The sequence below is a fragment of the Mustela erminea genome, chromosome 6, assembly GCF_009829155.1.
Source record: "Mustela erminea isolate mMusErm1 chromosome 6, mMusErm1.Pri, whole genome shotgun sequence".
NCBI lineage: Eukaryota > Metazoa > Chordata > Mammalia > Carnivora > Mustelidae > Mustela > Mustela erminea.
This window is the reverse complement of record NC_045619.1, coordinates 64,499,691-64,571,779: the sequence shown is the minus strand read 5'-3', so window position 1 is coordinate 64,571,779 and position 72,089 is coordinate 64,499,691. Positions and strand designations below refer to the sequence as shown.

The 72,089-nt window shown below is 39.8% G+C and overlaps 1 protein-coding gene across 1 annotated transcript; it reads left to right on the top strand.

Moving 5' to 3' along the window:
- Nucleotides 1-32,388: 32,388 nt before the first annotated feature.
- Nucleotides 32,389-51,891, top strand: LOC116593508. Its single transcript, XM_032347811.1, has 4 exons — nucleotides 32,389-32,631; nucleotides 45,105-45,372; nucleotides 48,032-48,477; nucleotides 51,814-51,891. Exons 1-4 carry the CDS (start codon nucleotides 32,389-32,391, stop codon nucleotides 51,889-51,891), a joined length of 1,035 nt encoding a protein of 344 aa, XP_032203702.1.
- The last annotated feature ends 20,198 nt before the right edge of the window (nucleotides 51,892-72,089 follow it).

The window sequence follows — 72,089 nt, the reverse complement described above, 5'->3', positions numbered from 1 at the left end:
TGAAAAGGAAATTTAGAAATAAGGTGGTAGTTGGAGGGAAATGTGAGATCAAGGAAGGGCTTGAATAGATGGGTGGATGGATAAAGATACCTGGTCACCTCTACTGGAAAAGCCTTCAAATCACCCTTTCAATGGGGGTTCCTTTGCCTCACACGATGATGAAAAGGTATACCACTGTTTTGGTCATTATTAGGCAAGTCAGATCTCCTCCTATATCCCCAAACCCACTCAACATTCTCCCCTTATAAGTAGGCCATATAGTTGTAAAATACATAATTAAAAATAATATCAAACCTCAAGATACCTTGTGAGATGTAGTAAAAAGTCAATACCAAATAAATTACTCATAAATAAAATTCAGTGATGTTTCTTGTTGTTGTGCAGGGAAACCACATTAGAAGATATAGGAAATAAAGTACTATAAAAAATAGATCCAATGACATTAATTCTGCCAATCAAAATTAGACTGGTTATTTTCCTGATTTATATTGTTATTTATTGCAAACCAACATGCTTAGTCCAGCTTAAATATGCAAGAGTCTTAAAGGAAATCCTAGTACATTTTCAGACTATGGTCCTCCTGAGGTATAACATTAACTATTCATAGAAGAAAATGGAACAATCAGACTTCATAGTTTTAATTCCCTTTATCTCTACTGTACATACATTCTAATGGGGTGATTATTCTAATCACAATGGTCAACAAATTAGTTCATTTAAAAATTTAATGCTGGGGCGCCTGGGTGGCTCAGTGGGTTAAGCCTCTGCCTTCGGCTCAGTTCATGATCCTGGGGTTCTGGGATCGAGCCCCGCACTGGGCTCTCTGCTCAGCAGGGAGACTGCTTCCTTTCCTCTCTGCCTTGCTCTCTCTCTGCCTGCCTCTCGGCCTATTTGTGATCTCTCTCTCTGTCAAATAAATAACTAAAATAAAAAAAAAATGTAATGCCAAGGATTGAATTCAATGCTAAATTCTTTTTTTTTTGCTGTTGAATTAATGATTTTTACTTAATATAATTTTGTGTAAAATCACTGGACATGAAAATTACTGAATTAGTGTATAAACTAATGCATGTAATAACATTTTTTAATTAACATATAGTGCATTATTTGCCCCAGGGATACAGGTCTGTCAGTCATCACGCTTACACGCTTCACAGCACTCACCATCGCACATACCCTCCCAATGTCCATCACCGAGCCACCTCATCCCTTCCCCTCACCGCCAGCAACCCTCAGTTTGTTTTGTGAGATTAAGAGTGCCTTATGGTTTGTTTCCCTCCAGATCCCACTTTGTTTCATTTTTTCCCTCCCTACCCCCCATGACCCTCTGCCCTGCCTCTCAAATTCCTCATATCAGAGAGATATATGTTAATTATTTTTCTCTAATTGAATTATTTCCTTTAAATGATTGTTTGCCTGACGTAATACAGGTTCAAATGCAATCTTAGTGCAGACAGAATAGAAACAGTAAAAGGATATGATGGAAAGGCACAGAATGAACCAAGTTCTATGCACAGGTTCTCACTGTGATTCCCTTTAAGGGACAAAATCTTTAGAGATGCAACCCGAGTTCTTTGGTGATAAACAAGAAGCTAAGCTTGAGGTCTTGAATTTCTAATGCTACGATATAACATAAATTTCAAACAATCCATATATCCAATATGTAATTTTTCTAGAGAAAAGCTAACATATCTTAATCTTTTACTCAATTCTGCACAATATCTTGAAAATTTTAAATATCAAGGGGTGCCTAGTTGGTGAAGTCAGTTAATCATCCAATTCTTGGTTTCAGCTCAGGTTATGATCTCAGGGTTGTGAGATCAAGACACATGTCAGGCTTCACGCTTAGTGTGGAGTCGGCTTACAGTTTCTCCCTTTCCCTCTGCCCCAACTCCCATGCCCCCCCAACACACACTCTCTCTCTCTCTCAAATAAATAAATAAATCTTTTTAAAAAATGTAAATATAGATTCTTTAGGTCCTACTATGCTAACTCTCCAACTAGTTTATGGGAAATTTTTTTAAAAATGAGGAGAGTTGGGGCACCTGGGTGGCTCAGTCAGTTAAGCATCTGCCTTTGGCTCAGGTCATGATCCCAGCATCATGGGACAGAGTCTTGCTTCTGGCTTTGCCCAGCAGGGAGTCTGCTTCTCCCCCCAGCTTGTATGCTCTCTCGCACTCTTTCTCTCTCAAATAAATAAGTAAAATCTTGAAAAAATAGAATATTAAAAAAATAAGGAGACTTGATCTGTCACTCTCTGTATACTCCTCTATCTCTCTGGTTTCAGTTGGTACCACTGTATCCCTGACTCATTCTACTACAGCCCATTGTTTCTCTATTGCTCCTGCATATGTCAGCCATGCTCTTCCCCAGGACTCCTAATCTTCAGGATTAGGAAAATCCTAATTCTCTTCTGCCTAGAATACTCTTCCCTCAACAACCAAATGGCTCATTCCTACAGTTTCTTCTGGACTTGTACCATGTGTCATCTTACTTCAAAGTTCTATCTTAATGTCTACATAGAATTTATCTATACCTAATTCTAATATATACAATTTTATTTATTAATTATCCCCCTCTACTATAATCTAAGTCCATGAGACCAGAACCTTTGTCTTAGTCAATGCTCTAATCCCAGAAACTAGACAAGAACTTAGCCTGTACTAGTCACTCAACAAATAGTAAATATATGAAGGAAGAAGAAAGACTAGAAAGAGAAGCTGCTTTCCCCATACTGGTCAAGGTGGATTTGATGTACCTAGAATGAAAGAAATATTTTGCCTGATCCTCTGGACTTTGTGTATATGCTTTCTCATCCAATAAAAGATATACTCTCATCCTCTCAAAATTTAGGAACACAGGAAGATTTAGAAGATAAATTTAACCCAGTACTTATTCAATACAGTGAGCATGTTAATGAAAAATTTCCAGGCCAACAAAGTTGTGCTTATTTTGCTGACAATTCTGCATACATTTCTTTCATTGTGGGTTTTTTTTTTTTTTAAACAAAAGAGTGTCCACAGAAGCAAGATCTCTGTTTCCCTGAAAGTTCACTTCCTACTGGATGACAGAGTCAGAATCCTTAAGATCATTGCCTTAGTAACTAATCATTGCACATGAAAAATAGGATTGTCAGAAATAACAATTGAGGCAGGAAACATCTGACCTCAAGAGGTTTCTGAGTAGCAGGAAAATCCGATTTTTAAGAGCTGATTTTTATCAGGGCATGAAGAGACCAAAAAAGAGAGAGGCCACAAAAATACGAGACTGATGCCAAACCTCTGTCTCCAAGCTCTAGAAGAACAAAATGTAGGGAGTATACATTGTCTCCAAGGATTGCCTGAGGCATTAGTATTTGCAAAGAATTTTTAAGATGAAAGCTACCAGAGAAAGGCTAAATCCTACTATCTCAATAACTCGAATGCTATTCTTTCTTTTCAAGCTGCATTACAAATTCTTTTAAAAATAGTCTACCAAAAGAAAAGCCTTAACAGCCTTCCAAAGGGGAAATTTCCATTCATCCATCATGTTAACAAAGACACTCTGGGGAGAGCCAAGACATGCCTTCTGTGAGTCTATTGCCATCATGCAGGTCCATATTTAAAACACTTGAACGAGATGACAGCCTATGGGGAGTCAGCATGCTCTTTAATTTGTTGGGAGAGAGTCAAGGAAACCACTTCCTAACATACCAATCCAGTGCTCCACTACACTTGTGTCTGCAGGATAATTATCATAATTCATAACCATCTCCCAAATTTCATGATGCTATTGATTTTTGGTTTCTGTAAATCAGTGTTTCTTCAAACTATGTTTCTTCTACCACCTGTAACAGCACGATCTGGGAAGATGTTAGAAATGCAGAGTCTCAGGCCTCACGCTGGATCAACAGAATCCAAAATTTGGAGATGGAGTTCAACAAGCCCTATGTCAAGCCCTCCTGGTGATTCTGATGCATTGCTTTATAAGTTATAGTTACTGTACATTTAAAACATGGCCATTAAAATCCAGTTGGCCAGAATAATTGACATTACTAATTTATTTATTTATCTAGCCAATGTATATTAAATGCCTGTCATTTAATATTCCAGAGCATTGCTCTGGAAGTCAAAGATTCTGCAGTGAACAAAACAGCCTGATCTCATGGCTCTTACATTCTAGTTGAAGTAGGCAGATACACAAAATGAGCGAATCATATGGTATTTTAGAAAATAAGTGTTGTGGAAGTAATAAAACAATGAAAGGAAGATGGAGCACTGATGAGAGGGGGCATGAACGCATTTTATTTTAGTTTAGTTTATTTTTTTAAAGATTTATTTATTTATTTGAGAGATAGAGAGAGAAAGCCTTAAGCAGGAAGGGTAGAGGGGGAGGGAGAGAGAACCTCAAGCAGACTTGGCACTGAGCACAGAGATCAACATGGGGCTCAACCTCACATCCCTGAGATATGACCTGAGCTAAAACCAAGAATTGGCTGCTTAACCGACTATGTTACCCAGGCAGCCCTGAATGCATTTTAGATGACATGGTTAGAGTCTGCAAAATTTGAATTTGGGTCATATAAGTAATTGGTATGTCAGAGGATTGGTATGTTAGAGGATGGTTTTTCACATCATTTTTCTAAGGTCTGTTTATAAATTGATTTAAGAGATATTTATGTCAGGGTTCCTTTTAAGTAAGTACGTTTTAAGTACTTCACAAAAATTTTCAGAAATACAAATGACATTTTGTATTCAAATTTTAGTTCTAAATTTCTCCCTGCTTTTACTCTATTTGTATGCTTGAAACTTTATTTTTGGTACTTAAGATTATGTTAGTTAACCAATATATTAAATGTTTAATTCAAAAATTAGATAATCATGGAAAAATTAATATATGCATAATTTTAGACTTTTGATCCAATTCTCCTAGAATTGGTAGACACAGATAAAATAATGCTACAGTTAAAGTCGTCATGATTTTTTAACCTTTGATTAAGCTTTTTAAAATATGGGTCATTGATTAGTAAGCATTAAAATAGAAATAAGAAGTCTGATAGTTAAGAGAGTTGATTCAATTTAGACCCAGATCCCTGGGAAACGTGTTACTGAATTGTTATGCACTGAATTGTGTCCCCTTATATATTGAAACCCTAACCCCCAATGTGACTCTACTGTATTTGGAGATGCAGCCTTTCAGGACGTAATAAGGTTAAATGAAGTCAAAAGGGCGGGGACCTAATGCAACTGGACTGGTGTCCTTATAGGAGAAGGAAAAGATACCAGAACGCACTCTCTCTCTCTTCATGTGCACAATGGAAAGGCCATGTGAAGACACTGTGAGAAGGAAGCTCTTTGCAAGCCAGTGAGACAGAGCTTCCCAGAAGCCAACCTTCCCACCACCTTGATCTTGGACGTCCAGTCTTGGAGGCTGGAATTTCTGTGGTTTAAACCATCCAGTCTGTGTAATCCTGTCATGGCACTCCAAGCAGACTAATACATAAATATAAACATCTCCTTTTAAATAAAAGTTCATTTGAACTTTGAGATAATTTCCCTGAAGACTCCTATGCAATGCAGGCTCCCCAAACTATCATGATGACCAAAATAAAGGTGACTGAAGTTCACATGTCATTTATGGTCTCCCCAGAGGAATACTGACTACTTGTGTGTAATGTCACAGAATGGTGGGTGCGAAAAGTAGCCACAGGTGTAAGGCCAGGAAGCAGGACCAAGATAAAGAATAACTTGTGATCACCTCATTTGTATTAAGTAATGTTTAATAAGGTAAGGGAGGATAGAATTCATTATATTGAGTCATCTAAGTTAATCATCAAATTCATCATTTTTTGGCACATTTTCATGGACTAGTTGCTGCATTAGGCGCTGACTATTCAATGGTGTGTTGAAAAAAGACAGTTTTTAAAAAATGTACTAAATAATATACATACAAATATGTTATAAAAGTAATTGCTATGAAGGAATAGAAAGTGCTATAAAAGCTTATGAAGGGTTCTGCCTTAATCAGATAAGGCTTTCCTAAGAAAGAAACATTTGAGCTAAGCAGTCAAAGACCATTCTAAGTAAAGGTGAGCAGATTCTGGGATGGGTAGAGCACAGAAAACCCTGTTGTGACATGAAATTGAAGAGTTAGGCAGGGACAGATCATGCAGTGACCAGATTATCCAATAAATACAAGACACTGAGCAAAATGAGTAAAAACATGGGAATACAATCCACAAAATCCATATTGTGGAATAATCTAGAGGAATAAAGGACCAGTTTCTCTAACAAGCATACTGCAAGGGGAAGAAAAAGGAAGAAGAAAAATATACTCAAAAGGAATGTAAGTGACATTTGAGCAATTATAATATATGGACCTTGTTTAGATCCTGATTTGAATAAATATACAATAACAACTACATAGGACAAAACAGGGAATTTGAGTTGGATATTTGATTAAGGAAGCAGTCTTGATTATTTTAGATGTAGTAGTGATATTAAAGTTATTTTTTTAAGGAATCATAATTTAGAGATCATGCTACAATATATACACATGAAATGACTTGAATGTCTGGAATTTACTTCGAAAGAATTCAGCGTAGGGGGGCGCCTGGGTGGCTCAGTGGGTTGGGCCGCTGCCTTCGGCTCAGGTCATGATCTCGGGGTCCTGGGATCGAGTCCCGCATCGGGCTCTCTGCTCAGCAGGGAGCCTGCTTCCTTCTCTCTCTCTCTGCCTGCCTCTCAGTATACTTGTAATTTCTCTCTGTCAAATAAATAAATAAAATCTTTAAAAAAAAAAAAAAAAAGAATTCAGCGTAGGGAAAAGGAGAAAATAGGTGGGAGATGAATGAAACAAGATCGGCTATAAGTTCATGATGCTTGAAGCTGAGTACTGGATAGTTGGAGCTTTACTGTGCTGCTCTCTCTTTTTTGTGTGTACATTTCAAATTATCCATAATAAGAATTTTCAAAAGGAAAAAAGAAAAAACATTACGAGAAAATGAACAATAGAGCTGCAAGTGCATGAGGAAAAAGGGAGAAGGGAGTTGAGGGAAGGGGAGGTGAGCCATGAGAGACTATGGACTCTGAAAAACAATCTGAGGGTTTTGAAGGGGCTGGGGGTGGGAGGTTGGGGGAACCAGGTAGTGGGTATTGGAGAGGGCACGGATTGCATGGAGCACTGGGTGTGGGGCAAAAACAATGAATACTGTTACTCTGAAAAAAATAAATAAATTTAAAAAAAATCAGGGCTCTGCACTTACCCAAGCTGCTGTCTCCCTTTAATTCATGTATATTGTGCTCAGATCAAGATACCACCAACATTCGGTGCATTTAAAGTTAGATCAATGCTACTAATAAACTTTTCCAATACTATTTGAAATATTGACACAGCATTGGGAAATTCTGCAAATTTAAGCAGAAAGAATCCATTTGGAATCATTCCAAAAGTGAATTACATTTTAGGGGGTCTATTTGAGCTAGTTGTAATCAGCAATTCGAGTATTTTTTAAAACCCACTGACTATGAATTACATTTCAAACTAATCATCTTGTTTATTTCTGCTAAAATTTCAGAAACCAAGTGATCAGCTTAAAATTCCTGCTCTGCCAGGTCTCTTTTTTAAAGCTAAAGCAATTTTCTGCCATAAATTCTGCTAATGGGAGGAAAGACCTTGCCAACAAAATAGAATATAAAGCACAAATAAGCCAAGAATTAAGCTTAAACAATTTAGTCATGCATTTTTGTTGGTTAATCAGGAAAGAGTAAAGGAATTCATAACAAAAATATATGAGCAAGAAACAGGAGATAAGACCGTAGGGCAACTGGCACCCAACAACAGGCACTTAATTAAATTGTATGGCCCTTTATATTCAAACTATTTTAATCAGGATTTTTTTTTTTAAATTCCCAGGATGTATTAAGTTCAAAAAGATAATCAGAGGTCCATTCTTTTGTTTTTGAGGAATCTTTTCAGAGAAACAACAGGAGCCCCAAACACTTCCTCAACATGGGAATGAGAGGTACTTAGGAAAATTTTTTTAAAAGTATCAAGTGTCTGTCTTATATCAGAAATCTTAGTATTCAAAGCCAAAGGATCACTCTAATTCTTTTACTTAAAAAATCCCTTGTTTATATAAAGACACAGTGGCTTAGTCTGCTCCATAGAACTTACGTCCTTCTTGGGGAAGAACCCTGTCTGGCTAGCCTCAATTTAAGCACCTTTAAGACCCGCTTGTAACACATCACCCTGCCCCAACTCCTTCTGTTCTACTTGCCAGGTGTTGGTGACCTGACCTCCTTGCCAAGGCTGTCCCCTATTTTTGCCCTCAACATTTCTGAGTTAGCACTGGTTCTTCAAAAGGCCTTTGGTCTACCGGCGCCAGCTGTTACAGGCCTAAGCAGGTATGACCTGCTCTCTGCTCTTGAGCGTCCCTAGTGTCTCACTCTTTTGTCACCTACCTTCTCCAGGATCATCCAAAGGAAGTTACTAACAGCCTTTCTCTTCTCAACAGAACCGAAGCTCCCACTTAAATGCACTAAATATGCAGAACCTGTCCCCCAACTGCTTATACTTATAGTGCAGGTAATAACCACACAGACATTGCCACTCACGCTGCATGGTGGAATGGTGTATGCGCCACCAACATGGGGTGTCAACAGAGTTCAAGAAATAAGAATGGAAGAATGTGGGAAAATGTGTGGTGGAATTTAGATAGTTGGAATGATGGGAGAAGAACCAGTCTGGCAGGGGCTACCGAATAAAAAAGCCTTGATGTTATGAACAAATGGGACATTTTTCTGAGGACAGGAAAACACAGTTCAGACTGTGTACTGTATAGTAGCAGTAATTATGAAATTGGCTGGACGAGGATGCCGTGTGTAGCAAGCTGTGGAGAGCCTTAAATTCCAGGTGGACAATAAAACTGATTTTGTAGTTTTCTCTGGAGAAGATTTGAATAATAGAGGAGAGATCTGACAAAAATCAATGAGACAGAAATACTTCTCTTGTTTGAAACTTATTAATAGAGCACAAAATAATGAAGGTCTTGATGGAGACAGACAGTGATAACAGGAAAAAAAAAGGAAGAGGAGAAAAGCTGCTTCAAAGAAACAAAACAAAACCAACCAAAACCAAACCAGGATTCAGATACTAACATACAAGAAAGGAAAGGACGTTGTCTAAGATGACTCCCGTTTCTGGCTTAGCTGACTGAATAGTGGTGGGGTATGCTACCAGAATAGAGCATACAGGAAGGAAATCCAAGTTTATAGAATAGAGACTTGGGGGGATAGAATATGTTCGCTTAGTGGCAAGTTTGGAATCCTAAAAATTAGGATATTATAGAAAGAAGCTTACTGCCCAAGGAGGTTGCTTTGAGAGCATCTGCTTCACACAGTATGGCAGACTCGACTAGATGAGCTCCAGGGTCCTCTCTCACTCTTGTATTTCTACCCAAGTCGATGATGTGTGCGCAGCTACAGGAGTTGTTCTATCTCAGGAATCTGAGTCACTTCAAGAGCAAGAAGACATGGGTTGTGGTGCTGACTAATTCTTCATCCCCTGCAGACTATAAAATCTGTCTAATGTGGATTAAGAAATCCCTGTCTCAGTTGGGCAGCGGGTCCCCCTTCTGGAAAACATGGGATTTCGTTTCCACCCTTTTCTCCCTGGGAGTTCCCATTAGCTTCACTAGGGGAGTCCGCAGAGCAGCTGGCATCACAGCTACCCAACCCACTTGCTGCCATTATCACACATCATGCAGTAACCAATAACCACTACCTTTTTGCTCAATTCTACAAGCAAAAGTAGCACTTTATACATTTGAGGATTTTGCTCCAATAACCTCAACCAACTGACACCCAAAGGTTAAACTGGGAAAACAGTGGTACTCAGATTTAGTCTCCTGGTGACTACATAAGAGTCAAAGGGCAGTACAGCAGGAGGTTTGTTTCAGGTATCTGAAAACAAGCTTAATAGAGTGAAATCAACCAGTGAGAAGTGAATGAGAAGGCAGTCCCCTTTATAGGCTACGGAAGTATTAATACATAGGAGCAGAGCATAAAGTACAACCTTCTTGAATCACTAGGTTGTGCACCTGAAACTAATGTAACATTGTTAACTATATTTAAATTAAAAAACTATATTTAGTTTATTTAAATTAAAAAAGTAAGCTATATTTAAATTAAAACTATATTTAATTTAAATATTTATTTAAATTATATTTATGTTTAATTAAACTATATTTAAATTAAAAAGTAAAAATAAAGAAATATCAATATAGAAATAAAGCTATGTGAGATTCTTTTTTATTTCATATGGAACAACAACGCAGTTTAAATGAAGGTTTTTTCTCACCCTCAATAAATCTAAAGTAGATCTGAAATACCATTAAAACTCTCTGAATTTTCTAAGATGGTATTAATACAGTTACCTTTTTAACAGAGTAAATTTAACAAAGCACATTTCTACATCTAAGATTGCTAGCAACAAATTCTAAAGCACATGCCTGCAGGAAAGTTTCTGCAAAACACACACTTGGTTCATTACCTACCTCTAGTCTAGTTCTGCTCTATAAAGCATTTACTCTATTTTTAATTAAGATATAATGTATTATTTGTTTCAGGGGTACAGGTCTGTGAGTCATCAGTCTTACACAATTCACAGCATACACCGTAGCGCATACCCTCTATTTTATTTTTTTTTAATTTTTTTTAAAACTTTTTTATTTTTTTATTTTTTTTTAAGATTTTATTTATTTATCAGAGGGAGAGAGGGGGAGAGAGCGAGCACAGGCAGACAGAATGGCAGGCAGAGGCAGAGGGAGAAGCAGGCTCCCTGCTGAGCAAGGAGCCCGATGTGGGACTTGATCCCAGGACGCTGGGATCATGACCTGAGCCGAAGGCAGCTGCTTAACCAACTGAGCCACCCAGGCGTCCCACCCTCTACTTTAAAACAATAAATTTTCTTGCTGTCATTTCATCCTCTCAGTTGCATTCAATAAACATGTATAGATTGCATACTATGTTTCCAGACTCCCAGACAAGAACTGAATTAGCAATCACATTAACAATGCCATAAGGGGGTATGATGCTTTGGGGTTCATGAACACTTTTGTATAAGAATCATCTGATACCAACAAAACCCCTTTAATTTTATAGTGAAGGAACAGAGTGGTCATTCCAAGTATGCAGTAGACACGTGACACTAGGTTATCTGGCTCCAAATCCAGCTCTCTGCTACAACACATGGCCCCTCATTTTGACTGCTTTATTAATGTGCAGAATGGAGAGAGGGATATGTTGTGTCAACTATTGCTTCCATGGAAGCACTTGCCTGAGACCCAGACTTTCAGGAGTTCAGCCCAGGTTAACTTGAGTTTCCATGGGACTAAATCAGAGCTGATAAGAGCTTACAGTGAGGGCGCCTGGGTGGTTCAGTGGGTTAAGCCGCTGCCTTCGGCTCAGGTCATGATCTCAGAGTCCTGGGATCGAGTCCCGCATCGGGCTCTCTGCAGCGGAGAGCCTGCTTCCCTCTCTCTCTCTCTCTGCCTGCCTCTCCATCTACTTGTGATTTCTCTCTGTCAAATAAATAAATAAAATCTAAAAAAAAAAAAAAAAAAAAAAAAAAAAGAGCTTACAGTGAGTGTACCATCTCTTTTAACAGCACAGTCAACAGATGATTACACTACTGAAAATTTCTGCTAGAGCATCACACAGCTAAAAATAAAATTGTAAATTAAAAGTTTTACATAATGTTCACTAGAGCCTAGCAATTTTGTCATTATAAAAATTATTTTTGCCATTATGCTCTAATTTATGAAGAAAAGGATTTTCTCTTAACTTCATCGGTTTCTCAGCAACTGAGAATTTAAGGGAAATATTAACATATAGGATTATGTAGTTTTATCCATGAAATAAAAAGCCAATAGTTAGACTGGAACAGTTTTTCCCAACTGCTGGGCCATTATCCAGAAGAAAATTTTGCCAGCCTCAACATCTCCCTCCCCAGACACCATCCCCAGAGACAGCACAGGTTCACTTCAGCTCTCCTCTTCATCCTACTTTATATTATTTCTTTTCATTCCCAGGTAGGAGATTAAAAAAAAAAAATCAAATACCTCACCCAACCATGGCACCATTTGAGTTTTGGAAACTAAACTAGCAAACGAGGTGATCTCTTCTAAACCCGTGAATCCATTGGTCTGTGAATAAAGCACTAACTATATGAATATAAAACAATACTCACACCTCAGAGGACATTATACTTATGGATCTTAAAAAGGGGTGACCCCCAGAAATCCCAGAAACACTTGGACACCTTGTTAAATACACAGATCCCTGGGCCCAAGCCCAGATATACTAAATCGGAATTTCTGGAAGTGAGACCAGAAATCTATATTTCTAACACACTTCCTTGGATGATTCTGATGTTCATCCTAGTTTGAGAAGCAATATTTAAACAAGTGGTTCTCAAAATGTGGTCCCTGGATCACCGGGAACACTGTAGAAATGAAGATTCTCCGACATTGCTCCAGACCTACTAAATTAGAGACTCTCAGGATGGCCCCCCGAAATCTGTTTTATGAAGTCCTCCAGGTGGTTTTGATGCATGGTGAAGTTTGAAAACCACTGATTTAAACAAGAGAATAGTTAAATTTCAATTAAAAAAAAAAAACATATACTGAGACCCTCCTGAGTGAAATCCCTGGGTTAGTGGCTGCAGGGAAAAAAAGCAGCTTATTTTGTACTAAATTATTTTTAAAATACTTATTTCTTCAAACATCTACTGAGAATTTACTCTGTGCTAAGTAAGCATTGCTAGAGACTTCTTAGGATAAAGGTATTAGGTAAAGGTATTCCTGGATTCAAGGAGCTTATAATCTACTGAGACAAACTTTTTCTGTAAAGGACCAGACACAGGAGTTGGCATATTTTTTCTATCAAGGGCCAGAGATTAAAAATTTAAGGCATTGTGGGTCACAGGCATCTGTGTAATTACCTGGGGTTCTGTTACTGTAAACGCAGCCAGAGATAACATGTGAATGAATGAGGTTGGATGCGTTCCAGTAAAATTTCATTTACAGATACTAATATTTGAATTTCATATAGTTTTTGCATGTCATAAAGTATCATTCATCTTTAGAGTATTTTTTCCCCAACCACTTAAAAAAATGTAAAAATAATTTGGGGACCTTACAAAAACAGGTGGGGCCAGAATTATCCTGTGGATGGTGATTCGCTCTACAGTAAAGCCGGTAAGGTGGTAACAAACAGCAGCTGATGGTTGGGCTCTCTGTGATGTAGACAGAAATTATAAAGTCAGAAGAGTTTTTAGAAGGAAAAATATTGGATTCTGTCTTAAAGAGTCTTTTCTGTCATTTCCTACCCTGTTGTTTTCCTAAAAAGTATCACATGCGTTTTCTTACATTTCTCTATAGCAGAAATACATCTGTCCACTTAAGTAAATCCCCTTCATCTTCTCATCCATACCATGTCTCATGAAAATAACATGATGCTAACAGAGGGTCTTTCTGCCTTTCCCTATGGGTCCAATTTTCTCCATTTACATGGATATGGAAGCCAAGACTTTCAATATTTTTTTTAAAGATTTTATTTATTTATTTGACAGAGAGAGATCACAAGTAGATGGAGAGGCAGGCAGAGAGAGAGAGAGAGGGAAGCAGGCTCCCTGCTGAGCAGAGAGCCCGATGCGGGACTCGATCCCAGGACCCTGAGATCATGAACTGAGCCGAAGGCAGTGGCTTAACCCACTGAGCCACCCAGGCGCCCCAAGACTTTCAATATTTTAAAAAACATCTTTGCTCAAGCATATATTGCATCACTTCTTCTCTCGTTCATGTACAAGGAGGTGGAGATTGGCTACCATTTCTACAACATTTAGTCTGCATTGAAAACTGCCAGCTTATGTTGTCTACTGCAGGCTCCAATTTTTTGGAGAACCTTAATTAACTCGGGCTTTTTTATTTCTTTGTTTTAAATCTCAGATTTGTACAGATAAGTGCTAATTATCTAGTTTCTAAAGATTAATACTCACAGAAATATAAATGTCACTATGCTGACAGAACAAATTACATGTGAATCTGTGTTACCAGTTCCCAAATTTGAACCCACTCAGTGTATTGAATTAGAATCTCTGGGCATAACACCCAGAACTGGGACTTTTAACATGCTTCCTAGTGTCCCTGATGCCAGTCAGATTTGAGAACCACTCTCTACCCTACAGTGGCTAGAAAGTGGAACAGAGAGACCCGAGTAGCTCTAAACAGGACTTGCTATTGGATGGTAATACTCAGGAAGTGTCAGAGCACCATTTTGCTGGGTCATGGAAGAAACATCTTCATTTTCAGATGGAACTTAAATTCTAAGTTATTTATCACAGCAAAAGTAGAAGTAAAACCCAAACTTCCCACCATTCAGAGAAAGCTGAGCAGAACACGAGTTGGCAAATTAGAGAACATGCAAACTAGAAACAAAGGCCGCAGCGTTACTGAGTCTCTTCTACATAGTCTTCACACTGGCCAACCTACCCGCTAATCAAGATCCTTCCAGCTCATAAAGTCAAGGTTGGAACACTAGAGCCTGTTCTAGAAAATCACAGCAGCCCTCAACTCCATCTTTCACCATTGTCCATTCACACACACCCTTATTCTCATCTTTTGAGTTCAGGATTACTGAACTCATCTTTTGAGTTCAGGATTACTGAACTCGTCTTTTGAGTTCAGTTTAGGAGTTGGCTGGAGCTTCCTTCCACTGTCAAGAGTCCCCAAATCAACATCTTAGCTCTTTGTCCCTCAGTCTTGCTGCATCACTTTTGCTTCAATTTCCTTTGCTTTTGGTGAAAACTTCTGTTCTAGCCCTTGCTCCTATTGAAATTCCTGTTGGGGTAGGCGAGATACAGGACTTAGGACATATGAGAGCTAAACTTTCTTAATTAGGAAAGACATGGCTAAAAAAACTACTGAAGGATGACAGAGAAGATGTAGAGAAATCTCTGAGATTAATAGGAGCACACTGCTGTACAAAAACATCCTCAGCTCTTCAGCCTTTCAAGGCTGGAGCATTGGGTAGGGCACATTTGGGGAGTATCAGAGAACTAGGCTGACAAAAGAAGAAGGTGAGACAGACTGGGTCAACCAAAGGGGATTCAGCAGCTTCCTAGGGAATTTATATCTTGTTTTATATAACATTACACTTAAATTAACTAGAAAGTCACACTTCTCATTCCACTGTGTAAGTTCAGAAACGGTCAATGAAACTTACCAGTGTACAGATTTCTGTGATACCGTATTTTAAGACAAAAAAAAAAAAATGGGTAAGGGATGGGACACGGAATTTTAAGTTCCTATCAGAACTGTCATGCAGCGTGGATTCTCGGGGGGATGGCACTGCTTCAGAAGGCACCTCGACAAGTCTCACTCCTGTCTTGCGTGTACTGACTGTATCAGAGGCCCCAGGATTCCTTCATCCCATTAGGGACAGAGGTCTTAGTTGGGAGCCAGATCAGCTCAATTATTTCAATCAGCCAAAGCCAATAAATACACTAAGAAATTCTGATGACTTAAAAAGTATGACATCAGTGTGGCTGTCACCCCCAAGAATATAAGAAAAACTGAGCAATAGATAGGTTTGTTAATTAGCATACCTTCTCACCCTAACTTACTGACACCATTTCTGAGAATAATAGCTGCTTCTCTTGACCTCAAAACTTGCATTCCTTTGTAGCATGTGCTAACCCTAGATATCTCACCATATCACCTGTGCCTCGACCTACTCTCCCAGAGATGGTTCATGCTGCAGAATCACCAGGCAGAGCACCCACTCGCTTGGGGACCAGATCCTATCTGTGATTCAAAAAGAAAACCACTCTGATTGAAGTAATTCACAATCAAGTACAAATCACTAGTATGTTTAAACAATTAGGAAGAGAAAGTTCACTGCCAGTTTTTTAAAAAATATTTTATTTATTTATTTGACAGAGAGATCACAAGTAGGCAGAGAGGCAGGCAGAGAAAGAGGGGGAAGCAGGCTCCCCACTGAGCAGAGAGCCCAATGCGGGGCTCGATCCCAAGACCCCGAGATCATGACCTGAGCTACCCAGGTGCCCCTCACTGCCAGTAATATATCAGGAAAATCTTTCTCCAAAAGAGGTTAAGGCTTTAATTGGGCCTTTATGAAAGGTATGTGCAGTGATCAGAATGGAATATTTATGTGCTAAATAAACTAAGTGTGTCTATGTGTCTGTCCCAAAATTCTGAGATGTCCTGTTCAAGTAGTTAATGACAGTGGCATTGCTCAATATGCCTGAGAACTTTTATTGATAAATACAAGGGAAAATATATTTAAGAAGAAAGGAGGTGAGCTTGGGAATTTATCTAATGTTGTGTTCACCAAGTCCTGCTTCATAATGCTTTTCCTAGGGACACGAAAAGACTGCATTTCCCAGCATCCTTGCATTTAATTGGAGCCATGTGACTAGTTCTGGCCAACACATGTGAGCAGTAATATAATATGTCTCCTTCTGGCTAAAATATCTAAGGGTTGGTGGGGCTAACTGAATATTTGATGATATAAGGAAACTATCATCTTTTAGGTGTGATAATGGTATTGTGATGGTGCTCTTAGAAATAATCTATATCTTTTGGGGAGCCTGCGTGGTGCACTTGGTTAAGCATCTGAGTCTTGGTTTTGGCTCAGGTTGTGATCTCAGGGTCACAAGATTGAGCCCCACATGGAGCTCCACACTCAAATCAGAGTCTGCTTGAGATTCTCCCTCTTCTTTTACCCCCTTTGCTTGTGTTTACTCTCTTTCAAGTAAAAAGATAAAAATTTTTAAAAAAGGAAGAATCCATATCTTTAAAGGTACATACATACTTAAACTTTTACAGAAGAAATTCCTGGCATCGTTTTCAAAATATTCCAGTAAGAGTAGGCAGGCTGAATAAGGACACAATTGAAGCAAAATTGAGTAGAAAATGTGGAAAGATCAAGTAATGAGTAAGGGGATTGAGCCAGTAATCAAAAATCTCAAAACAAAGAAAAGCCTGGGACCAATTGGCTTCATGATAAAGTCTACAAAATATTTAGAAAAGAATTAATACCAATCCTTGTTAAGCTCTTCCAAAAAATTGAAGAGGAGAAAACACTTCTAAATTCATTTTACAAAGCCAGCATTAGCCTGATATCATAAAGGATACTATGAGAAAACTACCAACATCCCTCATGAACATAGATGAAAAAGTCCTCAATGAAATACTAGCAAATTAAATTTAATATCTAACTGAAACGACCCTAGGATGCAAGAATGAGTTAATATGCAAATATTAGCAACAGTGATATACAACATTAACAAACAGAATGAAGGATACATTTCAGATGACCATCTTAATAGATAGAGAAAAAGTAATTGATAAAACTCAGCATCCTTTTATGATAAAACTGTCAACAAATTAGATATGGAAGCAATTTAACTCAACATAATAAAGGCCATATATGACAAACCCTCAACTAATATCTTCCAGCAATCCCATTTCTGGTTATATATATCTGAGAGAAATGAATTCAGTATCTCAAAGAGATATCTACACTCCCATGCTCATTATAGCATTATTCATAATAGCTAACATGTGGAAAGAACCTAAGTGTTCATAAAATGATAAATGGGTAAAAAAATTTTATGAAATTTTTAACCATTTGTCATTTTATATCTATCATATTTATATATAGACAGACAGGTATAGATATACATAATGGAATATTCATTCATTAAAAAGAGAAGGAAAGGGACGCCTGGGTGGCTCGGTTGGTTAAGCAGCTGCCTTCGGCTCAGGTCATGATCCCGGCGTCCTGGGATCGAGTCCCACATCGGGCTCCTTGCTCGGCAGGGAGCCTGCTTCTCCCTCTACCTCTGCCTGCCGTTCTGTCTGCCTGTGCTCGCTCTCTTCCCTCTCTCTCTCTCTGATAAATAAATAAAATCTTAAAAAAAAAAGAGAGAAGGAAATTGTGCCATGTGCATGGATGAACCTGAAGGACATTACGCTAAGGGAAATAAGCCTGACAAAGAAGAAAAATCCCATATGATCTAACTTACATGTAGAATTAAAAAAAAAAAAAGTCAAACTCATAGAAACAGAGTAGAATTGGGGTTACTAGAGGATACCAGGGGCTGGGCAGTGGGTGAAATGAAGAGGTGTTTATCAAAGGGTACAAACTTTCAGTTTTAAGATAAACAAGTTCTGGGGATCTAATAATGTACAACATGGTGATTGTAGTGATTAATACTGTACTGTATACTTGAATTTGCTAAGAATGTAGATCTTAAGTGTTTACACCACAAAAAAATAATTATGTAAGTTGATGGGTGTATTAATTAGCTTGACTATGGTAATCATTCACAATGTATATCAAATCATCACATTGTACATTTTAAATACATATAACTTTTTGTCCAATTATACTTCAGTGAAGCTGGGGGGAAAAACACAAAGTGTAGGTCTATCCTGGATTCCACACCATACATTCTTCTGGAGATATAAAGGAAGCCATGGTCCCAGCCTTCGAGAACCTCACATCAAAGTGAAGAAGAACCATTAGCAAAGAAACAATAATGTCTAGTGTGATAAAATAGAAGTAAATACAAAGTGTTGGGAAATAACACAACAAACAGAAAATTCAGGGAAGAAGTCTTAGAAGCAATATAGAAGCAGCAGCAGCCAAGGGTGAAGGAAAGGGCATTCCAGAAAAGCAAAGAAGCTTATGAAAAAGCTTTGAGCCAAAGAGAACTTGGTATATCTGGGGAACAGAGAGCAATTTAGGATGGAGGGTGCTTATTGTTGAAGAAAGGCAAGGGGAAGTATGGAGAGATGAGACCAAAAAGGTCAGGAAGATCTAGATCATAATCATATGCTTTACCAAGGAGTATTAGCCATACCCTAAAGGTTATAGGAAACCACTTACTATTTTAAGATAAATATCAAGTACCAGTAGACGATGGATCTGAAGAGGTACAAATGGGGGCAGGAAGACTAATTATGATGTTATCTGCAGTAACCCAGGTGAGCTACAGTGAGGGCTTTAACCAAAGTTGTGGAACTGGTGATGGAGATAAATGGGCAAATTTTGGAGAAACTGAATGATCAAAGCTGTAGGTCCCAGTGACTGCTTGACTGTGACAGGTGAAGGGGAAGCAGTAGATGAAATGATTTCCAGGTGTAACATGGACAGCTAGCAAGATGATCGAATGCTGGGGAACTTCTATAGAGGCTTCTAAAGAGGCTATAGGAGGAACCTTCTAAAGAGGAAATTGTTCAGGGACTGCACTCCTTATAAGCTGCTAATGCATGGGCTGCCTTTCACTTTCCTTCCAATCAAAATACAATGACTCTTTATCCTCTAACTTTTAATTACAGTTTTCTACACAACTTGAAAGTAAACATATTTACAATTCAATGTCATATCATTCAATTGATCAGCACATTGTATTCACTACAGGTTGGAAAAGTTATTGATCAAACACACAGAAGTGCTGACAGCCTACAATTGGCCACTTGAGATAAAATAGAAATGTGAAAGATTAAAGGGTTCCTGTCACTAGCATACTTGAATAATGGTCCCTGATTATAATGGTCCCCTGTGTGCTGTGACAGGCCAACTGATCAAAATTAAGAAGTCAAGTTCCTGAAGATATTCAAACTTTGGGAACCATTAACTGTTTCTTAGTCATGGTGTTAGCTCTTTTTTGGTAGGGCTTATGTTGCTGATCTTCAGAGTATCTTATTCACAGAGGGTATGATAAGTTACTAACTCAGAATGACATCAGGGCATCAGAAAGACACCACTGGACTAACATTATCTCTTACAGGACTACGGTAGAATTTTTTTCTGCTTAGAAGTCTAGGGTTTTATTCTCTGGAAAGGTCTCTGAACTACAAGAGACCAGACACATACCTCAACCCTAACCCTAACACTAACCTGAGCCCTAAACCATAAACCTCAAATGCCTAACACCTAATGCTAATTCTAACCCTAATTATAACCCAAAACTTGAACCTAGATCTGAGAAGAAAAACCCAGGAAGATATTACACACACACACACACACACACACACACACACACACACAATGGAATATTACTCATCCATAAAAACATGAAATCTTGATATTTGCAACAATATGGATGGAGCTAGAGAGTACCACGTTAAGTGAGATAAGTCAGTCAAAGAAGAAAAATACCATATGATTTCACTCACATATGAAATTTGAGAAACAAAACAAATGAACAAAGGGAAAAAATAAGAGAGAGGCAAGCAATGAAACAGACTATATACAGAGAACAAACTGATTACCAGAGGGAAGGTGGGTGGAGGCATGGGTTAAATAGGTGATGGGGATGAAGGAATACACTTGTGATAAGGACTGGGTGTTATATGTAAGGGCTGAATCACTACTGTACACATGAAACTCATTCCAGAATGATAACTGGAATTTAAATAAAAACTTTAAAAAAAATTCTGCTTAGTTGAAAGTCTCAGCATTAAATTAAAAATTAAGGGGGTGCTTGGGTGGCTCAGTCAGTTAGGGGTCTGCCTTCAGCTCAGGTTGTGATCCCAGATCCTGGGAGGAAGCCCCATATCCAGCTCTCTGCTCAGTGGGGAGCCTGCTTCTCCCTCTCCTTCTGCCTGCCACTCCACCTGCTTGTGCTCTCTCTCTCTCTCACAAATAAATAAAATCTTTAAAAAAATTAAAAATTAAGATGCTATAGTAGAAAGATTTCAAACTTTGTAGACATATATATATGTAAGTTCATAGTCTGGCCATGCTGAGAGACCAAGAGCAAGTCACTGAACCTCTTTGAAACTAAGTTTACTCATCATTAGTTTGGACAATTTGCCCATCTTACCTCCCTTGCAAGGGCTTTGTAAGATTCCAAAATAAGTAATGATTGGGAAATTACTCTACCATTGCATATTTTTTAATTACTGACAAATTGTCACAAGTACTATTGCCATTATTATTATTTCAACCTTTTAGATTAAGCAATATGGTGGAGGGATTATTCTAGAGCCACTATATATATGTGTGTGTTTAAGATGAAGATAATGGAAAGACTAGTTGGGGATGGCAAGCACTCTCTGCCTTTTTACATAAGCATACCACAATGTCTTGGGGTTTTTTTCTCCTCAGGTTAGATAAAGCAAAAGAAAGAAGCTTCTGGAAAAGACTGAAAAACAAATGACTTCTTAGCTAAATTTAGAAAAAGAGAATCTAAAAGAGAAGGAAACTCAAAGAAAAACTCATAAGAAGATATTATTTTAAAAAGAAAATATAAAAGGAGATATCAACAAGTTATACATAGAAGAAAAATAAGATTTTAGAAAGATATAATCATTACCAAAACAAGAGCAAAGATGCTATTAAAAGCTGTGTGGGGTACCCGGGTGGCTCAGTCAGTTAAATGACTGCATTCAGCTCAGGTCATGATCCCAGAGGCCCTGAGATCAAACCCCATGTTGGGCTATGTGCTAGGCAGGGAGTCTGCTTCTCCCTCCTCCCTGCCCCTCCCCTGCTCTTTCTCTCTCCCCCTTTCTCTCAAATAAATAAATACAACCTTAAAAGGAAAAGCTGTGTGAAATCTATAAATGCTATAAAAGCAGTCAATCATCAGAGAAGACCATTAGGAGCAGAACTGACATCAAGAATGTAGAAATTGCGAGGAGGAGTCAAGATGGCGGAGAAGTAGCAGGCTGAGACTACTTCAGCTAGCAGGAGATCAGCTAGATAGCTTATCTAAAGATTGCAAACACCTGCAAATCCATCGGCAGATCGAAGAGAAGAAGAACAGCAATTCTGGAAACAGAAAAACAACCACTTTCTGAAAGGTAGGACTGGCAGAGAAGTGAATCCAAAGCGACGGGAAGATAGACCCCGGGGGGAGGGGCCGGCTCCCGGCAAGCGACGGAGCAACGGAGCACAAAATCAGGACTTTTAAAAGTCTGTTCCACTGAGGGACATCGCTCCAGAGGCTAAACTGGAGCGAAGCCCACGTGGGGTCAGCGTGGCCTCAGGTCCACAGGGTCACAGTAGGATCAGGGGTGTCTGAGTGTCGCAGAGCTTGCGGGTATTGGAACGGGAAAGCTGGCTACAGAGACAGAGCCCACAGTAAACTCACAGCTCGGGCTTACCTTGAACCAGCCGCAGCCTCCGTGAGCTCAGAGCGCAGCCGGAGGTCAGGCAGACTGGAGCAACTGGGCGCTGTTCTCTGAGGGCGCACTGAGGAGTGGCACCCCGGGCTCTGGCTCCTCCGGGCCAGAGACCAGAACGCCATTTGTATTCCCGTCCTCCGGAACTCTACGGAAAGTGCTCAGGGAACAAAAGCTCCTGAAAGCAAACCCAAGCGGATTACTCAGCCCCTGGTAAGGGCGGTGCAATTCCGCCTGGGGCAAAGACACTTGAGAATCACTACACCAGGCCCCTCCCCCAGAAGATCAACAAGAAATCCAGCCAAGACCAAGTTCACCTACCAAGGAGTGCAGTTTCAATACCAAGGAGAGCAGCAGAATTCCAGAGGAGGAGAAAGCAAAGCACAGAACTCATGGCTTTCTCCCTGTGATTTTTTTAGTCTTGCAGTTAATTTAATTTTTTTCTTTTTCATTTTTTTTCTCTTCTTCTGCTAAAATTTTTTTAACTTTTACCCTTTTCTTTTTTTAACATTTTTAACTAGTTTATCTAATATATATATTTTTTCTTTTTTATATTTTTCTTTATTCATTTTCTTTTTTTAAATTCTTTTCTTTTCTTTTTTTCTTTTTGAACCTCTTTTTATCCCCTTTCTCCCTCCTCACGATTTGGGATCTCTTCTGATTTGGTTAAAGCATATTTTCCTGGGGTTGTTGCCATCCTTTTAGTATTTTACTTGCTCCTTCATATACTCTTAGCTGGACAAAATGACAAGACGGAAAAATTCACCACAAAAAAAAAAAGAACAAGAAGCAGTACCGAAGGCTAGGGACCTAATCAATACAGACATTGGTAATATGTCAGATCTAGAGTTCAGAATGACAATTCTCAAGGTTCTAGCCAGGCTCGAAAAAGGCATGGAAGATATTAGAGAAACCCTCTCGGGGATATAAAAGCCCTTTCTGGAGAAATAAAAGAACTAAAATCTAACCAAGTTGAAATCAAAAAAGCTATTAATGAGGTGCAATCAAAAATGGAGGCTCTCAATGCTAGGATAAATGAGGCAGAAGAAAGAATTAGCGATATAGAAGACCAAATGACAGAGAATAAAGAAGCTGAGCAAAAGAGGGACAAACAGCTACTGGATCACGAGGGGAGAATTCGAGAGATAAGTGACACCATAAGACGAAACAACATTAGAATAATTGGGATTCCAGAAGAAGAAGAAAGAGAGAGGGGAGCAGAAGGTATACTGGAGAGAATTATTGGGGAGAATTTCCCCAATATGGCAAAGGGAAAGAGCATCAAAATTCAGGAGGTTCAGAGAACGCCCCTCAAAATCAATAAGAATAGGCCCACACCCCGTCACCTAATAGTAAAATTTACAAGTCTCAGTGACAAAGAGAAAATCCTGAAAGCCGCCCGGGAAAAGAAGTCTGTAACATACAATGGTAAAAATATTAGATTGGCAGCTGACTTATCCACAGAGACCTGGCAGGCCAGAAAGAGCTGGCATGATATTTTCAGAGCACTAAACGAGAAAAACATGCAGCCAAGAATACTATATCCAGCTAGGCTATCATTAAAAATAGAAGGAGAGATTAAAAGCTTCCAGGACAAACAAAAACTGAAAGAATTTGCAAACACCAAACCAGCTCTACAGGAAATATTGAAAGGAGTCCTCTAAGCAAAGAGAGATCCTACAAGTAGTAGACCAGTAAGGAACAGAGACAATATACAGTAACAGTCACCTTACAGGCAATACAATGGCACTAAATTCATATCTCTCAATAATTACCCTGAATGTTAATGGGCTAAATGCCCCAATCAAAAGACACAGGGTATCAGAATGGATAAAAAAACAAAAACCATCTATATGTTGCCTCCAAGAAACGCATTTTAAGCCCAAAGACACCTCCAGATTTAAAGTGAGGGGGTGGAGAAGAATTTACCATGCTAATGGACATCAGAAGAAAGCAGGAGTGGCAATCCTTATATCAGATCAATTAGATTTTAAGCCAAAGACTATAATAAGAGATGAGGAAGGACACTATATCATACTCAAAGGGTCTGTCCAACAAGAAGATCTAACAATTTTAAATATCTATGCCTCTAACGTGGGAGCAGCCAACTATATAAACCAATTAATAACAAAATCAAAGAAACACATCAACAATAATACAATAAGTAGGGGACTTTAACATTCCCCTCACTAATGGACAGATCATCCAAGCAAAAGATCAGCAAGGAATAAAGGCCTTAAATGACACACTGGACCAGATGGACATCACAGATATATTCAGAACTTTTCATCCCAAAGCAACAGAATACACATTCTTCTCTAGTGCACATGGAAAATTCTCCAGAATAGATCACATCCTCGGTCCTAAATCAGGACTCAACCGGTATCAAAAGATTGGGATCATACCCTGCATATTTTCAGACCACAATGCTCTGAAGCTAGAACTCAACCACAAGAGGAAGTTTGGAAAGAACCCAAATACATGGAGACTAAACAGCATCCTTCTAAAGAATGAATGGGTCAACCGGGAAATTAAAGAAGAACTGAACAAACAAATGATAATGAAAATACAACGGTTCAAAATCTGTGGGACACAACAAAGGCAATTCTGAGAGGAAAATATATAGCAGTAGAAGCCTTTCTCAAGAAACAAGAAAGGTCTCAGGTACACAACCTAACCCTACACCTAAAGGAGCTGGAGAAAGAACAAGAAAGAAACCCTAAGCCCAGCAGGAGAAGAGAAATCATAAAGATCAGAGCAGAAATCAATGAAATAGAAACCAAAAAAACAATAGAGCAAATCAATGAAACTAGGAGCTGGTTCTTTGAAAGAATTAATAAATATGATAAACCCCTGGCCAGACTTATCAAAAAGAAAAGAGAAAGGACCCAAATAAATAAAATCATGAATGAAAGAGAGAAATACAAACTATTATAAGAACATACTATGAGCAACTCTATGCTAACAAATTTGACAATCTGGAAGAAATGGATGCATTCCTAGAAACATATAAACTACCACAACTGAACCAGGAAGAAATAGAAAGCCTGAACAGACCCATAACCAGTAAGGAGATTTAAACAGTCATTAAAAATCTCCAAAAAAAAAAAAAAAAATCTCCAAACAAAAGCCCAGGGCCAGACGGCTTCCCGGGGGAATTCTACCAAACATTTAAAGAAGAACTAATTCCTATTCTCCTGAAACTGTTCCAAAAAATAGAAATGAAAGGAAAACTTCCAAACTCATTTTATGAGGCCAGCATCACCTTGATCCCAAAACCAGACAAGGATCCCATCAAAAAAGAGAGCTATAGACCAATATCCTTGATGAACACAGATGCGAAAATTCTCACCAAAATACTAGCCAATAGGATTCAACAGTACATTAAAGGGATTATTCACCATGACCAAGTGGGATTTATTCCAGGGCTGCAAGGTTGGTTCAACATCTGCAAATCAGGCAATGTGATACAACACAGCAATAAAAGAAAGAACAAGAACCATATGATACTCTCAATAGATGCTGAAAAAGCATTTGACAAAGTACGGCATCCCTTCCTGATCAAAACTCTTCAAAGTGTAGGGATAGAGGGCACATACCTCAATATCATCAAAGCCATCTATGAAAAACCCACCGCAAATATCATTCTCAATGGAGAAAAACTGAAAGCTTTTCCGCTAAGGTCAGGAACACGGCAGGGATGTCCATGATCACCACTGCTATTCACCATAGTACTAGAAGTCCTAGCCTCAGCAATCAGACAACAAAAGGAAATTAAAGGCATCCAAATCGGCAACGAAGAAGTCAAATTATCACTCTTCGCAGATGATATGATACTATATGTGGAAAACCCAAAAGACTCCACTCCAAAATTGCTAGAACTTGTACAGGAATTCAGTAAAGTGTCAGGATATAAAATCAATGCACAGAAATCAGTTGCATTTCTCTACACCAACAAGAAGACAGAAGAAAGAGAAATTAAGGAGTCCATCCCATTTACAATTGCACCCAAAACCATAAGATACCTAGGAATAAACCTAACCAAAGAGGCACAGAATCTATACTCACAAAACTATAAAGTACTCATGAAAGAAATTGAGGAAGACACAAAGAAATGTAAAAATGTTCCATGCTCCTGGATTGGAAGAATAAATATTGTGAAAATGTCTATACTACCTAAAGCAATCTACACATTTAATGCAATTCCCATCAAAGTACCATCCATCTTTTTCAAAGAAATGCAACAAATAATTCTAAAATTTATATGGAACCAGAAAAGACCTCGAATAGCCAAAGGGATATTGAAAAAGAAAGCCAAAGTTGGTGGCATCACAATTCCAGACTTCAAGCTCTATTACAAAGCTGTCATCATCAAGACAGCATGGTACTGGCACAAAAACAGACACATAGATCAATGGAACAGAATAGAGAGCCCAGAAATAGACCCTCAACTCTATGGTCAACTAATCTTCAACAAAGCAGGAAAGAATGTCCAATGGAAAAAAGACAGCCTCTTCAATAAATGGTGTTGGGAAAATTGGACAGCCACATGCAGAAAAATGAAATTGGACCATTTCCTTACACCACACACGAAAATAGACTCAAAATGGATGAAGGACCTCAATGTGCGAAAGGAATCCATCAAAATCCTTGAGGAGAACACAGGCAGCAACCTCTTCAACCTCAGCCGCAGCAACATCTTCCTAGGAACATCGCCAAAGGCCAGGGAAGCAAGGGCAAAAATGAACTATTGGGATTTCATCAAGATCAAAAGCTTCTGCAGAGCAAAGGAAACAGTTAACAAAATCAAAAGACAACTGACAGAATGGGAGAAGATATTTGCAAACGACATATCAGATAAAGGACTAGTGTCCAAAATCTATAAAGAACTTAGCAAACTCAACACCCAAAGAACAAATAATCCAATCAAGAAATGGGCAGAGGACATGAACAGACATTTCTGCAAAGAAGACATCCAGATGGCCAACAGACACATGAAAAAGTGCTCCATATCACTCGGCATCAGGGAAATACAAATCAAAACCACAATGAGATATCACCTCACACCAGTCAGAATGGCTAAAATCAACAAATCAGGAAATGACAGATGCTGGCGAGGATGTGGAGAAAGGGGAACCCTCCTACACTGTTGGTGGGAATGCAAGTTGGTGCAACCACTCTGGAAAACAGCATGGAGGTTCCTCAAAATGTTGAAAATAGAACTGCCCTATGACCCAGCAATTGCACTATTGGGTATTTACCCTAAAGATACAAATGTAGTGATCCGAAGGGGCACGTGCACCCATATGTTTATAGCAGCAATGTCCACAATAGCCAAACTATGGAAAGAACCTAGATGTCCATCAACAGATGAATGTATCAAGAAGATGTGGTATATATACACAATTGGATACTATGCAGCCATCAAAAGAAATGAAATCTTGCCATTTGCGACAACGTGGATGGAACTACAGTGTATCATGATTAGTGAAATAAGTCAAGCGGAGAAAGATAACTATCATATGATTTCCCTTTGGTGAGTGCTGTGAAGTGTGTAAGCCTGGCAATTCACAGACTTGTACTCCTGGGAATAAAAATATATTATATGTTTATAAAAAATTAAAAAATTAAAAAAAAAAACATGGTACAGACTCAAAAATAGACACAGCTCAATAGAACAGGATAGAAAATGCAGAAATGAATGCACAACTATATGGTCAATTAATTTCCAAAAAAGCAGGAAAGAATATCCAATGGAGGAAAAAGATCCCTTCAACAAATGGTGTTGCGAAAACTGGATGGCAACATGCAAAAGAATGAAACTGGACCACTTTCTTATATCACACACAAAAATAAACTAAAATGGATGAAATACCTAAATGTGAGACAGGAAACCATTAAAATCCTAGAGAACACAGACAGCAACCTCCTTGACATTGGCTATAGCAACTTTTTAATACATTTGTCTCCTGAGGCAAGGAAAACAAAAGCAAACATAAACTATTGCAACTTTATCAAAATAAAAAGCTTCTGCACATAAAAGGAAACAATCAATAAAACTAAAATGCAACCTACTAGATGCAAGAAATATTTGCAAATGACATACCTGATAAAGGGTTAGTATCCAAAATCTATGAAGAACTTATCGAACTGAACACCAAAAAATTATCCAATTAAAAAAATGGGCAGAAGACATGGACAGATATTTTCCAAAGAAGACAGCAGATGGCCAACAGACACATGCAAAGATGTTCAACATCATTCATCATCAGGGAAATGCAGATCAAAACTACAATGAGATACCACCACACCCCATCAGAATGGCTAAAATCAGCGACACAAGAAACAAAAGGTATTGGTGAGGATATGAAGAAGGGTGAATCCTGTTGTATTGTTAGTGGGAATGCAAACTAGTAAAGCCCACTCTGGAAAACAGTATGGAGTTTCCTCAAAAAGTTAAAAATAGAACTACCTCACCATCTAGCAATCACACTACTAGGTATTTACCCAATGAATTCAAAATTACTAATTCAAAGGGATACATGCACCCTGATGTTTATAGTAGCATTATCTACAATAGCCAAATCATGGAAAGAGCCCAAATGTTCATCAAATGATGAATGGATAAAGATGTGAGATACACACACACGCACACACAGAGTGGAACAGTGGAATATTACTCAGCCACGGAAAAGAATGAAATCTTGCCATTTGCAACAACATGGAGGAATCTAAACAGTATTATGATAAGCAAAGTAAATCAGTCAGAAAAAGACAAAACTACATGATTTCATTCATATGTGGAATTTAAGAAACAAAACAAATGAGCATAGGGTAGAGAGAGAGGCAAACCAAAAAACAGACTCTTTTTTTTTTTTTAAGATTTTATTTATTTATTTGACAGACAGAGATCGCAAGTAGGCAGAGAGGCAGGCAAAGAGAGAGGAAGGGAAGCAGGCTCCCTGTCGAGCAGAGAGCCCGATGCGGGGCTCGATCCCAGGACCCTGGGATCATGACCTGAGCCGAAGGCAGAGGCTTCAACCCACTGAGCCACCCAGGCACCCCCCAAAAACAGACTCTTAATTACAAAGAACAAACTGATGGTTACCAGAGGGGAGATGGGTGGGAGGATGGGTGCAACAGGTGATGGGTCTGAAGCACTTGTTGTGATGAGCACCAGGTGATGTATGGAAGTGTTGAATCACTAAATCGTACACCTGAAACTAACATTACACTGTAGGTTAACTACCTGGATTTTAAATAAAACCTTTTTAAAAAGTTTAAAATCTGCTGCAGGAATATTATAAGATGGAATAAAAGAAGGCAGCATTAAGGAAAAACAAACAGGGCAAAGGAAGTGGTAGAAAGTTATCAATTAAAATGTATAAGACAAATGAGTGAAACCCCAATATAAAGCAGGGGTCACTGACTGGCATAAAAACAAGATTCAACAATCTGATGCCTACATGAGACATACTTAAAATATAAGTGGCTAAAGGCCACATTAATTTAAAGTCTGTTATATCTGAACAAATAAAAAAAAATCTGGTGTTTTTTACCATGGCAAAAAATAAGGACAATTTAATAAGATTACAATTAATCAAATAAATTTATGCATAAAGTCATATTAAATAATAAATATCTAACAATATGGCATGCATCTGTCCCAAATAACATACTAACAATATATTTTGAAGAAAAATAGATTAAAAATGGAAAATATCACTATATCTGAAAACCTCATCAGTTTATAATGTCAAGTTTTGTAGATATCAAATTAAGAATAAAGATAAAACAGGGCACCTGGGTGGCTCAGTGGGTTAAGCCTCTGCCTTCGGCTCAGGTCATGACCTTGGGGTCTTGGGATCAAGCCCTGCATCAGGCTCTCTGCTCATAAGGGAGCCTGCTTCCCCCTCTCTCTCTGCCTGCCTCTCTGCCTACTTGTGATCTCTGTCTGTCAAATAAATAAATAAAATCTTAAAAAAAAAGAATAAAGATTAAACAATTTGAAAAACTGTATTAAATAATAAATGACATAAGTATGTAATAGCAAAAATGTAATGACAAGACAGAAGAACCACCATTTTTTTTTTTTTACTAAATCCATATTGATTACTTTTTAGAATTGCTTAGGTAAGAAAAATAAAACAGAAAGACAGAAAACCTATATATCTTATATTTTTACCTTCCCTAATGTGATAAATAACAAAAGCAATCTCTAAAATTGCTCAACTATGTGAAAAATTTTGAATTATACCCTTAATGCCTACATCATGGAGAAAATCCAGGTGATAAGTATTTTTAAAAGACATATATGTGTGTGTTTGTGTGTGTGTGTGCATAAACATATTTATATATATAAAATTCATATATAGAACAATAAACATACCATTGGGAATATCTTAATATTATGGAATATAACCCTCACATATGATAGTAAATGTTAAAAGAGATAAAATATAACATTCATTACATTTTTTTATTCCTATAGAGATGCTTAACTTATTTAAAAATCAGAGAAAATAACCAGAAAACAAGATCCAGATAAGGCAAATTTCTTTCCTGTGAGTGTGCATGTATGTGTGTATGAGAGAGAGAGAATGTTATTTCACAAGGAGGTTTATCATGGCCTTAGAGACAAAAAATATTATAAATATAACCACCACAAGTAACAATAAAAAGTCTCACAGATGGAACAGCTTCCCCTGGACCAGCCACCGTGCTCAGCAATTTTCATTTTTATCTCATTAGCCTGTGACTCTCCATCATCTATTCTGCTATTCCTCTCAACTTCCACTAAGTCACGCACGATAGAAGTTGGCCTATCAGACAGGGCTGGCATAACACTGCTAGAGACTGTTGTTAAGGTCGACTTTGTAAGTAACTTTGGATCACATAATAGAAAACCTATCATTTCAATCATTCTAAAGTAGCTAAAATAAGCATCAGAAGAAGTTTTATGACAAATGGGAAATAATTTGAAATGTGAACATCTTATTAAACATGACATTATATTACTTGTATTAGATACCACTACAAATAGTTTCAGTGGCATAGAAATTAAGATGCTGATATTCATTGATATTTCACTTCCTCAAATGAAACCCTACCCTACTCTAGTCTCACTCTCAAATAATTGCCTCTTGCTCTCTGTGTGCTGTTCAGAATTTATTTTAGAGGTTTTGGGTTTTTTTTTTTTTAGATTTATTTATTTGACAGAGAGAGAAAGTACAAGCAGGGGGGAATGGCAGGCAGAGGGAAAAGGAAAAGCAGGCTCTCCACACAGCAGGGGGAGCCCGATGTGGGACTTGAACCCAGGACCCTGAGATCATGACCTGAGCCAAACCAACTAAGCCTAAACAACTGACCCACCCAGGCACCCCAATTTTAGAGTTTTTAAAATTTTTTTTAATCTATTTTTTTTTTAGAGGTTCTGAAAGAACAAGAACATAAAAGAGGTTATTGGATGCCTCTATATACAATTTTCATGATTTTTGTTACAATCATTGCTGATAGCATGGTGACAATCAATAAATATCCATCAAAACTTATTCCATAAATGAAGCTCTTGAGTTCCAATTTTTAAAAAGTAGACCTCAAGGTGAGGTTAAATGCAAAGGAACAAATGTATCCCCCAAGTAAACTAATTTAGCATTATTTATACCTCTTCCCATATAAACACCATATGGATGGTAACTAGACATTTGGTGGTGATTACTTTGTAGTACATAGAGTTGTCAAATTATAATGTTGTATACCTGAAACTTATATGTTAAATGCCAATTTTATATGCCAAAAATAATAAATAAATATAAATACCCTATGGCATATATACCACATAATTGAATATTTAAATAGCCCATAACCAAACCAACAATGCCATCAATTTCTATAAAAGCCAATCATTGAATCAGATTCATTTATCAACATACCCCTGACCTAATACTTATAGAACTCTTATGGACAAATGGTGACATACAAAGTGGATCTTTTGCAAAAATAGCTATTAATTTCTATGTTCCACTCTTTTCCACACCTTGAACAGAATGTCACTATTCTTTCCTTGAAGTACAAAACCAAAATATAACATTGTTAAGATTATTAAAACTGCCCAACAAATACCTAGATGAGGTTTCAAATGTCATTTCTACTGACATTGCAAAAATGTTAAGCAAGACTGCATCACTGTGATGGGGTTCCCAGAGAATGTGGAGGAAGCCAACAACCACATCTTCAACCTAGTGGACGAATATCTGGCCAATGGGGTTGACAGCGATGCACCACAGGTGTACGTGAAGCCACCAGCCCATGAGGAGTCCAAGGAGCCCTCCAAGGGCTTTGTGGTACGGGATGCACCCTGGACTGCCAACAGCAGCAAGAAGACTCCTAAAATGAGCAGCTCTGAAGAATTTTCCAGCTTTGGGGCTCAGGTGGTACCCAAAACTCTCTTACAGGGCCCCAAATGATAATGACCAAAGAGCAGAAACCTCTCCAGCCTACTGAACCAAACCCCACCACATATGGTTTGTCTCAGTCTGGACCCTCCATACATTGTTCATACTTCCCCCTCCCTGAGGTCTCACAGTGAAGCCAGGGGCGCCAGCATCTTACCTGAACTCAGGATCTGCTCCCTGACACCTTTGCTCTGGGATGGCTTTCCACTGTTGTGAACACTAATGGAGGTAATTGGACATTTCCCTCTAAGTGCCCTGGCTTGTCCAGCATGTCAGCAGCCTCTGGCCTCTGCTATGAGAGTTCCACAGCTGTGGCTGACTCTACTTCCCATATCATGACCTCAGGAAATAAATTTCCTTGACTTAAAGAAAAAAAAAATGTTAGGGACCAGTGAAACTGGATTCTTTTGCTCTGAAGAGTACCGTGGACCCTTCCATGCAGAAATACAGCAGCAAAAGCAAACTCTTACTCTACAGAACAAAAATCTGAGGAGTAAATAACCACTTGGTAGAGTGATACACCTTTCTGGACACCTCAAGGCACTTTACAGACAACCCTTGGGGTGAGCATTTCTATTTTCATGATGGACTGGGTAGGAAGGCTGGAAGTACCTGGCCAAAGAAAGAGCAAGTAGCGATGGTGATGAGGCAAATGCAAAGCTGATAAAGGTAGCAGCTGCTGGCTAATGTGCCCTTCCCGGGGTCGTCCATTTTACATTAGTCTCAGAACACTCTAGGATGCAGATATCATTGCCTGCGATCCCACCCCTTACAGGCAGGTCCAGGCTTAGAAAAGTTAATCCATATGTCCAGGGTCACAGCACTAGGAAATTGCAAGAGGCAAGCTTTCAAATCCAAAATCTGAGCTTTTTTTTTTTTTTAAGGTTTTATTTACTTATTTGACAGAGAGAGAGAGAGAAGGAGAGAGAGCACAAGCAGGGGAGCAGCAGGCAGAGGGAAAGAGAGAAGCAGGCTCCCCACTAAGCAGGGAGCCCGATGTAGGCCTGGATCCCAGGACTCTGGGATCATGACCCGAGCCAAAGACAGATGCTTAACTGGCTGAGCCACCCAGAAGCCCTCCAAAGTTCAAGTTCTTAACCATCCTACTCATGCAGCCTTCTGAAAATTATTTTCAATGTGATATATAATGTTGTTGTTTCTTGCAATGAGAACAGTTGGAACAAGGCCAATTTTTGAACGAGTTGAGACAAATAGCTAATAAAATAAACTTTTATTTTATAAAATGAAAGGGAAGATTTTTCTTCTTCTTTTTTTTTTTTTTTATCTCATTGACCAGTGGGACACTGTGACTACCTTGGGCAGGAAGACTGCAGAGGCAGAGGTGACACTGCTGTTGTGATGAGCATTGTTCATACTCGAATCTGGGCATTCTTCTCATTTCTGTCAGGACCAATTACATTGTCCCTCTGGAGTTGCTAGGCATTTTTTGCTTGAACAAAAGATGAGGAATTATAGTTTGAAGTAGTCATGGTTGGATTTTTAAAAATAAATATTACAGACTTATTAATAGAACGGCCCAAATCCAAAAATTGGGATAAAGGTGTGGCATAGGTCCAATGTTGGTGTGATAGTAGATGTGCAAGAATTTAACATCATTTCCATTTCCCACTTACCCAATGTCCTTGTTTAAGGTAGACCAAGGTAATTGGCAAATTTTCAGACTAAACTTAAATTCTTAAAGACATTTCGGTAGGCATGCCAACTACAAAACTGGTAGGAAAACTGATAGTAAAATGGGCTTTAGAAAGTAAATTATTCAAAGAACAGATGGATTGAAAGTTGACAACTTTCATCATAGTAACACATGCAAACACAAAGACTTATAGAGCAGGCAGTGGCATCTTTATGCAAGGTTATTTAGGGTATTTTCTAAACACATGATCCTCCCTCTTTCTTAAAAACTGATCTCTATTTCATTTCATTTTTAGGATAAGTCTCTTCTCCCACAAATATGTTTAAATGTTTGGTAAATAATCACAGTTTATATGTAACTGTTGATAGGGAATTTCTGGGAAAGTTTAACATCACACAAGGCTGGCCTCCTCAATTGACTGACTATGAGACAACAACCCAAGGGAATGACTGGGTTTGCAGGACCATTTACCGACCAAACAACTTGAAATAGGTGGGCAAATATCCATTGCTATTACACCACATTATTAGACCATGTTGCTCATTAAACTTGTCCACCTGCCAATCTGGAGTAGCCTGCCTCTTTCTTCCACCAATCCTTCCCCTCTATGTATGGGGGCCTATTGGCAAACCAACAAGGACCAAAGCTAACAGTATGGTCTTGGAGCCAGACCAGCTGTGTTTCAATTCCCCAGCTCTGCTACCTACCATCTGGGAGATCTTGGGCAAGTTACTTACCCTCTCTACACCTCTGTACTTTTCTCAATTATAAAATGGGGACAACAATAGTATCAATTTTATAATTCTATTCTGAAGAATGAAGGAGTTATTTAATGTTATTAAATATCTCCCAAACAGACCTATTCCTTATACTAAAAACAGAGGGGTTACTATGGTTAGGATAGGTTATGTGATTTCCCCAAAGTCACAAAGTTAATAAACACCAAAGGTGGGCTTAGTGGCCACCTACTTCACATCTTGTGTCATTATTTTCTATATGATCTTCAGGACCATGATTTTAAATTATGTGATGATTTACTTTCTTTTCAATGTCAAATTTTGTATAAACTCTTTGGTTATATCAGAGGTAATTACTATGTGTAAACTACAAGCAAATTAACTACATATTAAAGGACAGAGAGGAGATAAAAAGAGTTGCATCTAATAATGAAATCCTACAAACTTCTCTTACCATTACTGTCCACACATTTTAACTTTACCTTCACTACTTCACTCTTTTTTTGTTTTTTAAAGTTTTTAAGATTTTATATATATTTTTTGACAGAGAGGGAGAGAGAGAGTACAAGCAGGGGGAGCAGCAGGGAGAGGGAAAAGCAGGCTCCCACTGAACAAGGAGCCTGATGTGGGGCTCAATCCCCGGATCCTGGGATCATGACATGAGCTGAAGGCAAATGCTTAATTGAGCCACCCAGGCGCCCCAGCACCTCACTCTTTTTTAAATATAATTTTTCCTTAAAGTATTTTCCCCCACTTCCTTCAAAATTCTAAACTTGAATGAGCCCTCTCGGGGAAAATCCTTCTGTAAGGCCTGACTACCAGAGTGAATCAATAACTCCAAAAGAAGCTTCTATTTTAATATATGTGGTCTCATGTCTTTCATAGTAGTCAAATGTACCCAAATGGCACAGAGAGGAAGCAACCAGCTCACTCAGGCCACACGTGTTCTTTTCCTACTCTTCCTTCTTTCTCTCCCAATATCAGGTTTCCTGCATCCTACCAACAATCCTGGCATATGTTTCTAGAAAGCTGACTGTCCTGGTATTTATGGAATGCAGAAAATGAAAAGCAGCTGGAAAACTAAACTGAATCCCAGTCCAGGGATTCACCCTCAAGCACTGTTACTTCCCTCCCCCCCTCCTCTGCCTAACAGGGGGCTCAGCAAGGAGGAATCCCAGAGTTACTGCCAGCTCTCCCACAGTAGGTGCATTTCCTGTCCCAAGATGGGCTGAAGGGAGTTCACAGCTCTTAACATTATAAGTAAACATTTTTCAGATATTTGTATTTAAACATTCTTTGAGGTAAAAGTCTACCTTTGATTTTCTGTCTCAATTGGATCTGTGATCCCAAATTGCTGAAGCCCTACTAAGCATCCTCTTCCTCTCAGTTCTGGTTTCCTAATGGGTATTGTTTTCAGCTTAACAGTACAAAGACCAAACTCTGGATATTCCTGTAACTTCTTTTCTCTCTCCCTTTCTCTCTCATTTAATCTGATTTTATTTTATCTTTTTTCCATCTTCTTTTATCTTTAATTGCAGTATTAACATACACTGTTATACTTGTTCCAGGTATACAATATACAATATACAATATTCTATACATTTCTCAGTGCTCATTCTGGTAAGTGTCCTCTTAATGCCTTTCACCCATTTCATGAATCTCCCCCCACCCATTTCCCCTGCGAGGACCATGATCAGTTTGATCTCTATAGTTAAGAGTCTGTTTTCTTGTTTGTCTCTTTTTCTTTATTTTGTTTCTTAAATTCCACAAATGAGTGAAATCATATGGTATTTGTCTTTCTCTGACTGACTTATTTCACTTAGCATTATATTCTCTAGCTCCACCCACGCTTTTGCAAATAGTAAGATCTCATTCTTTTTGGTGTCTGAGTGATATTCCATTATGTATATACCATATCTTCTTTACTCATTCATCTTTGGTTGCTTCCATATCATGGCTATTGTAAGCAATGCTACAAAAAACACAGGGGTTTAGAATATATTTTAGAATTAATATTTTTATATTACTATTATATTATATTAGAATTAGTATTTTTATATTCTTCAGGTAAATACCCAGTATTTATTATTCCACTAAATACCCAGTAGTGGAATTCTGGGCCATATACTCCTGTGACTTCTTTACTGGATCAAAATAAAGAGTAGCAAGAAAGGAAAGAGAGTGGCAGTATGGAAAAAGGTGCTTGCATGGGCTGGAAGTGGTTGGAAAAGTACTCCTGAAGGCTCATGAAATTAGAAGTCGTTCCTCTTTTTTGAAATGACAAACTTTGTGCTTGGGGATTTCATTTAAAATGTTCATTAAAATGTTACATTGAGGTATACATGTTCTGGCTCCCTGAAAGTATGTTGGGGTAGTGATTTGAAGAGTTTTTGTTATGAGGCTCTCTCTTATTTGGCAATTCTTCCTCACCCCATGAAAAATCCATTTCCACATGAAATGAACCAAGGGACCAAGTAATTTGCTCTTAATTAAGAGTTAGTTTCCCATGGCAATAACAGACAGACTAGAAGGGTCAGTGACTGAAGAAATGATATTTCAAGGTTTCTCTTTCTCCTTGTCAACTCATAACAAAACAGAAAATAAGCTGACAGGGATCTTGACTTTTCCCCACTCTAGATCAGAGGCTGAAATTCACAAATTCATACAGAGGTGAATTCATAAATTCATTCCAGGGGTTGAGTTCTCTAAATCTTTTGCCTCTCCTCCTCACTCCTGTAAAACTGGCCTGCAGGATTTTCCCTGTCAGCCTGTTCATTATATACAGCCCACAGAACTGAAACTTAACAACAATAAAACCAAAAGCAATAATGGGAAACAATTTGTATGTGCCAGACACTGTTGTGATTTAAATATATTAACTCATGCAATAGAAGCCCAGGAGGCAAAGCAGTATATTCCCCATTTTATAGATGAGAAGAACAAAGAACTAGAAATAATCATTATATCAGATGGTCTCAGCTACTTAATTCAATCATGAGATAAAGACCTAGATGTGCTGTGTCAACATAAGGTCAAAAATGAAATGTCAACAATTCAAATGTCATTAGTTACTTTTCAATTTTGGTCAACTTCTCCAAGGTTTGTTACTGAAAAGACAGGGAACAATAAAAACACCTCAAATTCTCTAAGCATGTATATCCCCCTTCTCGTCTGGTCAAGTTCAAAACCATAAACTGCTTCTCCTTACTTAAAGTTCACCTTCCGTGGCTAATTGGTCTTCCTATCCTCTTGATTCTATCTTCATGAAGGCTCTCTCTGTGCTCCCTTCTCTATTTGCCCTGGAAGTTCCTTAGTTCAGGTCCCTGTTATCCCTCTTCTTGACTACCTTAAAGACCCATTACCCCCAAATGGTCTTCCCAACTCCAGTGTCTTTCCTCAATGCCATTCACTCCAAGTGGAGTTCCCTTCTTAAAAGACAGATCTCACCAGGCCCCCTAATCAATACCTTCATCTGCACTCACTGTAAGCAGAGGTAGTATCTTGGGCAAGACACTTTGTCTAGGCCAAAGGACGTGAGACCCAGATCTAAGTCTACTACTTACTGGGCCTGAAGCCTTGAACTTCTGATTTAACCTCCTTGAAAATAAGTTTCTTCGTATTGCAGTGAGATTATGTAATATTTTCCTGACCTACCTCATAAGCTATAAAAACTTCTTTTTAACTTACAAGGAAACTCTTTGAAAACTGAGATTCATGTCAAATATATAGCTTTTACTAAAATTAAAGTCCGAATTTTTTGACCTGGCATTCAAAGTCTCCAAACTCTGAGCATGAGTGGCATCCAGAGGCTCTCCCACAACAAACACACCCAAATCCCTCCCGGGCTCTCTGGATCCTCCTTTTCTATCCTTTGCAACCTCCGACTACATATCTTCCTCCACCCAAAATGCCTTTTCTTTCCATGGCTCCTATCAGAGACCTGTTCATTCTTCAGCACCAAAATAAAATCTCACCATCTCAAGGAGGGTATCCACAATTTCTCAGTAGGATTTAATCCCTTCATTCTCTGGACTTTCCTATCACTCAGTTACCATTTTGTGTCAATGCATATAGGTATCTATGCATATAATTTATGCAGGTATCTATGCACATAATCTTCTATGCCTGTAATCCTCAAAGTGACCCTTATTTCCATATATAAATGAGGACACTGGCTCTTTAAGACAGTCAACACCTTAGCCAAGGTTACAAAAATATAAAGAGCGGAGCTAGGCTTGCCCAGGTCTGTCTTCTTACTCTGCTCCTTAACTCTGTGCTCCTTAACTCATCTTTGGTGTCTTTATGATAGCCATTATCAGAATTAGCCTGGTAATAGTAAAAAATGCATTTACCCATCTCTCTCAAAAGTTTGTGCCCTCCTGAATAATTAAGGAGCTTTCCTTACTTATTCACTTTCCTCCTTATTCACTATCAGATAACTATGATATACTTAGCTTATAGCAAGATGATCAATAAATATTTACTGAGCTGAAATGAACTTATGAAATCTTTATTGCTCCTCCAGTTAGAACTTTCACTCCTCACTCCTGGGATCTCTCTCACTTTTTCTCACTCCCTTGCTCTCTTTTCCTTTTCTTAGTATCCAGTGCTTAACCAGGGTGAAAAATAAGGATGCTCACAGTCGCCAAACTGTGGGAAGAACCAAGATGCCCTTCAATAGATGAATGGATAAAGAAGATATAGTTCATGTATACTATGGAATACTATGCCTCCATCAGAAAGGATGAATATCCAACTTTTGTATCAACATGGATGGGACTGGAAGAGAATACGTTGAGTGAAATAAGTCAAACAGAGAGAGTCAACTATCATATGGTTTCACTTATGGAGCATAGGGAGTAACACAGAGGACATGGGGAGATGGAGAGGAGAAGTGAGTTGGGGGAAATTGGAGGGGGAGATGAACCATGAGAGACTGTGTAGACTCTAAGAAACAAACCGGGGGTTTTGGCAGGGGGTGGGTTAGCCTGGTGGTGGGTATTAAAGAGGGCACATATTGCATGGAGCACTGGGTGTGGTGCATAAACAATGAATTCTGGAACACTGAAAAGAAATAAAATAAAATAAAATAAAAAGAAAAAAGAATGCTCCCAGTTTGGAATATGGAGATTGTTGGGCCGGCAGAAAGAAAGGGCTACTTAAAATGGCGAAAGTCCCTGCCACAAAACCTGAGCTCAGACAGGAGAACAAGGACCCACGCAGGAATCTGAAAAGCCTCCCACCCGGGGCTCCCATGGACCAATGGGACCCTGACAAGCAGGAATCTGAGACCCTCCCGCCCCAGTCTCCTGTGGACCAATGGGACCCTGATGAGCAGGCGAAATATCCAAATAAGGGAAACTTACCAAAAGACCCCTGAACTCCTCTCGAGGCCCCTTAAAAGGCCCCCTCTCCCCGCCTTGGGCGCGACCTCCGCCACTCTGCTTTCCCGAGTTGCGGAACCTCGCCCGAGGGTGCCCACCTCCTCCCGGCGCAACTTTCCTGGCTCCCCTTCTCCTGAGCCCTGAAACTTGGATGGAGAGTGTTTTTTAATAAATCTTGCCTTGCACACACTTAACCTGGTGTTGTGTTTATCTCGCCGGAAAAACTTTACAGAGATTAGGATGGAAGACAAGAACCACTTAGAAATTGTTCACTCATCTTAATTTTTGGTGTTTCAAGTGAAAATATCCTGGTAGAGTTCCAAACCCTTCACAGAATAATAAACACTTGTTAATTTTTGCCTAAATACTGACTCTGGTGACTCTCTATCTCATTTCAAAGCTTTGTTAACGTAAAGTAGTAACAACCGATAAATTACAAAGAATCTTATATAAAATGTTTTCTAAAACACTAATTATTACTGATAGAATTTTCCTTGTTCTCTTAAGCAATAAAAAGAAAGAAGAAAGACTCACATCTACTAATAAGAAAGAACTGGAATTCACAATTTTTAGAATAAAAATTCAGAAATTCATTTCCTTTTGAACAGTAAGGAAAAAGATTTCTCAGCTGACCAAAGTAGCAAAGACGCAGCTCACATTAGGAAAGATTATAGTTTAACAAAAACAACAAAGAGAATTTAAGTGTCTACAGGTTCTCTCTAAAATGTTCTACCTTAAACAAATTAAGTGCTTCATCTAAACCTTAATCACCAATGGCATTCTACAGAAGACCAGAACAACCTTTGATGTCTCCTTTGATATTCAGAGGCAGATTCTGAAAGGAAGAAGCTGTCCAACCAGTCAAAAAAGACACTCACAAATGTCCCCACTGTATCAAAACTCCAATTAACCTTCAATATCTTGCTCCACAGCTACAATAAATTCTTCTTCCTGAAATTCTAAACTCTTGTTCTGGCATGTTACTTAAAAAGAAAGAACTGGGGGCCGCCTGGGTGGCTCAGTGGGTTAAAAAGAAAGAACTGTGTACAAGAAAATATGTAGAAATAGGAGATATGGGAGGTATGTGAGGATATAATTTTTTATTCTCTAAGCCAGTTGGAAAATCATTAAAAAGTTGACAAAAATTCTAGTATATTATTATTAAAAGGGATCATATGAACTCCTGTAATTTTACAGATAAGAAAAATAAAGTCAGAAATATCAGATGTCAGGTAGTATCAAAATGTCAAAAATTAACTGGGGTTCAGATTGTTTATGCTTAGTCCATTGTCTTCTCAGTACATTCTACCATTAATTTAGTCAGAGTCTCCAGAGACATCATTTCTATTTTCTCTACAATTAGTAGCTTTAACCAGTTTTGGTTCTATTGGCTACTTCTGTGGTTAACGGTCTCAGGGATGTTTCAATATAATAACAAATTATTTAGCGCATTTAATATGCGCTGGTGTCTGTGCATGTTTATCGTGTGTGTGTGTGTGTGTGTGTGTGTGTGTGTGTGTGTGTGTGTATAGAGAGAGAGAGAACAGCAGAGGCAGAGGGAGAAGCAGACTCCCCCCTGACGAGTCAGCTGGTTGTGGGACTAGATCCCAGGTGCCTGGGATCATGACCTGAGTGGAAGGCAGACATAATATCTTTTACTCACTGGTATTTCTGGGTGTCTGTAATATAATGAGTACTGGTTTTTATTTTAAAAACCTCATTCATGAGTATTTGGTGTCTCCATAAGTTAGAATAATCCCTGGCACACCATTAGTACAAAACAAACATTTGTCAAAAAAAAAAAAAAAAAGGAATGAACTTGGACAGTGTGCAGTCCAAAAGAGACTTCTTGAAAATATTTTAAGATATAAATATGTAGGGGCGCCTGGGTGGCTCAGTTGTTAAGTGTCTGCCTTTGGCTCAGGTCATGATCCCAGGGTCCTGGGATCGAGCCCCACATCAGGCTCTCTGCTCAGTGGGAAGCCTGCTTCTCCCTCTCCCTCTGCCTGCCCCTCTACCTACTGGTGATCTCTCTCTCTCTGTCAAATAAATAAAATCTTTTTACAAATCCATATATGTGTGTGTGTGTGTGTGTGTGTGTGTGTGTGTGTATATATATATGCGCATATGTGTGTGTGTGTGTGTGTGTATACACATACATACATACATACTGGAAACTGTGAGATAAAACAGAACCCTATACAGAAGCCTATATAGAACAGGTTAATTTAGAAACTCCAAATAGAAAACAGCTGACCATAGAGAGAGGGGGCACACAGTTGAAAGAGAGATCCTAGACCAGATCACTACACTGTAGCTTCTCTGACTGACCTGCCAAACAGCCCCAAGAACCCAGAGCTGCATGGCAAGCTGAGAGAAGCTGTAGGCAAAAGCTGAGAGTGGGTCGTGGACCAAAAGCGTGACAGAATGACACTGAAGCTATCACATAAAGGATGATGAATTCATGAGATGATGGAAGATGACTTAAAGGGAGGAGCATAAATAAAAGCTGAGGGTTGGAAGAGAACAAGGGATGTGGGAAGGAAACAAAGGGAACTCAACACGGCGGGAGCATCCACCACTGGCATAGTGGTAAGTGAAAGAAAGGGAGAGATAGGAAAGAAACTGGCTTTGGAGGCCTCTTAAGGAATCTGACTTTATTCCGAGAGCAGCAGAGAGCCAGGGAAGGGCTTTAAGCAGATGGCATGATCAGATCTGGAGCAAGGCGTGCAATGTTTGTATGGTGCCACTTCGGGGTCCTAGCAGCACACATTACCATGGACTAGGGTAATGGGCAGAGAGGCAAGGTCCCAGGACCAGACAGCAATACCAGGAATGGGAGCCAGGATAAAATGTAGACAACAGTACTTTGGGAAAATGACGGGGACCGCCTCCGGCCGGGAAAGTCCCCGCCATTACAAGATGGCGCTTGGCTCACTGCCAGCAAAATACGCTGCAAGTAAACAAAGAACTTTCTGGTGAAGCCTGCCTAAAGGAGGACATAGTCATTGGCTGTTTCAAATTTAATCAGCATAGTAACAGGGCTCTCATTGGTTCTCTCCATCACTTGGCCCCTTATTGGTCACCCTGCCACATATAAGCTAAGGAAGTTGACGAAATAAACGAGAGATGAAGCATTAACACGATACCAGGCTTCTTGTCATTCTTGCAGGCCGAGAACGACAAATGGTGCTGAGACCCGGGAAATATTAAGAAAAATAGAAAAACCTTGCAAGGGAGAAGTCTGCAGGTAAGTGGGGTAAAACCACGACAAAGGAGGTGGGAAACTTGTACAAGTCCGCAATAAGAAGCAGGGCGGCCTTAGAGCCGGGATTTTACAAAGGTGGTGGGAAACTTGTACAAGTCCACAATAAGAATCGGGGCGGCCTTAGAACCAGGATTTTCAAGTCCGCAATAAGAAGCGGGGCGGCCTTAGAGCCGGGATTTAGCGGCGAGTATACGCGGAACAGCCATTAGGTTGGGATTCTAATTATGGGATCTGGACTGTCAAAGTCGAGGTTAGAGGGTTCCCTAAAGGACCTTCTAAAGGCCAATGGCACGCCGTTAAAAACGAAAACTGCTAGGACATTCTTGAATACAGTTGAGACAGTGGCGCCTTGGTTTCTGGACGAGGGCTTGCTAAATATCCCCCAATGGGACCATTTAGGTGAGGATTTTAAGAAGAGGGATAAAAATAAACCATTGCCGCCGGGAACGTTAGTTATATGGACTCTAGTCAGAGGGTGCCTGGGAGGATATAAGCCGAAATGTGATTCAGCTATTCAGGAGGGCACTGAGGCACTCGAGGAAGTGAAAGAAGAACGCTCATCTCGTGCTTCGGAAAGGAGTAGTTCTAGCGAAGGGGAAGAAGAAATGTCGGGGGAGGAGCTAGAGTGGAAGTTCAAATTAAAACCAGACCCTCCCTGTTCAGCAGCGACCCCTAATGCTCCGCCTCCTTACAATCCCCTGGCGGGGGAGTTAACATGTAAATGTCATCCCTCTGCCAATGAGGATTGGAAGACCGCATGGAGGGAGGTCAATAGCAGCTCGATTTTCCCAGTTCTAGAGGACCAAAATCATCAACGGTATCACCAGCCCTTGGACTTTAAATTAGTTAAACAATTAAAGGAAGCGGTCATGCAGTATGGCCCTCAGGCAGCATTTACTATTTCTCTAGTGGAGTCCATAGCAGGCATGAATTTAATCCCCGAAGACTGGGGGAATTTAGCAAGGGCAGCCCTCTCTGGAGGGCAATATTTGGTCTGGAAGAAAGCATGGCAAAAGCATTCCCAGGATGTTGCACGGCGTAATGCCATGGCAGGCAATCCACAATGGAATCTGGATATGCTTATGGGCATGGGGCCATACACTGGTAAACATGACCAACTGCAATACAACCCTGCTGTATACATGCAGATTGCGGCTGCCGCTACCAAAGCATGGAAAACCCTCCAGGGCAGTGGGGACTTGCAGGGTCAACTATCTAAGGTGATACAAGGACCAAATGAAGCATATGCTGATTTTGTTGCAAGATTGATGCAAACAGCTGGGAGAGTATTTGGGGATGTTGACACAGCCATGCCTCTAATTAAACAACTGGCCTATGAGCAAGCCAATAAATGGTGTAAAGAGGCCATTAGGCCATGGAAGGCTAAAGATTTAAGCACATACATCAAGGTATGCAGGGATATTAATGACAGCATTATTCAAGGACAAGTACTTGCTTTAGCCATTATTCAAGGCCTTCAGGGCATTCAGCTACCCCAACGTAAGGGCGCTAAAGGAAATTCTGGGGGATGCTACAAATGTGGAGCTCAGGGGCACTTTAAGCGAGAATGTCCTGACAGCAAGAGTACCCCAACAGCAAAGCAACCTGGCATATGCCCTAGGTGTGGCAAGGGTACACACTGGGCGAATGAATGTCGCTCAGTAAAAGATATTCAAGGTAATCCACTACCCCCAAGGAATTCAAAAAATGGGAAATGGGGCCCATCACCCCAGGGCCCTCAAATGTATGGGGTGCTTCAACAGGTAGCCCGCACGCATTACCCGCCGACGAACCAAGGCGGGCTACAAAAGGAAGCGCCGGATTGGACATCCGCGCCACCACCGGACTTGTACTAACCCCCGAGATGGGAACCCAGGTGGTGGAATCGGATTTTAAGGGCCCACTGCCTGTGAACACTGTAGGCCTATTATTAGGGCATAGCTCCACAGCCCTTGCCAGATTAATAGTACACCCCGGAGTAATTGATGCTGATTAAACAGGAATAGTCAAAATATTAGTGTCTTCCCCTCGTGGCATTACAGTTATCAGTCCAGGTGATAAAATAGCACAAATTATAGTGTTACCAAGCTGTCATAAACTATTCCCCAACACAGAAAAATCCCGTGGACAGAGGGGTTTTGGCTCCACTGGCCCGCCCCTCCCATGTCTAACACTTGGAAGGGAGGATAGACCTCTTTATTCTCTGTGGAGAATAAAGAGGTCTATCCTCTTTATTCAGAAATAAAAAATTTATGGGCCTTCTGGATACCGGGGCTGATCGTAGTATCATTAATGAAGTTGATTGGCCAAAAGATTGGCCCCTACAAAGGGCTGATCAAATCCTTAGAGGCCTAGGGGTTGCCCAAAGTCCTATGTGTAGTGCTGGTACATTACCATGGAAGGATGATGAAGGTCATAGCGGCCTGGTTCAGCCATATGTACTTAAGATCCCTATATCTCTCTGGGGAAGAGACATTCTTATTCAAATGGACCTAAAATTGACTACTGAAGCCTTTTACAGTGAGAAAGCTCGAAACCTCATGACTAAAGCTGGATATTCAGGTGTTGGAGGATTAGGGAGGAAAAATCAGGGTATTACAAATTCAGTACCCCTAAGTAATTATACCTCTGGGATTGGTGGACCGGGGTTGGGTTGTTCATAGGGGCCACTGAGCCTTTGAAAATTCAATGGCACAATGACAAGCCTGTGTGGGTTTCTCAGTGGCCCCTGCCCAAAAAAAAATATGAAGCAGCCCACACACTAGTGTATGAACAACTTGTTGCAGGACATATAAAGCCTTCCACTTCACCATGGAATACTCCTATCTTTGTCATTAAGAAAAAATCAGGTAAATGGCGGTTATTGCATGATTTGAGAGCAATCAATGCCCAAATGGTTATCATGGGACCAGTCCAATTAGGGTTACCCTTGGTATCTGCCCTCCCCTCGAGTTGGCCTTCAATTGTTGTAGATATCAAAGATTGCTTTTTTTCTATACCATTACACTCCAGTGATACCCCCTGATTTGCATTTACCATACCCGCTATTAATCATTCTGGTCCCGATCAGCGATTTGAATGGACAGTTCTTCCTCAGGGTATGGCTAACAGCCCCACAATGTGCCTACTTTATGTTGATCAGGCCTTGCAAAAGGTCAAGAGCTCTATCCTTCCGTTTTGGTATACCACTATATGGATGATATACTACTTTGCCATAAACAGGAAGAACAGCTTGAAAAGGCCCTTGTTTCCCTTTTCGAATGTTTCAAACAGTTTGACTTGAATATAGCCCCAGAAAAAATTCAAAAAACAGTTATCAAGGAATACTTGGGCATCAAGCTTGACAGCAAAAAGGTCAAGCCCTTGAAAATCACTTTGCGAACTGACTCATTAAAGACATTAAATGATTTTCAAAAACTCCTGGGAGATATTAACTGGATCAGGCCATACCTAAAACTCACTAATCAGGAACTACAGCCCCTGTTCGAGACATTGAAAGGAGACTCTGACTTGAACTCCCCCCATATTTTATCTGAACAAGCTCGAGAAGCTGTTAAATTGATTCAAAATAGACTTGAGACTGCCCAAGTTGATAGAATTAATTACTCTGAAACCCTATATTATTGTGTTCTTGCAGTAGAGCACACGCCCACTGCTGTTTTTTGGCAGGAAGGTCCCATCTCCTGGGTCAATTTAGCTTACTCTCCAGGAAAAGTTCTGCCATGGTATCCCAATGCCATAGCTAAAATTGTATTGAAAGGACTAAAACTTAGCATCACTGTATTTGGCAAACAACCTGACGTCATCCTAACTCCCTATACACAAGAGCAGTTAACTTGCTTAGCAGCATGTGACGATGATTGGGCCATTACTATGACTATCTCAACTGTAAAATTTGACAGTCATTATCCGGCAAACCCATGGCTGCAATTTAGTCTTACTCACCCATTAATTTATCCAAGGGTTACACGTCAATCACCTTTGGATAATGCAAAACTCGTTTTTACTAATGGTTCTAAAAATGGGGTGGGCGCTGTGGTTACCCAAGATAACACTTGGACCTTTTTATTTCAAAGCTCCTCCCCTCAAATTACAGAGCTATTTGCAGTCATTAAAGCCTTTCAGTTGTTTCATGATACACCTTTTAACTTGTTATCAGACAGCAAATATGTTGTCCAAGCTGTCTCCATCCTGGAAAACGTAGGTCACATCAGCACCAAATCCACCATTACAGAAACTTTAAAGAATCTCCAACACATTATATGGGACAGAAATGTACCCTTTTACATAGGGCATATCAGGGCACATACGGCTCTCCCCGGCCCCTTGACGGAAGGCAATCGCACTGCAGACATGTTAACCAAAGAGCAATTTATCTTCACTTTAATGGAAAATATTCAACAAGCAAAACAATTTCACAAGCTATTTCATGTTAATGCTCTTACTCTCAGACTTAAATTCAACATAACTAAAGCTCAAGCTAGGGACATTGTAGTCTCTTGCAAAAACTGTGTTACCCTCTTGCCATCCCCCTCCTTAGGAGTTAACCCACGAGGCCTGTTACCCAACCATATATGGCAAATGGATGTTACTCACATCCCTGAATTTGGCAAACTAAAATATGCGCATGTTTCCTTGGACACATGTTCTGGTATCATATTCGCCTCTATCCATGCTGGGGAAAAATCCAAAGATGTTATTTCCCACTGCCTTCAAGCCTTCGCCGCTTGGGGTAAACCTCGACAAATAAAAACAGACAATGGACCTGCATACACCTCACAAGTATTTCACAGTTTCCTTACTCAACTAAACATTACCCTAAATCATGGTATTCCCTACAATCCTCAAGGACAGGCCATCGTGGAACATGCCCACTTAACCATCAAACAAACTCTTTTAAAACAAAAAGGGGGAATAGGGGACACGTTCTGGTCCCCTAAAGACAAATTAAATACAATTCTATTTATTTTAAATATTTTGACGCTCGATAAAAACGGTCAAGCAGCAGCTGAAAGACATTCAGTCCATCTGGATTCTTCCCCCAAGCCCTTAGTTCTTTGGAAGGATATCCTTATGGGACAATGGAAAGGCCCAGATCCTGTATTAATCTGGAGCAGAGGCTCCGTTTGTGTTTTCCCACAGGACAAAGAAGTGCCGATTTGGATTCCAGAGAGATTGGTCCGGAAGGCCCCTGAGAACGAGAATGAGGACAGAGGAAGCCGTGATCCTCCTACTGTCGTGGGAGACTCTGATATTCCTAATTCCCCTGACGGCGACACGTGAATTATGGGCTATTCTGAAGGCTTGGTCCTATCCTTTACCTTTAACTAATTCTTCCTTTATCTTCCACCCGTTCTTCACTAGCTGAAATACTGAGTATTGGTTCTATTGTTCCTTTTTCTGCGCTCTGTGTTACCCCTGTAAAATTCTCTAACCTTAGTCAGATTAGCATTTCCTCCAGCTCTCTCAGTATTTGCAGGGTGCTTGGTCTGACGATTTTCAAAATTTCTCACGAATCCTTCTGGCTGAGTTAACTCGACTAACTAGTATGCGTGTGCAACCAGCTTCCCTCCCAGAGCTATTTCAAATATTCAGCAATATGTTCCAGTTCACCAAACACTGGGCTGGTACAATAGGTCATCTTGTCCTCCTCCTTATTGGCATTCTGCTTCTATTCAGAAAAGTTCGCCAATGGAGAACACAGCAGCGAGAGCAGATCCGAGCTATAGTACAAGCCCTTATGTCAATAGAGGCTGGGACATCTCCCCAGATATGGCTAAGCATGCTAGATCGGTAGTCAAAGACGGGTAAGATCAGTAGAGAAACATACCAACCTAAGACAGGACAGAGATCATCGATATCTTGTGTCTGATGACGGGTAAGGATGTTTTCTGCTACTGAAGACCTAAGACAGGCACAATCTCTGCCATAAAACAAAAAAGGGGGAGATGTCAGGGACCGCCTCTGGCCGGGAAAGTCCCCGCCATTACAAGACGGCGCTTGGCTCACTGCCAGCAAAATACGCTGCAAGTAAACAAAGAACTTTCTGGTGAAGCCTGCCTAAAGGAGGACATAGTCATTGGCTGTTTCAAATTTAATCAGCATAGTAACAGGGCTCTCATTGGCTCTCTCCATCGCTTGGCCCCTTATTGGTCACCCTGCCACATATAAGCTAAGGAAGTTGACGAAATAAACGAGAGATGAAGCATTAACATGATACCAGGCTTCTTGTCGTTCTTGCGGGCCGAGAACGATAGGAAAACATCTGGCATATAATCAGAAGGTGATTGTGATAAGAGCTAAAGACTCTCCTAATCATGGATAAGTATGAGTGAGAAAAGCATGTTATATGTATATGTTGAAATGATTTAGATGCTAAGTATTTTCTCAATGAATTTCAATCTTCTGCTAAATGGTTATTATTTGTTATATATGAGAATTCTCTTTTATTTAAACATTTAATTTGCCAGAATATCAACCGCTCACATAAATATACACATTATATGTATTTATATGTCATTGCAGAGGTTACAGTGGGCTGTTCCATCCATTTTCTTATTTAATCTTTGAAAGACTCTTGTAAGGTTGGCAGACAGCAAACACTGCCCCCACATTACAAATCAGGCTCAAAGAGGTAAAGTGGTCAGAAGCAGTGAACAATTAACAAGAATTTGAGTTTTCTGAAGTTCAGTGTTCTCTTAGCTACATGATTATAAGTATGTGGAATTTAGTGTCTTTTTTTCTCTTCTATTTCCGTCTGCCCAAACTTACTGCACAGCAGAGCTCCAAGGAATCCAAGCAAACAAAATCACTTCTACTGGCAACATAAACTCATGCAGGTGCATAAGTAAGCTTAGCACTAAGAAGATTAAAAAGAGCCAATATGGCTCTAATCAGATTTTCTGAATTCCTAATTGGGATGCAGGGGCCAATAAATTTTAGCACAGTTAACCTAGTGAAGTAGAGTTTTGACACTGGGATTATCTTCAAATATTGGGGATATACTACTTTATAATAACAAGTACCTTGTGCAAGGTACTTTTCTAAGTGCTTTACTTGCATTAATGCATCAATCCTCAGCATAACTCAGTGACAATGGTACTATTGTTAGCTATATTTTAAAGAGGGTAAATTGAGGCATTAAGTAGTCAGTGATTTGCCCAAGTTCCCACAGCTAGTAAGTCAAGTCAGATTTAAACCTAGGCCATGCTCAACAAGAGCCCATGGCCTTAACCACTGATGCTCTACTACCTCTCATATCATCCTCAGTAAAATCTCTGTCTTCGCCTTTCCAGGAGAATACTTGAACTGAAAATACTATTCCCAGAGATACAAATAAATCAATAATATATGATAGAAAGAATGATAACCCAGGATAACAGGATATTGCTGCTCAATTTGGGAAACTGACAAAAGAACAACTATAACTTCTATCACTATAAAAATGATGAACAATTCAGATATCGATATTCTGTGTGAAAAACAAATATGGAGAAGCTACTATCTGTCCAGTCCTGTGGTGGACTCAGAGGTAATGGAAAAGATAGAAAACGTATCTGTGAATCTGACTGCCAGAAACAACCAGGAAAACCTGAATGAAATGTACATGTTGAACATTTTAATAACAATACATAAAATTTACTGAAGGTGTACTGAGGCCAGGTACTATTCTGAACACAGTATTAACCTTTTAATCCTCATAGCAACCTTAGGAGGGAGGTGTTATTGATACCCTTCTTTTATAGAAAAGTGAGGCCCAGAGAAGTGAGTTAATTGGCCAAGGGTCACATATCCCACGTAATTAGCTGAGCTGAGGCTTGAACCTGTGCAGGCTGCTTCTGAGCCCACACTCTCAATACAGTTTCTCTTTCTCTTTATCCCAGTTTTGTGTCTTCACTTGGGTGAAGAATTTAGGCTGAAGCCAGATCTAGAATCCCAGACATCTTAGGTTTAAGGCAGGGGGAAGAAGAAACCTCATTTAAGCCTTAAGCCCAAACCAATTTCACCAACGTAGCTTTTAAGAGAATGCTCTACATCAGGATATTTAATGGCATTCTGACTACTAGCCTGCTATTGTTCTTGATGTTTATCTTTGTTACTTATCTTTATCTTTGCTAGCCAAGAATCCTCATTGGAGGAAGATCAAGCAGTATGGAAGGGGAGGGCCTATCTAACTATGATTTCTCCTCTAGATAACCTCAAATCTAGGAGCTGTAAGGGCCTGCCCCTCCCAGAGGAACTTGCTTGTGGACCCTGGATGTAGGGGCGGGGCAGGCTGGGTGGAGACATCCAATTGGTGGGGTGCGCATATATCTACTAGGGTGAATTGAGATCCGATTGGCCACCTGTGTAGGGGCGGGGCTCAACCAACCACATAAAGGATGGTGTGCGAGGCTGTCAGGGGAGCAGGAGAGCTGTGGCAGGAGCAGAGGAAGAGTCCATGGGAGCGGAAGAGTCGGTGGAGTGGAGGAGCTCTTGTAAGAGCTATAACCGCCATCAGCAGTCCCACCGCTGGTGGTCCCTCCACCGGCAGTCTCCAGCCTCCGGCGGCCCTGCCTCCAGTGACCCGAGCCGCCTGCAGCCTCGAAGCCTGCAGCTTCGAGCTGCCTGCAGCTTCGAGCCGCCGCCTGCAGCCTTCAACTGCCTGCAGCTTTGAGCCGCCTGCAGGCCCACCTCTGGTGGCCCCACCTCTGGTGGTCCCACCTCCATCGGCCCTGCCTCCAGTGGCCCGGAGCTGTCTGCAATCTCCAGCCGCCTGTGGTCCTGCCTCCGGCAGTCCCGCCTTCAGCAGCCCTGAGCTGCAGCCTCTGGCAGTTGCGCTACCACTGGGCCCTCACCACCAGTGGTCTGAGACACCAGCGGTCCAGCGGTCAGTGGTCCCAACGCCTGCAGCCCCTAGATGCCCGCGTTCCCAAGACACCAGTGGCCCAGCGGTCCAGCAGTCAGTGGTCCCGACGCCTGCAGCCCCTAGACGCCAGCGGTCTGAGACGCCAACGGCACCTAGCTGCCAGCAGCCTCGCCACAAAATGCCTCGCCACCCCAAGCCACAAGCAGCCTTGTCCACAGCGGTGGCCTCCTCTGGGCGGCAGCCTTGTCAGAGTGGCATCGTGGGGAGCAGAGTCTATGTCATCCAGGTTGTCCTCCTTGTCATCATCGCTGTCATCGTTGCCTCTTCATCGTTGGGAGCGGCCTCGTCTGGGAAGTGGTCTTGTCCAGAATGGCCTCTTCTTGGGAGCGGCCTTGTCTGGGGAGCAACCTCATCGAGCAGCAGCCTCGTCTTGGGAGTGGCCTTGTCCGGAGTGGCCTCTTCTTGGGAGCCGCTCTGATTATGGAGGTGGAGCAGCCTCATCTAGAGCAGCCTCGTCCGGAGCGGCCTTCTTGGGAGTGACCTTGTCGGGATCATCTTCGTCACCTTTTCGTAAAAGACAGCCCTGACCAGTCAGTGTGATTCTTGATGCTTGGCGCGAAATAAAGTTTTGCTTGACCTTCGCTTTGTATCAGTCTCGTTCCTTTGATCACGGACCCTAACAGGAGCAACCCAAACATTTATTAGCAGGTGAACAAATAAATTTTTTTTAAGATTTTATTTATTTTATTTGACAGAGAGAGAGATCACAAGTAGACAGAGAGGCAGGCAGAGACAGAGGGGGAAAAACAGGCTCCCCGCTGAGCAGAGGGCCCGATGCGGGGCTTGATCCCAGGACACTGAGATCATGACCTGAGCCAAAGGCAGCGGCTTAATCCACTGAGCCACCCAGGCGCCCCTGAACAAATAAATTTTGAGGTATATTCAAACTCAGCAATAAAAAAGTAACTACAGATACAACAGCTAAATGAATTTTCTAGCAATTACACTGGACTCAAAAAGCCGGAGGCAGAAGAATATATACTAGATAATTCCATCTACTTGAAACACCAGAATAGAACAATCGCATCTATGGTGATGGAACACAGATCAGTAGTTGCCAGGGATGCAAGTAAGTGAGGGAGATGGACTAGGAAGGAACTCTATGAACTTTGTGGTGGTGTTGGGAACTTAAGGGATTCTTCTGAGAATTGGGAAAATGTTCTCTATGTTAATTTTGATAGTAGCTACATGACACATAAATTTGTCAAAACATGGTGCGCCTGGGTGGCTCAGTGGGTTAAAGCCTCTGCCTTCAGATCGGGTCATGATCCCAGTGTCCTGGGATAGAGCCCCGCATCGGGTTCTCTGCTCTGCAGGGAGCCTGTTTCCTCCTCTTTCTCTGCCTGCCTCTCTGCCTACTCTCTCTCTGTCAAATAAATAAAATCTTTTTAAAAAAATTGTCAAAACTTATTAAAATGTACACATAGGATGAGTGTGTTTTGATGTGGGATTCTAAAGTAGATCTTGAACCAGAAAAAGGACATTAAAAAAAAAAAAAGAAAGAAAAAGGACATTAATGTAAGACTGGCAGGTTTTGAATAAGATCTATAGATTACTTAATAATATTGTATTGACATTAGTTTCCTAGTTAATATGATTTCTGCAATTTGTCTCTAAATCTAAACTAATTTCAAAATAGAGTTTAAAATAATTAAAGCACACGAGTTTCTTGAGCTGAGTTCACACGGGGACCAAAAAAGACATTCTGCAACCTCAGCTTCTGACAGACCACAGCTCCTTCTCAATAGATCACCTTACATTTGTGGTCAAAGCCTTTCAGCAGAGTAGGTGGCCCTAATAAAACACAGCACAATTGAAAGTGTGCAAATACTGTTGATATAAGAGACAATAAATTTTTTCTTAGTCCAAGCAAACTCATCCAAAGAACAGGTCACAACCCCTTCCCAGGCTCAATGTGGCTTTACATTTAAGGCATGAGGATTTTAACTACCCTTGCAGATGGGGCTAGAAAGTAGGGAATCAGCGATGATCTGTACAATCTTGCCAGAAACCTCTGAAATTCATTTTTCCTCCCAAACAAACAAAATAAAGCAAACTGAACCAAAACCTCACACAAACATCAGGCAATGAAGGCCAGTGACCTGTGAGAGATGGAAATGACTGCACCATCTCACTACCCTACTGCACTATCCGGTGCAGTATGGAGCATCAAGGTTTCCCAGATTGGGAACCCCAGCAGGTCACCGTGGTCAGAGAGCAAAAGGAACACAGAGCAGAGTGACCTGGACAAAGAGCTCTTAGATATACAGTCAGAACTCTGATTATTTCTACCTTGAGGACAAAGGTCTGTGTCATATTAAAAATAGCCTGTAGATTCTTTTTTTTAACTCTTCACTTCTGGAATATTTGATGTGTATTGTATTTTATTTTTTATTTTGAATTTTCACTCACACAGAAAGCTAGCTCCATAGGGGAAAGCCATAAATAAGATTTTAGAGTAGAAACGAAAACCACATTGACCCTAGCACAGAGTATTCAAGATATACATACAAATGTTATTCATGTCGGGATTTTAAAGTTTGATTAATATGTCTATCAATATAATAGAAGTAACATATGCATCATAACCATGGTTTATATAAAAATGAAATATTTGTTTCTTCCAGTTTTGTAACTTTTGAAACCATCTCCTAATTCCTCCATAGACCCGACAATCTATATTTAAGACCTAGAAAAGTAGTTTACATTGGCAAATTGCTAAAGAAACAAGCAATTCTGCTGTGTTCTACCATGCAATCTGTATGCCTATTTGCTTCTAATTTAATATTTTTAATCAAATAAAATTATATTTCCAATGTGTAAACAGAAATCAATTAAAAAATACTCTCAATTTGTTCAGCTGTAATGACCTACATCTATGATGAATCCTGAGAACGTGGCTATCTGTCCACAGCATCCCAGTCCTTAGGTAGTCTGGGTAGGGAGGCAATGGTAACTACATAGTCACGCAGCCAACAGGGAGGAGACACAAAAAAACAAACACAGAGGCAAAAATAACCAAACAGAAACCAAATTTATCTCCCAAACCTCTTTCTGTCTTTATCAAAACTAGGTTTTCATTTGTTCTTTTTGGATTTTTTTCATCATTATTCAGACATTGCCTCTGGGTTCCTGTATTACACATACTACAAATAATAATAGTGATTATATATTGATGGCCCCACAAATCTCTATCTAACCAGGTAGGAAGCTATTACTGGCATCATCATCTCCATTTTCCAGACTGAATGGAATATGGAGGCAGTCACACAGCCCCAAGTCACACAGCAAGTGAATGACCGACCAGGGGTGTTCTTGGGGCTCAGATGACCCCACAAACCCAAGGTTTTGTTACTGATCTGCCTCCTTGTGGCCGCTCCATAGTAACTACAGACTGGCCCAAGCTACTCACTAGTTGGGCTTGCTGATGGCAACTATTGTTCTGATTCTTAAAATGCTATAATCAAGACCCCTTTCCCTGGGGCAAATTCTTCAGTTTTAGCTCTGTGACTCTGGGCAAGTTCCTGGACTTTCTGAAAAACCTTCTGGGCCTCTGTTTCTAGAGTGATCTCTAGTAATTCCCTTCATTCTCAGCTCTCAAAACTAGGCTTCCTTCTTTCGGAATGACATCTGAGTGTGGCCAACCCAGCCCAGCCCAGGGAGAGAGGTAGACCCATTTGCATCTTGACCCACCAGGAGATGGGGCAAGCAGTTTAAGCTCACTGGGTCTCAGAGGCCACAGCAGGAAAGTGGTCATCATAATTTTGGTCTTAGAGTGTTATTGAAAGGCTTTCAGTGAGATCAAGTATGTAAGTGGCTCAAAACAATGCCCAGCAAATACACAAAGTAGCCATTATTGAAAGAGCCACCAGAAGTCCATTGAAAACACTAAAACACTATGGTCTATACCCTCTGTGGCCACACATATATAGGAAACAATTGTCTCTCTCCACCAAGGAATGAAGGGGTTCAGCTTGAATAAGTACAGAAACAGGACAACCAAAAAGTCTGTCAATCTCTTCCTTCCTGGAAGGAAAAGGAAAATGTAATACAGTATCGTCCTAAAAGATAAAAGTCTAATTTGACTTTCAACAACATTGCCCTTGTTAATTCAGCTTGGATACTGAGGTCAGACCACTCCAGTGCAGTAGTAGTACAACAATGCTGCGCTGAGGTGACAATTAGGGGCAGAAGCCTAATTGTCTTGGGTTGGAGCCTGCATCCATTCAGTGAAGGGAAGCCACTGTACTGATTAACAAAAGTGTCCTCCACACAACCAGTCATGGGCTCTGCGCCCACACCTCATTCTCATGCACACGCAGGTGCCCTGACTCTACTCCTGCTCAACACATATGGACTAGAGAGCTTCATACTGCTAATGACCTTCACAGAGACTTGTTTAATCAAATGCTTCCGTTTTATTTGCAGCCAATTTCATTTTCTCACTGATACACTATCATGCTATTGCCATATTTCCAGTCATCCAACCATGTGTAAATTAATGTTCAAATGAGAAAGTCATTTAGTTTCTCTAAGTATGTTGGACCAGTGAGTGCCTGATTTATGTGTGTCTGCCCTGCGTTCCCCACACAAGGCTTTGCAAAGTAAGCATTTAGCTCACCCAACTGACTTATAAAAGAAAAATTCCATTCCTACCCTTTTAAAAATCTGACTAATATCCATAATCATATTTTAAATTGTAAACTTTAAAGATATATTTTTTGACCAAAACCTAAACACATGCATAAAGTTATAGATCCTAGACATTTACACAGGAGAGTAAATGGCCATTCTCTCGCAAGTTGGTACAATGCAAAAGAATAAAGCAATAAAGACTAACAAAATCCAAAATAAAAATCAGCAACGCATCCTTCATCTTGCCTTGATCATGTCTCTGGGATCCATAACTCATCCATTTTGTATTAAAAAAAAAAAAAGGTGTACAAGATGCAAGTGTTTCTTTAGTGGAAAACAAATACTATTTTCCTTTTCTGAAAATAGAAGAACTCGAATTTTCTCACCCTACTTCATGACTGTCAGACAAATTCTTTCATCAGATTGAAATCGGCCAATGTAACATACTTTTTATACTTTCCTTTATAAAAATAATAAGAAAAAAATGAAGAGATGGAAAGAACAAGATTTTAATGACTTCTAAGACTATTTGGAATACACTAGTACGTACAATCTAACGGGTTTTTAAGATCTTATTTAGTGAACCAAAAAGCTGCTTCGTTACTTACAGGGGAGGGTTATATTTTAAAAGCTGAACTCGACGCCTGGGTGGCTCAGTTGGTTGGATGACTGCCTTCTGCTCAGGTCATGATCCTGGAGTCCTGGGATCAAGTCCCACATTGGACTCCTTGCTCGGCGGGGATCTGCTTCTCCCACTGACCTCTCTCCTCACAAACTCTCTCTCTCTCTCTCATTCTCTCCCTCTCAAATAAATAAATAAAATATTTTTTTAAAAATAAAAATTTTTAAAAAGCACCAAACTCAAATACAACATATATCATCAATGAATAGAATTCTATTATTAGTTTTTAATTATATTATATCCTGCTATATTGGACACTGAGCTACCTGTAATATTAATCCCATTTTATTAAAGACAAAAGCAAACCAAGCCCTAAAATTTGGACATATATTATGTTTTTTACCTTTTGAATCAACTTTACTGGGTATAATAACATCAAATAAAATGCACACATTTTATGCATACACTTAGATAAATATGACAGATTTATACATTTTCATCTCTCTTAGAATTTCTTTTGTGCCTCTATGCAGTAACCTTCCATCCTCCCTTGCACATGACAACCACAGATCTGCACTCCACAGTCAAACAGGTTAAGTTTGATTATTCTAGAAATTCAGATAGCATATGCTCTTTTGGGACTCATTTCTTTCATTCAGCACTATGTTTAAAGATGAATTATTTTTGTTATATCTATCAGTAATTCATAGCTTTTTGTTTGACGTGGATATGCCACAATTTGTTTATACATTCACGTGTTAAATGACTTTTTTTTTTTTTTTTTTTTTGGAGAGAGACAGAGTGCAAGCAGGGGAGGGGCAGGGGAGGAAAGAGAGAGAATTTTAAGCAGGCTCTGTGCTCAGCAGGGAGTCCAATGCTGGGTTCGATCTCACAACCCTGCGATCATTACCTGAGCTGAAATCAAGAGTCGGATGCTTAACTGAATGAGCCAACCAGGTGACACTGTACACTCACTTGTTGATGGACATTTAAGTTGTCTCCATTTTGGGTATTATGAATGAATCTTCCATAAGTATTCATGTACAAATCTTTTATAAACATGAGTTTTTATTTCTCTTGGGTAAAAACCCACAGGGTGGCATTGCTGAGTCTTACACTAAGTATATGTTTAACTTTTTAAAAAATTTTTAAACTTTTTTATAAACATATAATGTATTATTAGCCCCAGGGGTACAGGTCTGTGAATCCCCAGGTTTACACACTTCACAGCACTCACCATATCACATACCCTCCCCAATACCCATAACCCCACCACCCTCTTCCTACCCCCCTCCCTCCAGCCACCCTCAGTTTGTTTTGTGACATTAAGAGTCTCGTATGGTTTGTCTCCCTCCCGATCCCACCTTGTTTCATTTCTTCTTTTCTTACCTCCCAAACTCCCCATGATTCATCTCCACTTCTTCATATCAGGGAGATCACATGTTTAACTTTATTAAAAACTACCAAATACACAGGCAGCAACCCAAGTGACCTCAGTCGCAGCAACTTCTTCCTAGAAACATCACCAAAGGCAAGGGAAACAAGGGCAAAAATGAACTATTGGGACTTCATCAAGATAAAAAGCTTTTGCACAGCAAAAGAAACAGTCATCAAAACCAAAAGACAACTGACAGAATGGGAGAAGATATTTGCAAACGACATATCAGATAAAGGGCTAGTATCTAAAATCTATAAAGAACTTATCAAATTCAATACCCAAAGAATAAACCAGTCAAGAAATGGGCAGAAGACATGAACATTTCGGCAAAGAAGACACCCAAATGGCCAGCAGACACATGAAAAAGTGCTCAACATCACTCGGCATCAGGGAAATACAAATCAAAACCACCACGAGATACCACCTCACATGGTTACCATGAACAAGTGAGGAAACAACAGAATGAGGAAACAACAGGATGTGATGAGGATGTGGAAGAAGGGGAACCCTCCTACACTGTTGGTGGGAATGCAAGCTGGTGCAGCTTGAGAGGCAGGGTTGGGGGACGTGGGAGGCAGGGAAGGAAAAAATGAAATAAGATGGGATTAGGAGGGAGAAAGACCATAAGAGACTCTTAATCTCAGGAAATAAACTGAGGGTTGCTGGGGGATGGGGGGTGAGGGATAGGGTGGCTGTGTTATGGACACTGGGGAGGCATGTGCTATGATGAGTGCTGTGAATTGTGTAAGATTGATGATTCACACACCTGTACCCCTGAAGCAAATAATACATTGTATGTTAATAACAAAAACCAACCAAACAAAAAACTACCAAATATTTTTCCAATAGTTATACTATTTTGCACTTTGCCAAAAATATATGAGTTCCAGTTGCCTCACATCTTTAATTTTGACAACTCTAGTGGGTGAATAGTGTTTTCACTGTGGTTTTAATTTTTAACACATTAATTTGTAAACACATCTACTACGTGTTTGTTATACTCCTAGTTTTGTGAAATGCCTGTTCAAATCTTATCCCCATTTGGTCAGTTTGGTGGTTTGGCTTCTTACTGTGTTATAAGCTTTCCTTACATATTTTGTTTTGTTTTTTTTTAAATATTTTATTTATTTATTTGAGAGAGAGACAGTGAGAGAAAGCATGAGCGAGGAGAAGGTCAGAGAGAGAAGCAGACTCCCCATGGAGCTGGGAGCCCGATGCGGGACTCGATCTCGGGACTCCGGGATCATGACCTGAGCTGAAGGCAGTCGTCCAACCAACTGAGCCACCCAGGCGTCCCATCCTTACATATTTTGAATACAAGCCCTACCTCAAATATATGTACGTCAGTATTTTCTTCCAGTCTGAGCCTTGCTTTCATCTTTACTTAATGATATTTTACACCTTGATGAAAAGCAACTTATCAGTTTTTCTTTTTATGGTTAGTGCTTTATTTCTCCTACTTAAGAAATCTTTATGGCAGGTGGCATGGGGCACCTGGGTGGCTCAGTGGGTTAAGCCTCTGCCTTTGGCTCAGGTCATGATCTCAGGGTCCTGGGATCGAGCCCCGAATTGGGCTCTCTGCTCGGCAGGGATCCTGCTTCCTCCCCCTCTGCCTGCTGCTCTGCCTACTTGTAATATCTCTCTCTCTCTCTCTCTCTCTGTTAAATAAATAAATTAAATCTTTTAAAAAAAAAAAGAAAGAAATCTTTACCCACCCTAAGTTCACAAAGATGTTAATCTTTGTTTCTTTTAAAATCTTTATAGATTTTGCGGGGCACCTGGGTGGTTCAGTGGGTTAAAGCCTCTGCCTTCGGCTCAGGTCATGGTCCCGGGATCCTGGGATCAAGCCCCACATCGGGCTCTCTGCTCAGCAGGGAGACTGCTTCCTCCTCTCTCTCTCTCTGCCTGCCTCTCTGCCTACTTGTGATCTCTGTCTGTCAAATAAAATAAATAAATAAAATCTTTTAAAAAAATCTTTATAGATTTTGCTTTTATATTTTTATGATCCACTTAGAATTAATTTCCGAATATGGTATGAGGGAAGGGTTGAAGGTCTTAGATAAGGATACTCAATTCTCCCAACACTATTGACAAATCTATCTTTTCCCTCTTGAAATTACCCTGCTTTATCAATTGCCAAATCATGTATGCGTCTTGTTTCTGAACTTCATTCTTTTGTATTGGTCTACATGTATGTCATAGGCCAAAATCATACTGTATGATTACCAGATCCATATAGTGAGTTGTGAGATCACATAGTATAAGTTCTCCAACCTTTCCTTCTCATTAAAATTATTCCAATTCTTCAAAGTTTTTGAATTCCCAAAATTTGCATTATAAATTTTTTAATGATTTTTTTATTTATTCATTTGAGAGAGATACAGAGACAGAGATGGAGAGAGAGAGCACAAGCAGGGGGAAAGGCAGAGGGAGCAGGAGAAACAGACTCCCCACTGAGCCGAGAGCCAGAGATGGGGCCCCATCTCAGGACCTGGAGATCATGACCCGAGCCAAAGACAGATGCCTAACCATCTGAGCCACTCCAATGCCCCTGCATTATAAAATTTAAAAGAAAATTTTTAAACAAAATTTAAAAAGAAGTTTTTTTAAACATGCTTGGTGGACTTTTAATTGGAGTGATACTGAATATTTAAGATGATCTTATAAGTATTTTCTTTATTTTTTATCTTTTTTTTTTTTTTTAATTTCCAGCATAACAGTATTCATTATTTTTGCACCACACCCCGTGCTCCATGCAATCCTTAACATGGTAATCAGTAGGTAAACCAACTGCATGTATGTGCATTTGTTCATGTGTATGTATGTATCATTTACTAACCAAGACCTCCACTGTTGAGATGAACCCCACTAAATCATGATAATGTATTATCTTTGTATATGTGGTTGGATTCGATTTGCTAGTACCCTTTTACTCACAATAATTCTAATGTTGAATCTGTCCCATGTCGGGTCATACTTACATTTTCCTATTCATCATTCCCATTCAACTGAAACTGCACATTCTTGTCACTGATGACCTTCAAATAAATAGCTAAGTGTAATTTCCTTACTTATTTTTAGTCCTTAGTCTCATGAACTTTCTAATAATAATAAATAGTGCTGGTCACCTCCTTCCTGAAATTCCAATTCTTTGCTTTCCTGACCTTATACTATACATCTCACTACTCTGTCATCTCCTTCAATTCTACTATGGGTTCCCCTTTTTTCTCTAGTCTTTAAGCACTTGGCATAGCATCCACTTTGATATACCTTCTACTTTCACATAAACATGTCCTGCCTACCTAGATTTCTATTATAAGCCTCTCTTTGTATAACCAGTGTCTACTATGACAACCTTTCCCAATAGATATTCAGAAGTATTTGTGAATGACAGCAAAAGTGGATTGTGAAGACTTCTCTAATATTGGTAAGGGATTTGGTCTGCAAAGAATGTATCTCTACAATGATCTGCATATTATATTTATTAGAGAAACATTTATAAATAAACTGTCTCTTCATTCTGTTTTATACAGAACTTCATAAGAAAGCCAACAAGAGACCTTTCCAGTATCTCATTTGGTCGACCCCCAAAACAGTCATACTTCAGCACTGAAATTTTTTGTTTCAGACATCAACACTTTTGTACAGACTTCTGGTATTAACCATCACTATACCATCAAATCCAAATCAATATCTCACAGTTTTGCCAAAATATGAACAGATGATCACTACTAATGAAAATCTGAGCATCTCTTTCATGCATTCTTGGAACCCAACTCCTATCTGTAAAGTCAAGAGGGAAATGGGGAAGGAGAAGGTTAAATTTCATTGATGAAGCCAATCCTTCACCCTCTAGCTGTGAACAATTAGGCTCATCAGCATTCCCTTCAGGAAACTCCTGCTGCTTTATTAGGACTAACAGGCAACAGAATTTTGACTTTTTGATAGTATGGGTTATAAATCTGCCATCAAGACTGGAAAGGACAAGCTAAATTTATGTGCACAGTAGAATCTTTAATTATGGACCCCACTAGATGCTCAACCTAAAAATGTCCTATTTGTTCCAAGGTAGGAGTGGGAGGAGATGAAGGAACCAGATCTAGACCAGGAGATTATTTTCTTTTAACCACATTTGACAGTAGGGTTGGTAACAGCTGTACAGAACAAGATCTCTGAATTTCTCTGGTTTGTCAGCTAAGGAGTCTGTGTGAAATTCTTCCCTTCACATGTCTAGACAAAATTTTATTCCCTTCATGAATTTTAGAAAATTTTTTACACATTCTTTTATATAAAAATAGGTCATTCAGCTCTTTAGAGAGAACACAACAAAGATGAGGGAAACAAAGAGAATTTTAGTGTGTCTTACTAATAAAATCCTCTATGAGAGAACAAAACAGTTCTATTAAACCATAAAATATTTTCAACTCCCTTTTTTTAAATGCCACTTTACTTTTTAAAGCTTCATGTTTAATCCAACAAATTAAGTAAATATATCTTCTTGTTACACATAAGTTTAATAAAAATGCATAAAACTATAACCACATTTTTTTAAAGATTTTATTTATTTATTTGACAGACAGAGATCACAAGTAGTCAGAGAGAGAGAGGAGGAAGCAGGCTCCCTGCCAAGCAGAGAGCCCGATGCTGGGCTCGATCCCAGGACCCTGAGACCATGACCTGAGCCGAAAGCAAAGGCTTAACCCACTGAGCCACCCCAGCGCCCCTTATAACCACATTTTGCTTTGAATATTAATTCTTTTTCAAAACCCAAAAAGTCCCTAGTTGTTTTAATTCATCTTTGGTGTGCATGCTCAGAAAGGTTTTAAACTGGTACAGTTTTGGGGTGCCTGGGTGACTCAATCCATTAAACATTCAACTCTTGGTTTTGGCTCAGGTCAGGATCTCAGGGTTGTGATTGAGCCCCATACCAGGTTTGGTGCTCAGCTAGGAGTCTGCTTGAGATTCCTTCTTTCTCCATCTCCCTTCCCCCTGCTCCTTCCCCTGCTCACACTTCCTCTGTCTCTCTCTCTCTCTCTAACAAATAAATAAATAAAATCTTTAAGCTGGTACAGTTTTCAGCCAGAAATATTTCCAGCTCTCCTATTGGTAGCTGAGATACCTATTCTTAAAGAGAGTTTGGAGAGAGGATCTTAAATATTTGATGGTCTTTTTTCTCATCTTTCTATATTCAAACTTGCTTTGCCACAACTCCACTCTGCTATTACCTCTCATGCTTCTAGAAACATCTTTCTAGAACATACATTATTCTCATTTCCTTGCTTAACATCTTTATCATTTCTCCCACAGAATTCAAAATAAAATTCAAATGCCTTAACATGGCATACACAGTCCTTCATGATTTGGTTCCAACTTCATTTCTGTCATCATACATTTAGAGAGGCAGGATCTCCATGAGGGCAGGAATTCACCATAACAGTTTTTTTACTTCTGTGTTCCAATACCTAGCACTTACTTAATGCTTCTAAATTGGTAGATGGGTGGGTGGGTGGGTGGGTGGGTGGATGGATGGATGGATGGATGGATGGATGGATGAATAATTTTATGTCTTTCAAGGCCATCCTTCATTGATGGTGCTCACATTAGAAAAAGTTCATATGATGTTTATAAAGATATTCACATACTTCTGGATGGAATCTTGGGAAGTTTGATATATTTGCATATTTATTAACTTTCAATAACATTTTGGATAAGAGCAAAGGTTTCGTTTTTTTTTTTTTATTTCTCAGAGTTCTGTATATGCAATAATTCCTCAAAAACTATTGAACAAACTTTAATGTCCTTATTCTCTACATATGCTTTCCCTCTGTTTCTTAGAAATAAAATCAACCTATCAGGTTTGTTTTATGTGTGGCACTGCCACAGAAGGAGGCAATTGAGGCATGAAACACAACTTTTTTGGTGCCCAAACAACACCACCAGGAGCTTTTAGAGAAAGGTCCCTCTGGTGGTCAGGAAAACCTCAGAGAAGTTAAAAATCTGATCTGACACCTGCAAGAAGGGGGAGGTTTCGATGGGGAGGGATGTGTTTGCATTTCCCAAAGGGCAAGATCTTAAGCAGCCAGGAACATTAAAAGCAGAGACAAGTGCAAAAGTAATACAATCCCCTACCATTCTCGTCACTATTCCCTTTATGTTGAGACATTACTATAATAGGATTACATATTCCTTCTGCCCAACAATTCCACTTTAATTTTATTACCATTCTAAACTCATTAAAAATACACTCTGGCTCCTCACTGAGCCACAACACTAATGAGGTAGCACCATTAGCATCAGGGCTTAGTCTGAAGTAATTACTTCTAGCTGCATTTTGGCTCCTTCACTGAAATGTGGGAATGTGAAGACGTGATTCTGGAAGTACTTTAGCAAGGTTCAGAACAGATGCTTTCATCTGGAACACTGACTCCAGGAATTGTCAAACACTTGGGAACGGTCATCCATAAAAATAATTATTTCTGTCGAAAATGAATGACTAGAATCAGATTCCTAGTTCCCAGGATTTTATTGTTGACACTATTGATGACACTCTCTAAGGGTATTTTTGGTAAATTCTAGTTTCTGTGCTATGCTTTCTTACTCTACAAATCCCCTTCTTATTTTAAGTTGATGAGGTTTTGTTGTTATTCTTGTTTTTTTTTTTTTTAAGATTTTATTTATTTATTTGACAGAGAGAAATCACAAGTAGTCGGAGAGGCAGGTAGAGAGAGAGAGAGGGAAGCAGGCTCCCTGCTGAGCAGAGAGCCCGATGCGGGACTCGATCCCAGGACCCTGAGATCATGACCTGAGCTGAAGGCAGCGGCCTAACCCACTGAGCCACCCAGGCGCCCCTCTTGTTTTTTAAATAGTAACAAAAAGTTGTGGGTTTTTTTGTTTGTTTGTTTGTTTGTTTTACAGAGAACTGAAGCCTATAGACCAGGCTTTATTTATAATATGTGGTGTGGGGATGGACAGTAGTGATGAGAGAAAATAACAAGATGCTAGCAGAAAAACGGACTTTATTACTTGTAGGAAGCATGTGACTGGGAGTTGTAGTGGAACTATCAGTATTCCCATCCTTGAGAGGATGGAACAGTTAGATCTGGGGCCATCTGGAGTCTCATGAAGCAGATTATGCTGGGAGATTAGGGGGAAACAACTACTGGGCAGAAGGCTAAATGACCCCAAATAGACACAAAGTGAATGTTTGGGGTGGGAGTATGCTGGGAAGTCCTGGGTTTACAGCCACTGTGCAAGACCAACCACATATGCAGGTGACCCAACCCTGAAGGAGCCCTCCACCATGACTTCTCTGGCTCCTTCTCTGGCATGGCTACTGCCTCAGCCACCCTCATTTTTATCCTTATGAGGTTCATGAGATACATAGATGGTGCTTGCCTCATGGATATCCTGTCTCCTTCTAGGACAAAACTTGGTTAGCTGCTATTATGCATTCCTTTTAGCATCTCACCCTGGTGCCCCACACGAGTCTCACCCTCCTGGGGCATCCTGTGCTTCAAGACTACACTTTAGAGCCTTGTTAAAACTCCCAGGGCTGCCCTTTCTCCTTTTTGAAAACCACTTTTCCCATCACAATTTTCCAACAGCCCCCTAACCTGGCCATGGCTCTTTACTCACTGGTATCAGGCAAATCACTTGTTTCTAATGCCCAAATAGAGAGGCAAAGACACTGCTACAATTCAGGAAATTCTACAGACTTCTTGCAGTGACCTCTGCATCACTGGGTCTTCCTTATCCTTCTCCCCGATCCTTCTCACCAGAGGACTTAACATGTTCTCTCTCCCCACAGATCATTTCCCATGGCAGGTCTCTGCTGAGAAGCCTTCCTTCCCTGCTGCCCACTCTCCCTTGTCCTTCTCTTCATTTCCTTCAGCACCTCAAGGAGGGCTATGGGTCTCATACTTATTTGCTCTGTGCTGAACTGTATGGGACCCCTGACATGGGGATTATGTTGTGTTTCTTCTCTTTCTATCCCTCTAGCACTCTATTGTGATCACTTATTTACAACAGATATAAAATGAATCTCAGGTGCCAGGCACTATCAAAGGGACACAAAGATCTATTCATTCAATGGTAATTTTTTTGGAGAGCCTATTACGTGAGGAAGTGTGCCCAATCCTGAGAGATCCTGGCCTCCTGTAGCTTCCAGAACAGTGAGGGAGACATCATACAAACATTTAACTTGCAAAGAGTGATAAAATTGCCATGGAGAACTACAGAATGAATTTATAATGGAGTTATCTTATTTAGTTTGAGGAGACACGGTTTTGCTATGGCATGGTATAAATGTAATAAATGAATGAAGGAATGAATACAGCTAGTGGAGGAAGAAATATGTATAAAGAAATACCCAACAAACCTAATGCAATTTATTGCCTCAATAAATCCATGCGGAATCAACAAAAAAAAAAAAAAGGAAGCTGCTAATCTTAATCAATGAAAATCACAAGATAAATAGTTTCACTGAAAGTAACTTTAAAGATCAACCAAAGCTGAGCTATTAAAATTCCAGGACCCCCTGGATCCCTGAAACCAGACCCATGTTTGCAGAGAATTGCAAGAAGACCCTGTAAAGTTTGTGAATGTCATGATAAAGACTCTTTCTAAAACCATTTTTCTTACAATATTTCCAGATTTATGATATAATGTACAATCAGGGTATATTAGAATTTTCCAATCAGAGCCACAGCATACCCAAAACAGCAGGTCCTCCTAAAAACTTTGATTTGTTCAATAAATTCCAAAGAAAAGATGCTATTCTTGAAAAAAAAAAAAAAACCCACAGGAGTCAAAACACAAATCTGGAATATATTCTCTTAAACCTTGTTTTATGGGAGATGCAAAAAAGGAGAAATAGTCTGTAAAGAAGACACATCCAAGATGTTTGAAAGCTCTGAGAATCAGATTCATATCTTAAATAGGCACAAAGCCAAAATGAAACATTACCTTAGTTTTCTTCTGAGTAAAGTGAGATATTTTATTTCTCTTATAAACATGAGAATAAAAGAAAGTGCTTTTTCTGCCAAATGCACATGATCCAGTTCTTTCTAGTAGGAGAAAAATCAGTAAGAAAAGATACTGAATAAATGCAGAATAGTAAAATCAGGAAGAGTTCACTGCTTCTGAATCTTTTTACACAATATAACAAAAACTATGTTTCAAATTCAGAAAAGTTTCAGAGTTTACAGATGCCATCTTACAGAGTGGTTTTTAAAACATAAAACGTAGGCTATGGAGCCTAACCCCTAGATACAAATGAATCTGAGTCCTCTTTGACTGAGGGACCTTGGTCTATCCATTTAACCTTTCTGAGACTGTTTTCCTTTTTTATAAAATGGGGGAAATAATAATAATTATAAGACTAATAATAATAGCTTCACAGAGCAGTATAAACATTAAACAAGATAATCCATATTTGGAATAATACTTGGCATACTAACAAGATACAGGAAAGAAAGTGGAAAAGAAAAAAGCAAGGAAGAAAAATATTTCCACATTACAGAGTTAAGTAAAAAATAAGAACATGTTTAACTGACTGAGCTGCCCAGGCACCGCCCAAATGACTATCTTTTTTGTTGTTGTTAAGTCAGTCACCATACAGTACATCATTAGTTTTTGATGTAGTGTTCCATGATTGTTTGCATATAACACCCAGTGCTCCATGCAATCCATGCCCTTCTTAATTCTCATCACCAGGCTCGACCATCCTCCCACCCACCCCCTTCTAAAGCCCTAGGTTTGTTTCCTGAATCCCATAGTCTCTCATGCTTCCTCTTCCACTCCAATTTCTCCTCCTTCATTTCTCCTTTCTTCCCCTAATGTTCTCCATGCTATTCCTTATGTTCCACAAATAAGTGAAATCATGCGATAACTGACTTTCTCTGCTTGGCTTATTTCACTTAGCATAATCTCCTCCAATATTCATCCCTTCTGATGGCTGAGCAATATTCCACTGTGTATATGGACCACATCTTCTTTATCCATTCTTCTGTTGAAGGGCATCTCAGCTACTTCCGCAGTTTGGCTATTTTAGACATTGTTGCTATGAACATTGGGGAGCATATGGCCTTTCTTTTCACTACACTTGTTTTTTTTGGGGGGGTAAATAGTAGTGTAATTGCTGAGTCATAAGGTAGTTCTAGTTTTAATTTTTTGAGGAATATACACGCGGTTTTCCAAAGTGGCTGCACCAACTTGCATCCCCACCAACAGTGTAAGATGGTTCCCCTTTCTCCACAACTTCCCCAACATTTGTTGTTTCTTGTGTTGCCAATTTTGCCATTCTAATGGGTATAAGGTGGTATCTCAATGTGGTTTTGATTTGAATTTCCCTAATGGCTAATGATGATGAACATTTTTTCATGTGTCTGTTGGCCATTTGTATGTCTTCTTTGGACAAGTGTCTGCTTTTTTGACTTATTTGTCTTTTGGGTGTTGAGTTTGAGGAGTTCTTTATAGATCTTGGATATCAGCCCTTTGTCTCTACTGTCATTTGCAAATATCTTCTCCCATTCCATGGGTTGCCTCTTTGTTTTGTTGACTGTTTCTTTTGCTGTGCAGAAGCTTTTGATCTTGATAAAGTCCCAGAAATTCATTTTCACTTTTGTTTCCCTTGCCTTTGGAGACATGTCTTGAAAGAAGTTGCCATGGCCGATGTCAAAGAGGTTTCTGCCATGTTCTTCTCTAGGATTTTGATGGATTCCTGTCTCACACTGAGGTCTTTCATCCATTTTGAGTTTATCTTTGTGTATGGTGTAAGAGAATGGTCGAGTTTCATTCTTCTGTATATAGATGTCCAATTTTCCCAGCACCATTTATTGAAGAGACTGTCTTTTTTTTCCTTTGGATTATTTTTTCTGCTTTGTCAAAGATTAATTGACCATGGATTTGAGAGTCCATATCTGGGCTCTCTACTCTGTTCCATTCATCTATGTGTCTGTTTTTGTGCCAGTACCATCTTTTAAAATACATTATCTGAAAAAATTGGGGGTGGGGTATTTCACAAACAAATGGTCTAAGAAAGAGGCAAATATGGAAAAGAAAACAGAGAAACTCCCCACCCTCGGCTGAGCCTGTTTCCCCATTCTCTGCTGTTCTTTCAGAATTCAACTCACAGATAACAATGGAACCAATCATGACTAGATACATTCTTCTAGCTCTATTTCTGTTTTAAGAACTTTGCTTTAAAATCAAAATATGCCTTGAGGAGCGTAAGTGGCTCAGTCAAGTAAGTGTGGGACTCTTGATTTCAGCTCAGGTCACGATCCCAGGGTCAGAAGATTGAGCCCGCACTGGGCATGGAGCCTGCTTAAGATTCTCTCCCTCTCTCTGTTTCTCCCCTCCCCACACCCTGTAGCTTGCATGTACAATGATGTAGAGAGGGGCAGAGGGAGAGCATCTTCGAGCAGACTTCCCCCATGAGCAGAGCCCAACATGGGTCTTGCAACCCCTGACCTGAAATCATGCCCTGAGCTGAAACCAGGAGTCAGATGCCTAAACAAATAAGCCACCCAGGTACCCCAGACAGGTTTATAACATCTGTAAACATATATAAACCACAATGAAAAGCAAAAAAGGCTATCCAAATGGCTCAGCATCATATTAAAATATATGTGAATAAAACCATGCCCAGAAAGATAGGCATTCACAGCACAAGGAAAGTTACCTTGAAGAAGCATGAAATGGTTACTTTGCTAAGGGAAGGACCAACACTAGCACAGAATGAGCCCAAACTAGGTTTTCCTGACAACTGTGGACTAGGCAAGATGGGCCTCACACGGGTCTGCTGTGCATGAACATTCTTTGTCCCTCCTCAGGGAAGCAAACAGAGTTTATAGTTAATTTCTGTTCTCACTGATTCCACTGAACAATGCTCTTTCATCAAGCAGCTGCCAGGCTGCTCCCTGGCTTCCAGTCCGAGCTACTCCAGAGGCAGCTGGCACCGCCTGGCCAGGGTCTGCGGAATGTGTGGAGGCCTGTTGGGACACAGCGACTCCCTTGTGAGTCACCCAGCAACTCCACCGCCACGGTGGTGTGCCGATTAGCCTGGGGGCTACTCTTATTCAGGAACAAATGAGAAACCAAGTGGTGATGACATCCAATGTTTGCCATCAACCTGGACCTCAAATGTCCTTGTCAATCCCTGAACCCTTAGAAGACCATTTTCAGAGTAGGAAATATGTAAGTTAAATATTCTACTAGGTAAAAAGGGAAAGTATTTACACAGGAACTAGTTTTATGTGATGATATGGAGAGGAGGAAATAAAGGAGCATTCAAGGTAGATAGAGTTCGGTCTTTTAGTTCAAAAAGTTATTTTTCTATTCCCTCAAACCTACTGAAGTGTTCTATATTATCCCATAAGTTCTAGTGGGAAAAAAAAATTTAAATGCATTGAGCTAGGATTTGGTGATTTTTTTCTAACTCACGCCCTACGCTGCCAATGACAGTGTGTTTCTAAGATATAAGAGAGGTTAGATGGAGTAGACGCAGCATATAGAGGAATCCTCAGGGCACTCAAGAAAACTGGTGAGCTGCTGTACACACTTGGCAAAACGTTCTCAAAGCCACTTAACAAAGCTGCCCTCTCTGGGCTGGCTCATCTCATACTCTTTTCTCAAGTCTCTGCCACTCTTAAATATATTCTAGCCTTCTCTGGAGAAAAAGCCAAAAAGGAGGGGTGCCAGGATGGTGTCATCAGTTAAGCCCTGGATTCTTGGTTTTGGCCCAGATCATGATCTAGGGATTGTGAGATGGAGCCCTGAGCTGGGCTCTG

What these genes read in the sequence shown, in the direction of transcription:
- LOC116593508 (XM_032347811.1), top strand. Translation starts at nt 32,389, where the DNA reads ATGGGGTTCCCAGAGAATGTGGAGGAAGCCAACAACCACATCTTCAAC. An exon ending in CCAGCTTTGGGGCTCAGGTG is followed by an intron (nt 32,632 to 45,104) that starts GTACCCAAAACT and finishes ACATACATCAAG; the next exon opens with GTATGCAGGGATATTAATGA. An exon ending in CTCAGTAAAAGATATTCAAG is followed by an intron (nt 45,373 to 48,031) that starts GTAATCCACTAC and finishes CCTTGACGGAAG; the next exon opens with GCAATCGCACTGCAGACATG.